Source organism: Aristolochia californica, unplaced genomic scaffold (genome assembly GCF_029961685.1).
Source record: "Aristolochia californica isolate CCGP_79_NKW_82.1479 unplaced genomic scaffold, dmAriCali1.0.hap1 SCAF_10, whole genome shotgun sequence".
Taxonomy (NCBI): Eukaryota; Viridiplantae; Streptophyta; class Magnoliopsida; order Piperales; family Aristolochiaceae; genus Aristolochia; species Aristolochia californica.
The window spans coordinates 24763135-24835223 of NW_027181771.1; the positions used below are offsets into that span (position 1 = coordinate 24763135).

General features: G+C 36.5%; 1 protein-coding gene and 5 pseudogenes across 1 annotated transcript; 3 read left to right on the top strand and 3 right to left on the bottom strand.

Moving 5' to 3' along the window:
* The first annotated feature begins 10467 nt into the window (after positions 1–10467).
* Positions 10468–10586, top strand: LOC137943343 (5S ribosomal RNA; annotated as a pseudogene).
* Positions 10587–10976: 390 nt separating this feature from the next.
* Positions 10977–11095, top strand: LOC137943267 (5S ribosomal RNA; annotated as a pseudogene).
* Positions 11096–12644: 1549 nt separating this feature from the next.
* On the bottom strand, positions 12645–13866 carry LOC137942982 (uncharacterized; annotated as a pseudogene).
* A 7199-nt stretch (positions 13867–21065) lies between these two features.
* On the top strand, positions 21066–21184 carry LOC137943327 (5S ribosomal RNA; annotated as a pseudogene).
* A 16396-nt stretch (positions 21185–37580) lies between these two features.
* On the bottom strand, positions 37581–38478 carry LOC137943249 (uncharacterized; annotated as a pseudogene).
* A 25437-nt stretch (positions 38479–63915) lies between these two features.
* LOC137942983 (uncharacterized) lies at positions 63916–64416 on the bottom strand. The gene is made up of 2 exons (XM_068788696.1): positions 64327–64416; positions 63916–64281 (listed from the first exon to the last, which is right to left on the bottom strand). Exons 1-2 carry the CDS (start codon positions 64414–64416, stop codon positions 63916–63918), a joined length of 456 nt encoding a protein of 151 aa, XP_068644797.1.
* Positions 64417–72089: the final 7673 nt, after the last annotated feature.

Here is a 72089-nt window from a genome sequence, read left to right on the forward strand (position 1 = left end):
GTTTAGATTATCTAAACTTTGTTTAAGTTCTGTTAACTCTTTGAAGAAAACAGGACTATTTCCATGGTCAATCTTTTCTAGAATATTTTCTAGGGTGTTTTGACACTTTATTATTTCTCTATGTTTATGTTCATCATAGAGGAAATCTATTTTCTGTTGGAGGTTGTCAACAGTTTGTTCTAACCTATTAAGGGTCTTACTAAAAGACTCTAAGGTTTGATTCGAATTGGTGACGATGTCACTCTTTCCTATAGGTGGACCTAAGGCTTTGTATGGATTATGTGCCATCATCTATGTGAAGAGGAACAAAAGCATTGGGCCTTGGAATTCCTATTCCTTCGAAATGGGAACTGTTTGAGGTTCTACTTTTGAGGTAGAGGGTCTGTCCTGTTCGATGGAAAAGCAGGATCTAGTGTTTGTGATCACTAGTTTTCCTTCTATCTCCTTTATGGTTTTTCGAGAGAGGGGAAGGTGTCTGGGTGCCAAAGGTTGGACTACCCATTCTGTTGGCCATGTTAACTCTCTAGGGTCGAGTTCTTCTATGGTAACTGTAGGAATAGTATTGTGTGAATCATTGTTTTCCTTCGAGTAGGGCTTTTTCAAAATTATTCTTCACAGAGTTATCTACTATAGCTGCTATGAAGGGTAAATTCTGATTGATTCGTATTAAGGGGTCTAATCCTATACGAACTAGTCCATAATGGACATATTTGAATCTTTTTAGCTTAGCTAAGTCAGATTCACTTAATAATCTGTAGCGGTATCCTGTATTTCTACAGATAGTTCCTTCTGGAAGACGAATGATTTCTTTTGGAATTCAATCCAATCTTTGTTGTAGACATCAGTTATCCTAGGGATACTTATTGTCCACTTTTGTCCATCCTGCATTAGATTAGGATGTTCATCGTATTCTCCCCGTGTTTCATTATGTATATGAACACTGTTTTGGAGAGAAGTACATTCTATTCCTATTTGTTCAGACATTTAGGAATGTTAGATGAGATGAGGTCTCTTCTAATTTTTGGAACAGGAGTTCAATCAATCGTTCCAATTGATACAAAGTGATGAAAGGAGAGATGTGTTGTATAACTAGTTCTCTCAATTCCTCATTTTGAGTTAAGGCGCAGATGTCTCGTATAAGACGATCTCTATCTGTTCCGTGATGAGTTTTTACAGAAGATATTTTGCAAATTACTATTAGGGAACCTGAAGCGGCTTGGGTACAACGGTCAACTTTGTGATAAACCCATTTTCAGTGACATCCCCTCCCTGGATGAAGCTATTGAGATGCACACCCTTGACCTCGACTTCTACTTCGAACTATTCAGGGATGTAGTCCACTTGAACTCAAGTTTTTGCCCAAAAAATAGATTAACTAACATAATACTTTTTTAGTTATTTCATATAAAAAATAGCAGTGAGTAACAAACAAAAAGTTAGTCAATGGACTTTTAGCATAAGAGAAACTTCACTGAGAAGACTAACAGTATCACCAAGCTACCAGAAAATATTATTCACCACATACTCTCTTATCTTCCATTGAAGTGTGCAGTGATGACATCAATTCTGCCTAGACAATGGATATACATGTGGAAATCCCTATGAATTTACAACACTATTATAGACTTGACAAGGAGTTCACAACAAATTTAAAGAAGGCACATTATGTACAAGTTGCATACCAACTTCTACAGCTCCATACTCTTGACAAGATTAAGAAGTTTCGCCTGTTCTTTTGTCTCAATGACAGATACTCATCCGATCTCACAGAATGAATTGAATTTGTTAAAGAAGGAATTGGAGATTTTGTGCTTGATTTGAGTGGAAGAGTAAGGGACTTCGACTCGACAGATGATGATGATATCAGGTGGGGGATGAATAAATTCACTGAACTTAACCTGTTGCATGAAGGAGTGTCATTATGATTTAAAGGGACTCAAATCTCTAAAAAATGAAAGTAGTAAAGATTGATTATCTTCGCCTGAAGAGATGGAGATAAGTAAGCCGAACCTGAAGAGTCAAGAGTAGAAGGGTCGAGTGTCTGACATGCCAATTTTCAAAGACATCCCTCCCTGAATGAAGCTACCGAGATGCTCATTCGTGACCTCGACTTCTTCTTTGATCTATCTAGGGATGTAAACCACTTGAACTAAAGTTTTTCAAATTGAATGCTCAACCCAGTCAGTCGCTACCTTGAGCCATCACGTTTGTCAAATTGAATGCTCAACCCAACCAATTCAGCCTCTAGACTGGTTGGGTTGAGCATTTCAATTTGAAAAACTGGATAGTTCAACTTGTCAATATTTCAGGTAATAGCGGAGCCTCAGTAAAATTCTTTTCAGGACTCCTTAGAGTTTATCTGTGACAAGCAAGCAGACGAACTTAAATGGAGTTCAAATGATTTAAAAAAAATGCCATTAAAGAAAAAAAACAAAGAGGCTTCAAATATCGATGGAGAGAGCATCACAATTGCACATTTTAAACAGATGAATAAATGAGAAAAGGCTTACAAATGGATCGATTGCAGTACAGGAATCTAGTCTCTTAGCTAAAAAAAGGGATCACAACTTTGAACAGCTATGATGTTCCTCTTCTTTACTGCAATTCTCTACAAAAACGCAAAAGAAGAAGAAGAAGATGAAAATAAAGACAAAACACTCTTGATTCTTTTTCCCCAACTCTCATCGTTCTTAAGTCTCTCCTACTTTACATAACTCTTGTTTACACATTTATGACTATAACAAACAATGTATTCATTGAATGTGCTCCTAAAATTGGTTGTAACAAACCTGAAAATTAGTTGTAACTTGTAAGACATTAAGAAATTGGTTGTCACAAACCTGACGATGGGGCGTGACAAATGTTGTTGTGTCAGCAACCGTTTCTGGATGGAAGTAGAAAGTGCCATTAGGCAGACAGCCATGTGGATCAGTGGTGTCAGAATCGGACCTGACCCATCGGTCCTATCGTATTGGACCGGGTAAGATTAGGTCCGGTTCAATCCTTACAAATTGATGTGAAATCCCTAAAAAACCTCATCTTTCAAAGACGACCGGTCTAAAAACTCCGTTCTTGTGACAAGCTAATTCTCATAGGAACAAAGTATACGACATAGCGTTGAGGCTTCCAAAAAATCATCGACGTCAACAAAGGTCGAAACACACTTCGAATGTTAAAAGCTATGAGAGAAGCTTGTTGTTGCCGAATAAATTTCAAGGAGAAAAGTTAGAAGTCTGGGCCGAGCAAGTGTCTTGTTTGATTGGCCTTTAAGCAATACTTGAAATTTCCAGTCTATTATTCTGATCGTTGAGCAAAGCATAAAATTTGAAACCGTTATCTACTTCGGCCGTTCCAGGTTTGGTTTCTACGATTGCCAATGTTTGAATTTTCGCAAGATAGATTTCTTTTCACCTTGTTTGTACTGTTTCCGTCCTCTTTGGTTTTCACAAAACTCTTATCAAAATTTCTTTTTATAATTTCCTGGATTGTTTCAGCAGATCAGAGTTAAACGATGGACCAATCAATAGTGATTTATATAGTTGCGTAAGGGCACTGTATAATTAAGTTTCATAAGTGGCTATAAGTCGAGTGATGGGGTAAGTGAGGGACTTGCTGCCGGTGTAAACCCGGAGAAATGTTATCCCTCTAGGAAAATTTACTCCACCTGAGAGCTCATTTTTTCTCTGCTGAAGGTAGTGGAAAATGACGAGACCTTCAGGGCACTTGTTGTTCCCGGTCAACCCTGCTTGCATCGCTACCTCAAGATGTCCATGTTCACTCAAGCCTTTATGCTTTTCCACATTACAAAGCTCTAAGGATGCACTCCACAATGACGACATTTTGCAGAGAGAATCATCAGTCTCCTCCAACACAACAATTGGCAGCTTTTCATGACCTCCTCAGACATTCCAAGAAAGTTAAACCCGGAAATGACACAATGTGTCCTTCGCCAAAAACAGGTAAATGACCTGAAACTCCTCTTGAGTTTCTTCCACTGGTCCCAGTCTGAAATGGGTCTCCCACAAACATTAACTTCTTTTTTAACACTTGCTATAAATCTATGTAACGCCTGTTTGTTTGGTCCTGTAAATGATATCTTAGAGCAAATGATTGCCACCCACTTGGGCAATTCACATGTGGATGCTATTGCGAACTCAATCTTATATAGCTATAAAGACTGTAAAGAATCCAACCCTCTTGTGTTTTATATATTGATAGATACATACAAGAAAATTGGTATGCTGGAAGAAGCTGCAAACTCAATGCTAGTAATGGGAAATGAAGGACTCACACCAAGTATAAGGTGTTTAAACTCTCTTCGGGTGCACTGGACCCACTCTCCCCGTCACTAGCATCTCTCCACTACATTGTGGCCTCTGGTAGGTCATCCAATCTGACAAAGTCGGACTCCTGAGGAGCTGCTTCAGCAACTGTATTGGACTTGTCCTTGTATGCAATCTTCTCATTGAAGAACATATTCTTGTTTCTTATAATCTTTCGGCTCTTATACCAATTTTAAGGAAAAAATCGTCGATGACAACAAGACAAGTAACAAGTAATCATGCACGACACAATATTTTACGTGGTTCGTAAAATTGCCTACGTCCATTGGAGCTGTATAGGATTTTATAGATCAGTTGAAGAATCACAATATAGTATGTTTCTCACACCAGAAATACTACCCGAGAGAGTCTTCTCTCTATTTCATCTCAATGAGTTTCGGTGAGACCGAAACTTCTCCCCGATTCATCTTCCTGGTGCACACACAGGTACCGATACGAAATCCCGAGGGAGTTCTGTAAACCTCTCAGTTCCAGTAAGTCCTAGACTCTGTTCTTTCGACTATAGCGTCAAATAGCAGCACCGATAACGGCGACAACAACGGGGACGAACGGTAACTCCTGCAACGGTGAAGGAAACATCGTCGTTCTTCTCGAGTCTCTCTTTATGTCAAGAGACTCTGTTCCGTACTCTATTTCTATTTCGGAAACAAAGTTGAAGTCCCACCCTACAGCACCGGCAAGGGCGATGCCAACGGCATCACACAACAGCTCCGACATCGGCGTCCAACCAACAGAGTGCCTGTTAAATCTTGCCTTTTCTATACTTTTTTGTCACTTTCCAGTTTCCAGCCCAACTCACAAGTCGCCACGCAATTCACGAAAGAGCACACGCAGTTTGCCAACAATGAGGTGACTTGCCATTCCCAGTCAATCGCCCAAAGTGCGTAATAGACCTACCTTGTTCCCGCCAAAAATCTTTTCAAAATGTATTCTATGTGCCCTCACCCCCTCTTTGTCTAAGCAAACGAGAAATCACAAAAAATAAAACAAATTATGATTATTCTCAATAGTGAACAAACAATGAAATACGAGACTCTCTACGCGTAATGTCCTTGTTTTGGCAATAGAGACAAAGTCTTCCGGTTGAGGGACTCTGTTCGTACACCGTCTCTGTTTTGGCAATAGAGTCGTGTGCTGTGGACCAGACTCCATAGTCCTCAACAAAGACATCTCAATTGTGAAGCTATTTTAAAGAAATGACATAATATGATCAAGAAAGTAGGCTTCTTTCACTGCCAAATCAATTGACTTCGGTTTAGTCTATCTCAAATACTACGACTATAGCTTCATACGTGAATGTATGTTTTGTCGCTTGGACGACAAAGGAGCACTCACGCTCCAACACTCCCTCATCTTCCCTTCACATCAGAACATCAAGAATATGGGTTCATGCAATGGGGTCATCTTCTAGTGCAAGAAAATCCACACTAATCTCAAGCTCAGTTACTATCTGTACAATCCCATTACCAAGTATCTCATGACTCTTCCTCCACTCCCTCCTTTCAGAATGGCCCATGACCCCTTTGATAGTTGTTTCCCTTTTTTAGGTTTAACCCATTATTAGGTAGTTTCCCATAGATGTAAGGATAGTGAGCCTGAGTTTGGATTATATGTTAAATGGGATTTGGTCTAGAAATAAGCCTGAGTTTTCTCCATCAACAGGTTTCTCTGCAAATTCCTGGAATTTTATCTACCATGACTGAAGGTATGCATCTTGGGTTTCCGATTTTCTTTTTACGAATTTTATATTGCTTTCAAAATTCTGAATTTCATTTGGAATCTCTCATCTTGATTACAATTCCATTATTTATTTATTTTTTTAAAATGTTGTCTATGTTTTTATTCTGCTGTAAAAAAATAAAAATTTACTTGTCGTTTTAGAGTAGAGGAGGATGTAGCCTTACGATGAGGCCTTATGAGCCCCGCGCTTCTTCGATCACCAGTGGTGGCACGTTCGACTGTCAATACATTGTGTGCCTATTGGATCTCAATCACGTTGGCGCTCCCTGGCTAGACAGCGTCCAAGAGAGGTAATGATGTTTCCGAACAGCATTCTCGGCCAGATAGGATGACTGCACTGGTGCGTCAGAGTAGGTTGCACTTAGTGCGCTGGAGGTGCCGGCATATTAGTGGGAACAGAAAATGCCCACAGCCAGCCGTCAGCCGTTGTTCGGGTCTGCAGAGGGGATTGTCGACGAGGGGATTCGAACGACGGGGCTCATTGTGTGCGCTGGCGTCAAACCATCGACGTTTTTTGTGCATTTTCTTCCCAACTCCCGGTTGGTCCCGTTCCTCACTTCCAGTCGCCTGGAGACCGGCGTTGCACACAACTGATTCTCGATCGAGAAATGTTGCTTCGGTGGGTGGCAATGAACACCAGATTTTGCGTCGAAGCACAACAAAGAGGGGCAGTCACAAAGCACCAAGAGAGAGACGTTGTAATGGAAGCATGTGTACACCGACGTGTTGCACTCGTCGGACGCACACCGGCGACAATAGCATCAGAGGAAGGAGACGGCATCGTGGGGATGGTGAGTAGAGTCCCGAACAGATGAGACACCTGGCTATGAGCAGCCGAGAGCGGCATGAACGAACATAGTAGAGACCTGTGCTTTGTGCGCCGGTGTTCCGTGCTCTCATTGGAGCGCAGCCAAGGCCTGGTGCACGACATCGTGCTTGCCGGCTGTCCCGCACCACTATACACGCAAGAGCACCAAACGTGCTCTTGGCCCATCCAAGCCCAGTGTTATCATTGGATACATTTAATTCATATATAAATAACAGGAAAATAGAATATTTTATTTTTCATTCGTTTTCATTTTAGTTCATATGAATTAAATAATTGGAAATGCATATATGAATTTTTCATATGCATGTGTTAGTTAATTTTTATCTGTATAAAAATTTATTTTGTTTTATGCATACTTAATCTTCTATGCATATTATGATCGACCTAAATATAAGAAATTAATAATTGGCATAAATTTTAGTCAATTATTTTGATGTAATATTTTGGTTTACATTGAATAATTTAGTAATAACCACAACATTCTTAATTATGAAAAATGTTTAGTGACATTAAGTTTAGTCACATAAAGTTAATGACATACAAACTTGAGAATAACCATGGAAAGCTTATAATTTAACCTCATGTAGTAATTGTTATATTTAAGTGAGTAATTTGAATTGGAAAGAAACATTTAAAACAATTGGTTAGTCGCCCACAACAATAGAAAATTCCTTTAGAGATAAATTTATGATGCCATTATAAAGTGATATAAATTGTTTATGTGTCATAATCTAAGCCTAATCACATGTTGATTTATTTGTTTGAATTTATTTATGTGGGTAAATATTCAATTTACTGTTCCATTGCATGTTTTAGTAAGCATTGTTGTTTATCTTGTTATTCTTCAAACTTTATATGTTTCGAATTTTCATTCCTCCAATATTATTCCTCTGAATGGTAATAATTAAGCTCTTTGTTGGTCATTTCTTCTATTAAATAGCACTGACATATATGACTCTTTCATTAGCAAAGTCATCACATTTTCTCTTGGTTGGTCATATATGACTCTTTCATATCAGCTCTTTATCTCATGTTCTATTTCTTTTTTATAAGATTAACGTATTAGACTCTAGTTGATAAAGTACTGACACGTTTTTGGTTATTCAATTTGTTGTTCTTTATGAAATCCTCTGGTAATGTCATGAGTTAAATTAGCACAAATGAGGAGAACCATGCTTTTAGTTCTGAAGTTATAATTGGATTTCTTATTTTTATACTATGTTTTATTTGCTATTTGTTTTATTTGAGTCATTAAAAATATTAGGCATAGGAATTGATTCTTAAAATATTAAGAGAGAAAACAATTAATTGATTGCATAATGAGTACATTGTTTCTCTATTTATAATTAAACGTTCCCATGTTCCACTTACAACATGAATAAAACTCCAAATACGAAACAAAGTAAATCACTATTACAAAAAACTGATAGAATCAAAAGATTTCTTATGCAAGATTCTTTCCCATGAGACTCAAATAAGACTTTTTCATACTAATTCTTCCACCATGACACTTCTTTACCATGAAAATCATATTAGACTCTTCCATATTTGCTTCTTCAACACTCCTCTCAAATTGGAGTTCTTAACCTTTGCATGAAAAGAAATTTTCATCTCTATCCTCCTCCTTACTTAGATGTTCTTTACCACCACTACTTCTCAACACCTCTTCTTTTGAACTTCTCCTTCTACTTCTCTCCATTAAGTGACCCTTTCCTTTTAAAGAGGCCCAAGTTGTACATAGCAAATATGAGAGAAGAAAGCATCACTCTAGCCAAACAATAAAACTCCATATTCCTTTCAAAATGGTATATGTTTGAAAAAAGACTCCTTTCAATTTCAAAGGCAGACATGCCCAATTTTAGTGCATGAAAAAAGAAAGAGTATTCACAATTTTAATGGTAGCTCACAAAAATATACTACTTTGGTGAATAAAAAAACTTAACTCACTCTGACTGTTGGGTGCACTCTTGTTCTATGTAGGAAGTATAGCCAGTGCTCTGAAGTGATAAAAAAAATACAAGAAATTTCATTACCTATTTCAAAATTCTAGAATTTCTAGAGGACTAACAAAAGTGACCATTGTTTTATACCAAGAAGGTGACAAAAGAAGTAGAATGATAACAAAAAATTAACCAGAATAGTAACTAACCAAAGGACCAAAAATTGACTAAAAATGTTGACCACAAGAGTTTGACTAAACAATTGACTCAAAAAAATTACAAGAATTTTAATAATAAATTAAATACAATGGAGATATACCTTGGAGAAAGGGGGAATGCACCGTGGAGTTTAACTAGAAAATTAGTTGGAGTTAATTGCAGTATCATATTCATATGGCCTTCGAGCAAAACAATCTTTCCTCATGGACACTCTTAGAATCCCAACATATGGCCTAACTTACTATGATGAAAGAAGGCTAGTTTGCCTCCCAAATGAAGAAGAAAAAACTTTAAAGAACAAAAAAAAGAGCTTTGAAAATAAGGGAAACTTCTTTGCACAAAATGAAGCTGGTTTACACTAGTGGTTACAAAGCCTACTTATATGCAAACTAGGGATAAGAATCCTTATCCCTTCATCTTACATGGATCAGTATGATCTTCCCACCTAAGTACGAGGTTTACCCCTTTATTTAAATTCAAACTTGGCATTGTCACAAATGCCTAAATAAGCTCATAAAATATAATTCAAGAGCATTTGAATCGATCCGAGTTAAAATTTAAATTTTAAACGAGACAAAGAAATTGATAGCCAGCCTCTACAGTTTGAATGCATGTGTGCCACTCACCTACACACGTGCCTTGCCTATGTGGCTCACCCACGCACCTCACCTATATCCTCACCCACGCCTGGGTGGGGGGCAAGGGTTGGGTCGGGATTAACTAAATAACACATTTAATGTAATACATAACTATCTTGATCATAGCTAATACTAATTAATTAATGACATTATGTATTTACTAATCATATAATTACTGATTAAGTAAGAAATAATTAAATACCCGGTGATTTATGCTAATTAATCGGCCAAGTGACCTATTCAATGTAATAAATAATCAATTATTTAATAAAAAAAGTAGTAATAACTTACTTATCTAATTAATTAAACACATTCTAGTTATATAATTAGGATGGGTGACTTCTTGAGAAGTCTTCGTGTTGCACCCCTTTTTGCCTTATTTTCCACTGCCACCAGCTAATTTCTCCATCACATTGCTTCGTTTAGGGGGTGGCAAAACACATTTGTATATATAGTTTATTTTCTTTTTTAACAGTTTGAAACTTTTGGGTAGAAGAGAAGAAAAAAGAAAAAAAGTATGATTTTTTTTAGTTTTTCTTTATTAATGCAGTTCGCTACACTTTCGACACGGATGATCAATGTTTTATTCTTTAACCCAACAAAATGGCTCTCCTTTTTAATTTTTTATATCTCGATTTTTGCATAAGATTATAATTTTTATTTTATTTTATGTAGGGAATGTGGAAAAGACCGACATAACATGGGGGGTATAGTGAAGTCGGGGAAGGGATTGGTAGCATGGAGAGGGTAACACAAATGAGTGCGAACATACTAGCACCAATGCACTAGATCCCATCAGACCTCAGAAGTTAAGTGCGCTTGGATGAGACTAGTACTAGGATGGTTGACCTCCTAGGTAGTCCTCGTGTAGTACCCGTTTTTTCCCATTTTTCCTTTGCCACTAGCTAATTTCTCCCTCGTAATGCAACGGTTAGGGGCGGCAAAACATATTTGTATATATATTTTGTTTTCTTTTTTAACAATTCAAAACGTTTGGGTAGAAGAGAAGAGGGGGAGAAAAGAAAAAAAGTACTATTTTGTTTTGGTTTCCGTTATTAATGTAGTTTTGTTCAATTTCAACACAGACGATGAATGTTTTATTCTTTATGCCAATGACATAATGCTTTTAATTTTTTATGTCCTGATTTTGCTGAAGATTTTAATTTTTTATTATATTTTATGTAGGGAATGTGGAAAAGACCGAAAAAATACGGGGGCAGGGGGAAGCTGGGGAAGGGATTGGTAGGATGGAGAGGGAAACACAAACGGGTGCGATCATACCAACACTAATGCACTGAATCCCATCAAAAATCCGAAGTTAAACGTGTTTTGGCGACTGCAGTACTTGGATGGGTGACCTCCTAAGAAGTCGTCTTGTTGCACCCATTTTTACCCTTTTTTCCTTTGCCACCAGCTAATTTCTCCCTCGTAATGCTGTGGTTTGGGGCAACAAAACATATTTTTATATATAGTTTGTTTTCTTTTTTAACGATTCAAAATGTTCAGGTAGAAGAGATGAGGGAAAAAACTACGATTTTGTTTTGTTTTCCATTATTAATGTAGTTCGGTTAAGTTTTGACACGGCAGAAGAACGTTTTATTTCTTTAATCCAATCATAAAGCTCTCCTTTTTAATTTTTTATATCTCGATTTTTTCTAAAGATTTTATTTTTTTTTTATTTTATGGAAAGAATGTGGAAAAGACCGACAGGACACGGGGGAAGAGGGAAGCAAGGGAAGGGATTGGTAGGATGGAGAGGGTAACACAAACGGGTGCGATCAATAAAATTTGGCATTTTGATAAATGTGGTAGAAAGAAAACAATTTGAGTAAGATAAGCAAGCTAAAACATTTTTGCAATTTCAATTAATGTAATAAGAATCATTTTCTATTCTCTTTTTCCAATGAACTAACCCATCAACTCAGAAAATAGTTTTCTTACATGAAGAAGATTGAATTTTCAGCATATATGATGTTAATGCTGACAAATTTCAGATCAACTTTGTGCTCACTCTAGGAAAACAACACACAAAGTAATTGACTTCAGTTCTAATAGGAGAGGTTAGTCAACTCACGCAGGTGATGAACTTCGGCCGCATTACTCAGTTCATCACCTGACATCGTTAGTGGAGCACCAGCGCATGATTCTTGTTGATGAATCAAAAGAACCCAAAAATCATCTCTACAGTTTAATTTCGAGAATCCGGATTCCGCAGTTTATTGAGAATCATTTGGATGAAGCGGACAGGATGCCTCGAACCCTTGTCGAATTTTTTCTTTTCAATCTCTCTTCTGCACTCTTCCCTCTCTCGTCTAATTCTTCTCTCGTCTCTTCTTCCTCCAAAATTTTTTTCTTCCCTCTCGTCCTCCATCTCCCTTCTCCCTTCTCCCTCTCATTGTGAACGTCCTCTCGGCCTCCCACTCCCTTCTCCCTGTAGCTATTCTCTCTTCGCCCAAAATACCTCCAGATTTCGTTTGATTTCCCCCATTTCACTTTCGATTTTCTTTGATTTTTGACATTTCAGCATCAATTTCTTCAATTCTACTTCGATTCGGCTTCGATTTCACCCTTAGACTACGGTTTTCTCAAAATTTAAGAAGGTATGCTTATACCCTAACTTTGTTTATTATTTTAGTGTTGTATTTGATTTAATTTTAAATTTTGTGTGTAATGTGTATTAATTGTTGCTTAATTGTGGGATTTAGGGTTGGGGTTTATGGTTCAATTTTGTCTTCGTAGGGTTTAATTTCGGGATTAGGGTTAGGGTTTATTGTATTTTTAGGGTTTAGGTTTTTTCTAAATTTTTTTAGGGTTCTCAATTTTTGGTTTTTAGGGCTTTTAGGGTTTTTAAGGTTAGGTTTTAGGGTTTAGGTTCTGGTTCTAGAATTAGGGTTTAGGGTCAACAGGTTTTAGGGTTTGGGGTGTTGAGTCCAGTTCAAACAATGCTGAGTCGCCTACACAGGCTTCCATTAGCCAGCGAAACCCGACCCCCCATCACTGAGAGGTACAATTTGTAATGACTGCGAAATCATATGGGGCTCTACCAGGGATGTTTGGTGAATTTTGACTTGGTATGTGTGTTTTTGCACTGTTTAGTTTATCTACAATGGAAATAGTTTTGTTTGATGAGGACCATCTCGAATTTAGATGAGGACCATCTCGGATTTAGATTATAAATGGCTGTAAGAAGACCACAAATTGCTCGATATTCTAACATTTGGATCTTTGAAGAAGACAACAAAATGCTCGATCTCTTGGTCGAACATGTGAATATAGAGAATAGGTTGCCCAATAGGGTTTGGACACATGAGGTATATATGGACTGTCGCCCGAACGTCCCAACCACAATACCCCAGGACTTAGCTTTCCTTGCATTCAATATTTCTTTTTTCTGAGCTTCTTTCATCCCATTGAGATCATATTCTTCCAAGAAGAAAACTTTGAGATATGGATCATATCGAATGCCCTAATATGGGGGTTTGCTATCATAAATGCCTCTAGATGGAATCTACCATCTGCAACAAATACAACAACATCAACTGCAACACTATTAGGACATGTAGTAGATGCACTTCCGCTGAAGACAAAGGTTTAGACTGTGGAACAATGATATCAATACTAGAGTCAGCTAAAGCAGATTTAACGGCTCTCACAACTGCTAAGAATTGGATGGTTCATGCCACTGCAATCTTTTTGTTACAAAAAGACACTTTAATTTTATTAATGATATGGTCTACATCAATTTTTATTTCAACGAAAGCATATAAAGTAGGGATTTTGGTGTAATCTATTGGGACTAAACAGCTATGCCCGTAATGGATCAAAAGATCCAGAAAAATCATCCACACAGCAGCATACCCCATATGTGACATCAGCTAGAATAATGCACTCATCAACAGAAGCAAAGGTTTCAAAAATGTCGGAAAGAACAAGTGAGGAGACCATCGAGGAATTGAAGGGCGACCCTTTTGGTGTCGGAAGATACAATTCGCCATATTGATTTATGAATTTCAAAGTTATAATTTGAGGGGAGTAGGGTAACTGCAGTATCGAGGGAAGGATTGTTAAGAATCAAATCAGGGACTTGATTTTTGAAGAAACAAACGGTTAGGAGGGGGTCTCGGGTTTTCGGAGGAAAAAATAGTGTCGGGTTCCATCTGATTAGCAAGCTACGTGAAAGAAGATTTCCAAGAAAGTCACGACAGTTATCATTGGTAGACTCACCTTTTCCAGAGAAAACAATGAGAAGCGAATTGGAACAAACAAAATACTTGAAGAGTAAAAAATACAGCATGAACCAATATGCTTTACTTACAGAACTTAGAATTCTTCTATTAGACCTTTACTTCACAAAATTTCTATAAAATCTGTCCTATGTGTGCAAAATTTGGTTTTAATGGGGAAAGGAGGAATTTTGGGTTATAATGGGGAAAGGAAGAATTTTAGGTTTTAAAGGATGGGCTGGCATGGTGCTATATGGACAAGCTTTACTAATGTGGGAAGTTGACGGATCGCATGAGGATTCCAAAGGTTGAAATCAGATAATTTGGGAAATAATTTTAAAAAGTCATTATTCAAGTAAATAAAAATTTGAAATCCAATATTCGAGTATAATTCCTTGAAATATAATAAAAATAATAATAATTTTCCACAAAATCCTTCTTATTACATGAGTTGCTAATTGGGTGTAATTAGATTGGACAACAACAACCTTCATGTAGGGCATATTGAGTGAGAATTTCTTAAAACCACTAAAATTTCAAATTTGGTCAATTCAATTTCTATAATTTTTGTGAGAAAATTTTACTTTTGTGCAATGGTACCCCACCTATAAAGTAATATTTAATTAATCTATCTAATAATTACATAAAAAATTTTAAGCTACAACAATTCAAAGTAATATTTAATGAATTTCTTTTTTTGAATGTTGAAGATTAAAATATAATTTTAGTTATTGAGACTGATGTTTCAATTGCATAATTCTAAACTTTTTTCAATCGATCCTTTATCTTTTTTCCATAGCACAACAAGGTGCATCAATAGATGACACAAATTCAAAATACTGGCGCTAGTGCTACATCATGACTTAAAAACTATCAACTATGAAATCTCCAGTCAGCGAAATATCAAGGAAGGAAAGTAGAGCTCCATGTTTAGCAAGTACTACGTAAAAGGAAACTCTAGGGAAACAAGGATTCCAAATAAGACTAGAACAGGTAGCCTCTTTGGTTTATATATAACTGAGGTAGGACTTGCCCTCTTCTGCCTTGTAGAATTGCCGGATCATACCGTCCTCCTTTAGTCCACGTTTTCCATCTTTGTTGTCGGATCTTGCTCTATTCTTTCTTCTTGGGGATCGACCTACTACTCTTATATTGTTTTAATGGAGGTCAGCGCTCGAAAAATGGTAGGGAAAAATCATCGATGACAACAAGACAAGTAACAAGTAATCATGCACGACACAATATTTTACGTGGTTCTGCAAATTGCCTACGTCCATGGGAGATGTAGAAGATTTTATAGAGAAGTTGAAGAATCACAATACAGTCTGTTTCTCACACTAGAAATACAACCCAAGAGAGTCTTCTCTCTATTTCGTCTCAACGACTTTCGGCGAGACCAAAACTTCTCCCCGCTTCGTCTTCCTGGCACACACACAGGCACTGATACGAAATCCCAAAGGAGTTCTGTAAACCTCTTTGTTCTGGTAAGTCCCAGACTCTGTTCTTCTGACAGCAGTGTCGAATAGCAACAACGGTACCGGTGACGGCAACGGCAACGAACAATTACTCCGGCTGCGGTGACTACAACGTCGTCATTCTTCTCGAGTCTCTCTTTCTGCCGAGAGACTCTATTTTGTACTTTGTTTCTGTTTCATAAACAGAGTCGAAGTCCTGTCGTACAGCACCGGCAACGGCGACTGCAACGACGTCGTACTGCAGCTCCGACAATGGTGACGACAACGACGTCAAGCCTCTAACCACTCTTTCTCCTGACCAGGGCGTCACCTGAAGGTCTCCTCCTATCTGTTTTTCCGTGAGCTCCTCTATCGCTCTTGGTTTTTCGCCCTGACCCTGTTCAAAAACCCTGAGGGTTTTTATTTCCCAAATAGAGTCGCAGTTTCCTCCCGAGACTCTCTATGCGCAATGTCTCTGTTTCGGCAACATAGATGAGGTCTTCATGCCGAGGGACTCTATTCGCACACCGTCTCTGATTCGGCAACAGAGTCGTGTGCAGTGGACCAGGCTCCACAGTCCTCAACAATTCCCCCACTTGGAGACTGGTACACCAACTGGATCGCCCTCTTCCTCAAATATGATATCCTCCACCTCTGCAACTCATTGCCCCTGTCTTCATACTAGAAGACCAACTGTAGCTGCGCACAACTTCAATTTCTCAGGAGTAACACCCTTTGTCAACATATCAATAGAGTTCTTCCCTAGTGCAGGTTTTGTCAACTCCCATGTCTGATTCCCTAACAAAGAATCCATCTGATCCTTCATGGCCAGCTCCCACTTGCTAAAATATTCACCTTGCAAGGTTTCTTCGTAACATTGTGGTTCTCCACCATCTGTCAACAAAATATAATTCAAAGTAGGTGAGAAACGTTGTGGAGGATGATTAGTCCTTACTGATTTGCAAACTGCAGCTACAGGAGTGGACAACTCTGGATTTGACTGCAGAATATTAGGAGTGGGAGCACTGGACCCACTCTCCTCGTCACTCGCATCTCTGCACTACACTGTGGCCTTTGGTAGGCCATCAAGTCTGACAAAGTCAGACTCCTGAGGAGTTGCTTCAGCAACTGTACTGGACATTTCCTTGTACACAATCTTCTCATTGAAGATCACATTCTTACTTCTTATAATCTTCCGGCTCTGATACCAATTGTTAGGAAAAAATCATCGATGACAACAAGACAAGTAACAAGTAATCATGCACAACACAATATTTTACGTGGTTCAAAAAATTACCTACGTCCATGGGAGCTGTAGAGGATTTTACAGATCAGTTGAAGAATCACAATACAGTTTGTTTCTCACACCAGAAATACAACCCGAGAGAGTCTTCTCTCTTTGTTGTCTCAACAAATTTAGGCGAGACCGAAACCTCTCCCCACGTCGTCTTCCTAATGCACACATAGGTACCGATACAAAATCCCGAGGGAGTGCCATAAACCTCTTTGTTCCGATAAGTCCCAGACTTTGTTCTTTTGACAGCAACATCGAACAGTAACACCAGTAACAGCAACTGCAATGAACAGTAACTCCAGCAACGATGACGGCAACATCATCATTCTTCTTGAGTCTCTCTTCTGCCAAGAGATTCTTTTTCACACTCTATTTCTATTTTGGAAATAGAGTCAAAGTCCTACCCTACAACACCAGCAACGGTGACGGCAACAACGTCGTACAATAGCTCCGGCAGTGGCAACGACAACGGCGTCGAGCCAATAGAGTGCCAGTTAAATCTTGCCTTTTCTAGACTTTTTTGCAACTTTCTATTTTTCACCCCCACTCGCAAGTCTCCACGCAATTCACGAAAGAGCACACACGATTTACCAACAGTGAGAAGACCTGCCATTCCCAGTCGACCGCCCAAAGTGCGTAATAGACGTACCTTTTTCCCGCCAAAAATCTTTTCACAATGTATACTGTGTGCCCTCGCCCCCTCTTTGTCAAAGCAAACGAGAGATCACAAAAAATACGACAAATTATGATTATTTTCAATAGTGAACAAACAATGAAATGCAAGACTCTCTACACGCAATGTCCTTGTTTTGGCAATAGAGACGAAGTCTTCCTGCGAGGGACTCTATTCGCACATCGTCTCTGTTTCGATAACAGAGTCGTGTGCAATGGACTAGGCTCCACAGTCCTCAACAAAGACATCTCACTTGAAATTCTTTCACATCTGCCCAAGAAATGACAGCTCAAGTGTGAAGCTATTTTAAAGAAATGGCAGAATATGATCAAGAAAGTTAGCTTCTTTCACTGCCAAATCAATTGACATCGGTTTTGTCTATCGAAAATAATATGACTATGGCTTCATATGTGAATATATGTTTTGTCGCTTGGACGAAAAAGGAGCACTCACGCTCCAAGACTCCCTCGTCTTCCCTTCACATCACAACGTCATGAATATGGGTTCATGCAATGGGGTCATCTTCTAGTGCAAGAAAATCCACACTAATCTCAAGCTCAATTACTATCTCTGAAATCCCATTACCAAGCATCTCATGACTCCTCCTCCACTTCCTCCTTTTAGAATGGCCCATGACTCTGATAGTTGTTTCCCTTTTTTAGGTTTAACCCATTGTTAGGTAGTTTCCCATAGATAAAAGGATAGTGAGCCCGAGTTTTGATTGTACGTTAAATGGGATTTGGGCAAGAAATAAACCTGAGTTTTATCCATCAACGGGAGTTTGGATAAACAAGACGTTCCTCTACAAATTCCTAGAATTTTGTCTACCATGATTGAAGGTATGCATCTTGGGTTTCTGATTTTCTTTTTATGAATTTTATATTGTTTTAGAAATTATGATTTACATTTGGAATCTCTCGTCTTGATTAAAATTCCATTATTTTTTTTTGTTAAATGTTGTCTATGTTTTTATTCTGCCGTAAAAAAAATAAAAATTTACGTGTCATTTTCGAGTACAGGAGGATGTAGACTTAAGATGAGGCCTTATGAGCCCCGCGCTTCTTCAATTGCCAGTGGTGGCACGTCCGACTGACAATACGTTGTGTGCCTAGCGAATCTCAATCACGCTGGTGCTCCCCGATTAGACAGCATCCAGGAGAGGCAGTGATGTTTCTGAACAGCGTCCCTGGCCAGAGAAGATGAATGCACTGGTGCGCCAGAGTAGGTTTCACTTAGTGCGCTGGAGGTGCCAGCATGTTAGTAGGAACAGATGCTCCCGTGGGAAGAAAATGCCCATAGCCAGCCATCAACTGTCATTCGGGTCTGCAGAGGGGATCATCAACGTGGGGAGATGAACGACGGGGCTCGTTGTGTACGTTGGTGTCAAATCATCGACATTTTATGTGCATTTTCTTCTCGACTCCCGGTTGGTCCCGTTCCTCACTTCCAGTCGTCTGGAGACCGACATTGCACACAATTGATTCTCGGTCGAGAGACGTTGCTTTGGTGGGTGGCAATGAACACTAGACAATACGTCGAAGTGCAGCCGAGAGGAGCAGTCACAGAGCACCTAGAGAGAGACACTGTAAAGGAAGCCTGTGTACATCGACGTGTTGTGCTCGTTGGACGCACACCGGCGACAATGGCACCAGACGAAGGAGACGGTGGCGCAGGGATGGTGAGTAGAGTCCCAAACGGACGAGATGCCTGGCTGTGAGCAGCCGAGAGCGGCGCGAGCAAACAGAGTAGAGACCCGTGTTGTGTGCGTCGGTGTTCCGTGCTCTCATTGGAGTGCAGCCGAGGCCAGGAGCACGACATCGTGCTCTTCGGTTGTCCTGCACCACTGTACACGCAAGAGCACCAAACATGCTCACAGCCCATCCAAGCCCAATGTTAACGTTGGATACATTTAATTCATATATAAATAACAGGAAAAATAGAAAATTTTAGTTTAATGGATTAAAAAAAATTGGATTAAAAAATTGGATATGCATATATGAATGTTTAATATGCAAGTGTTAGTTAATTTTTATCTGTATAAAAATTTATTTTGGGTTTATGCATACTTAATCTTCTATGCATATTATGATTGACCTAAATATAAGAAATTAATAATTGGCATAAATTTTAGTCAATTATTTTCATGTCATATTTTGGTTTACATTTGAATAATTAAGTAATAACCACAACATTCTTAATTATGAAAAATGTCTAGTGACATTAAGATTAATCACATAAAGTTAATGACATACAAATTTGATAATATCCATGAAAATCTAATAATTTAACCTCACGTGGTAATTTTTATATTTAAGTGGTTAATTTGGATTGGATAGAAACATTTAAAAAAAAATTTTAGTCAACTACAACAATAGAAAATTCCTTTAGAGATAAATTTATGATGCCATTATAAAGTGATATAAATCATTTATGTGTTATAATCTAAGCCTACTCACATGTTGATTTATTTGTTTAAATTTATTTACGTGGGTAAATATTCAATTTTTGGTTCCATTGCATGTTTTAGTAAGCATTGTTGTTTATTTTGTAATTCTTCAAACTTTATCTGTTCTGAATTTTGATTCCTCCAATATTATTCCTCTTAATGGTAATAATTAAGCTCTTTGTTGGTCATTTCTTCTATTAAATAGCACTGACATATATGACTCTTTCATTAGGAAAGTCATCACATTTTCTCTTGGTTGATCATATATGACTCTTTCATATCAGCTTTTCATCTCATGTTCTATTTCTTTTTTATAAGATTAACTTATTAGACTCAAGTTGATAAAGTACCGACACATTTTAGGTTATTCAATTTGTTGTTCTTTATGAAATCCTCTGGTAATGTCATGAGTTACTTTAGCACAAATGAGGAGAACCATGCTTTTAGTTCATGTTATGAAGTTATAATTGGATATCTTATTTTTATGCTATGTTTTATTTTCTATTTGTTTTATTTGAGTAATTAAAAATATTAGGCATAGGAATTGATTCGTAAAATATTAAGAGAGAAAACAATTAATTGATTGTATAATGAGTACATTAAATAGAGAAAACTCACAAAATCAAAATAAAATTAAACCTACCCATGTTCCACTTACAACTTGAATAGAACTCCTAATATGAAACAAAGTAAATCAGTATTACAGAATACTGATAAAATCAATAGATTTCTTATGTAAGATTCTATCCCATGAGATTCAAATAAGACTTTGTCCTACTAATTCTTCCACCATGAGATTCCTTCACCATGAAAATCATATTAGACTCTTCCATTTTGCTTCTTCAACACTCCCCTCAAATTGGAGTTGCACCCCTTTTTCCCCATGTTTCCTTTGCCACCAACAAATTTCTCCCTCACAATGCTACTGTTAGGGGCGGCAAAACATATTTGTATATATAGTTTGTTTTCTTTTTTAACGATTTGAAACGTTTGGGTAGAAGAGAAGAGGGGAAAAAAGAAAAAAAAAGTACGATTTTGTTTTACTTTTCGTTATTAATGTAGTTTTGTTCAGTTTCAACACGGATGATGAAAGTTTTATTCTTTAAGCCAACGACAAAACACTTATAATTTTTTATATCCTGATTTTTGTTGAAGATTTTAATTTTTAATTTTATTTTATGGAGGGAATATGGAAAAGACCAACAAAATACGGGTGGAGAGGGAAGCTAGGGATGGGATTGGTAGGATGGAGAGGGAAACACAAACGGGTGCGATCATACCAACATTAATGCATTGAATCCCATCAAAACTCCGAAGTTAAACGTGTTTTGGCGATTGTTGTACTTGGATGGGTGACCTCCTAAGAAGTCCTCTTGTTGCACCCCTTTTTACCCTTTTTTCCTTTGCCACCAGTTAATTTCTCCCTCATAATGTTGAGGTTAGGGGCAACAAAACGTATTTGTATATATAGTTTGTTTTCTTTTTTTAATGGTTTGAAATGTTCTAGTAGAAGAGAAGAGGGAAAAAACTACGATTTTGTTTTGACATGGCCAGAGAACGTTTTATTTTTTTTAATCCAATGACATAGCGTTTTTTTAATTTTTAATATCTTGATTTTTCTTAAGATTTTAATTTTTTATTTTATTTTATGGAAAGAATGTGGAAAAGACCGACAGAACACGGGGGAAGAGGGAAGCCAAGGGATTGGTAGGATGGAGAGGGTAACACAAACGGGTGCGATCAATAAAATTTTGCATTTGATAAATGTGGTAGAAAGAAAAACTTCTGAGTAAGATATGCAAGCTAAAACATTTTTGTAATTTCAGTTAATGTAATAAAAATCAGTTTCTATTCTCTTTCTCCAATGAACTAACCCATCAGCTCAGAAAATAGTTTTTAGCCATGAAGAAGATTGAATTTTCAGCATAAATGATGCTAATGCTGACAGATTTCAGATCACCTTTGTGGTCACTCTAGGAAAACAACACACAAAGTTATTGACTTCAGTTCTAATAGGAGGTTAGTCAACTCACACAGGAGATGAACTTCAACCACATTACTCAGTTCATCTCCTGACATTGTTAGTGGAACACTAGCGCATGATCCATGTTGATGAATCAGAAGAACCCTTAAATCATCTCTATGGTTTAATTTTGGGAATTCGGATTCTGTAGAATATTGAGAATCATCCGGATGAAGCGGGTGGGATGCCTTGAACCCTCGTCGAAATTTTTCATTTCAGTCTCTCTTCTGCACTCTTCCCTCTCTCGATCTAATTCTTCTCTAGTCTCTTCTTCCTCCGAAATTTTTTTCCTTGCTCTCATCCTCCATCTCCCTTCTCCCTTCTCCCTTCTCCCTCTCGTTGCGAACGTCCTCTCGGCCTCCCACTCCCTTCTCCCTGTAGCTATTCTCTCTTCGCCCAAAATACCTCTTGATTTCGTTTGATTTCCCCCATTTCAATTTCGTTTTTCTTTGATTTTTTATATTTCGGCATTGATTTCTTCAATTCTACTTCGATTCGGCTTCGATTTCACCCTACGACTACGGTTATCCCCAAATTTAAGAAGGTATGCCTATACCCTAACTTTTTATTATTATTTTAGTGTTGTATTTGATTTTATTTTAATTTTTGTACGTAATGTGTATTAATTGTTGCTTAATTGTGGGATTTAGGGTTGGGGTTTATGGTTCAATTTTGTCTTCATAGGGTTTAATTTCGGGATTAGGGTTAGGGTTTAGTGTATTTAGGGTTTGGTGCTTGGTTAGGTTTTGGGTTTATTGTATTTTTAGAGTTTAGTCTTTTTTTTTTTAATTTTTTAGGGTTCTTAGTGTTTGGGTTTTAGTGCTTTTAGGGGTTTTAAGGTTAGGGTTTAGGGTTTAGGTTTTGGTTCTAGAATTAGGGTTTAGGGTGTTGAGTCCAGTTCAAACAATGTTGAGTCGCCTACAAAGGCGTCCATTAGCCAACGAAACCCGACCCCCTTCACTGACAAGGTACAGTTTGTAGTGACTGTGAAATCATATGGTGCTCTACCAGGGATGTTTGGTGGATTTGGACTTGATATGTGTGCTTTTGCAGTGTTTAGTGTATCTACAATGGAAATAGTTTGGTTAATTTTGAAATGTCATAGAATATTGTTGAAAATTATTGAAGTGCTATAGAATGATTTTACCATGTGGAGAGGAGATTCAGGTGTTATAAATATCCACCACTTGATATTTTAGTTTTTTTGGTTTGATGAGGACCATCTCGGATTTAGATTATAAATGGCTGTAAGAAGACCACAAATTGCTCGATATTATGACATTTGGATCTTCGAAGAAGACAACAAAATGTTCAATCTCTTGGTGGAACAGGTCAATATAGGGAACAAGTTGCCCAACAGGGTTTGGAAGCATGAGGTAGATATGGACCGTCGCCTGAATGTCCCAACTACAATACCCCAGAACTTAGCTTTCCTTGCAATCAATATTGCTTTTTTCTGAGCTTCTTTCATCCCATTGAGATCATATTCTTCCAAGAAGAAAACTTTGAGATATAGATCATAACGAAATGCCCTAATATGGTGATTTGCTATCATAAATACCTCTAGATGGAATCTACCATCTGCAACAAATACAACAACATCAACTGCAACACTATTAGGAATTGTAGGAGATGCACTTCCCTTGAAGACAAAGGTTTAGATTGTGGAACAATGATATCAATACCAGAGTCAGCTAAAGCAGATTTAACAGCTCTCACAACTGCTGAGAATTGGATGGTCCCTGCCACTGCAATCTTTTTGTCACAAAATATGCTTTAATTGTATTAATGATATGGTCTACACCAATTTTTATTTCAACGAAAACATATAAAGCAATGATTTTGGTGTAATCTATTGGGACTAAACAGCTATGCCCGTAATGGATCAAAAGATCCAGAAAAATCATCCACACAGCAGCATGCCCCATATGTGATGTCAACAAGAATAAAGCACTCATCAACAGAAGCAAAGGTTTCAAAAATGTCGGAAAGAACAAGTGAGTACATGAGGAGACCTTTGCGGAATTGAAGGGCGAACCTTTTGGGGTTTTATTTCTCACCCAAATGCCTAACCGACCTACTTTTTTTCACGCCAAAAATCTTTTAAAAATGGATTCTATATGCATGTATAATGTCCCTCGCCCCCTCGTTGTCAAAGAGATCACAAAAAAAGCAACAAATTATGATTTTTTTTGTAGTGACTACTTTGCTTCAAAGTGAGATAGTAGTATATTGCCTACATCTACAAAAATCGCCTAATCCCAATGTTTATTGATTTTCAACAAGCCTATTCAAAAACTACTTGGCAATCTCTCTTAGTTCTGCCCATTGTCACTATCCATATCAGCTCTTTGTTGGTCATCTTCTTCTATGACATAGCACTGACATATATGACTCTTTCATTAGCAAAGTCATAACATTTTTTCTTGGTTGGTCATATATGACTCTTTCATATCTGCTTTTCATCTCATGTTATATTTATTTTTTATAAGATTGACTTATTAGACTCAAGATGATAAAGTACTGACACGTTTCTGGTTATTCTATTTGTTGTTCTTCATGAAATCCTCTGGTAATGTCATGAGTTACATTAGCACAAATGAGGAGAACCAAGCTTTTAGTTCATGTTATGAAGTTATAATTGGATATCTTAGTTTTATACTATATTTTATTTGCTATTTGTTTTATTTGAGTCATTAAAAATATTAGGCATAGGAATTGATTCTTAAAATATTAAGAGAGAAAACAATTAATTGATTGTATAATGAGTACATTGTTTCTCTATTTATAATAGAGAAAACTCACAAAATCAAAATAAAATTAAACCTATCCACTTAAAACTTGAATAGAACTCCTAATACGAAACAAAGTAAATCACTATTACAGAAAAATGATAGAATCAAAATATTTCTTATGTAAGATTTCTTATTTAATGTAATAACTAATCAATTATTTAATCGAATAGGTAGTAATTACTTAATTATCTAATTTAGTGAACACATTCTTATTATAAAATTAACTAATTAATTTGTTTTGTAGGATTAATGGAGTCTGTAAGAACCACAATGACATACTATTTAATGATTGCTAATACTAGTTAATTAGAATAATATATTTACTAATTAAATAATTATTGATTAGGTAAGAAAATAATTAAAAACCCATGATTTATGGTAGTAAATTGGCCAATTGAGCTATTTAATGTAATAAATAATCAATTATTTAATTGAATAGGAAGTAATTACATTATTATTTAATTAATGGAACACATTCCAATGGAGTTGGTATGAAGAACTAGAATAATTTACTATTTGGCTGCAACTAATACTAGTTGATTAATTTATATTTAATACATTTACTGATTGAATAATTACTGATTTGGTAAGAAAATAATCAATTACATGATGATTTGTGGTAATTAACTAGCCAATTGATATAATTAATTATATCACTAATCAACTACTTAATCAAAGATGTAGGACTTACTTAATTAACTAATTAATATAACCTTTTCTATTTATATAATTAAATAATTATTTCATTATTAATTGATTCAAATAATTTTTTTAGTTTTATTAGTTATTTTTTATTTTAATGACTAATTATTTTCCTATCATTATTATTTTTTTCTATGTGCATTTTTTATTATTATTTCATTATTTACTTTTTTTATAATCCTTATTTTCCCTTTTGTATTTTAATTTTTTTTTTTCCTGTAATCTTTTCTTCTTTAGTTTTTTTATATTTGCCTATGTCAACAGAGCTTGTTCAAATGGCGCCACATCAGCATGTCCATTAAGGAAAGAGGAAAGAGCAAAGAGAATGGGGAAAGTAGGAATTTTAGGTTTTAAAGGATGGGCTGGCATGGTGCTATATGGACAAGCTTTACTACGTGGAAAGTTGACAGATCGTATGAGGATTCCAAAGGTTGAAATCAGATAATTTGGGAAAAAGTTTAAAAAGTCATTATTCAGGTAAATAAAAATTTTAAATCCAATATTCGAGTACAATTCCTTAAATATAATAAAAATAATAATAATTTTCGACAAAATCCTTCTTACTACATGAGTTGCTAATTGGGTGTAATTAGATTGGACAACAACAACCTTCATGTAGGGCATATTGAGTGAGAATTTCTTAAAACCACTAAAATTTCAAATTTTGATCAATTCATTTTCTATAATTTTTGTGAGAAAATTTTACTTTTGTGCAATGGTACCCACCTATAAAGTAATATTTAATTAATCTATCTAATAATTACATAAAAAATTTAAAGCTACAACAATTCAAACAAATATTTAATGAATTTCTTCTTTTGAATGTTGTAGATTAAAATATAATTTTAGTTATTGAGAATTATGGTTCAATTGCATAATTCTAAACTTTTTTCAATCGATCCTTTTACTTTTTCTACATAGCACAACAAGGTGCATCTATAGATGACAAAAATTCAAAATACTGGAGCTAGTCCTACATCATGACTTAAAAACTATCAACTGTGAAATCTCCAGTCAGTGAAATATCAAGGAAAGTAGATATCCATGTTTAGAAAGTATTACGTAAATGAAAACTCTAGGGAAACAAGGATTCCTAATCAGACTAGAAAAGGTAGCCTCTTCGATTTATATATAACTGAGATAGAACTTGCTCTCTTTTGCCTTGTAGCATTGCCGGATCATACCATCTTCCTTTAGTCCACGTTTTCCATCTTTGTTGTCAGATCTTGCTCTATTCTTGCATCTTGGGGATCGACCTACTATTATATTGTTTTAATGGAGGTCAGCTTGCCCGAAGACTGTTAGGAAAAAATCGTCGATGACAACAAGACAAGTAACAAGTAATCATGCACGACACAATATTTTATGTGGTTCTGCAAATTGCCTACAGCCATGGGAGATGTAGAAGATTTTATAGAAAAATTGAAGAATCACAATACAGTCTGTTTCTCACACAAGAAATACAACCCGCGAGAGTCTTCTCTCTATTTCGTCTCAACAACTTTCGGCGACACCAAAACTTCTCCCCGCTTCATCTTCCTAGTGCACACACAGGCACTGATATGAAATCCCGAGGGAGTTCTGTAAACCTCATTGTTTCAATAAGTCCTAGACTTTGTTATTCCGACAGTAGTGTCAAACAGCAGCACCAGTAATGGTGACGGCAACGGCAACGACAACGAACAGTAACTCCAACAACAGCGATGACAACATCGTCGTTCTTCTTGAGTATCTCTTTCAGCCGAGAGACTCTATTTCGTACTCTGTTTCTGTTTCAGAAATAGAGTCGAAGTTCCGCCGTACAGCACCGGCAACGGCTACGGCAGCGACGTCGTACTGTACCTTCGGCAACGGCGTCGAGCCTCTGAGCACTCTTTCTCCTAACCACGACATCGCCTGAAGGTCTCTCAAAAAATCCCTACTATTTTTTCGAGAGATCCTCTATCGCTATCTGTTTTTCACCCTGACCCTGTTCAGAAACCTAAGGGTTTTTATTTCACAAATAGAGTCACAGTTTCCTCCTGAGAGACTCTCTACGCGCAACGTCTCTGTTTCGGCAACATAGACGAAGTCTTCATGCCGAGGGACTTTGTTCGCACACCGTCTCTGTTTCGGCAACAGAATCGTGTGCAGTGGACCAAGCTCCACAGTCCTCAACAATTCTCCCACTTGGAGACTGGTACACCAATTGCATCGCCCTCTTCCTCAAACACTAGATCCTCCATCTCTGCAGCTCACTACCCTTGTCTTCATACTAGAAGACCAACTAAAGTTGCGCACAATTTCAGTTTCTCAAGAGTAACACCCTTTGTCAACATATTAATAGGGTTCTTCCCTTGTGGAAGTTTTATCAACTCCCATGTCTGATTCCCTAATAGGGTATCCATCTCATCCTTCATGGCTAGCTTCCACTTGCTAAAACAGTCATCTTGAGAGGTTTCTTCATAACTTTGTGGTTCTCTACCATCTGTCAACAAAATATAAATCAAAGTAGGTGAGAAACATTGTGGAGGATGAATAGTCCTTACTGACATGCGAACTGCAGTTGTAGAAGTGGACGTCTCTAGATCTGACTGCGGAATAATAGGAGGTGGTGCACTGGACCCACTCTCCCTGTCACTCGTATCTCTGCACTGCACTGTGGCCTCTGGTAGGTCATCCAGTCTAATAAAGTCGCACTCCATAGGAGCTGCTTCAGCAACTGTACTGGACTTGTCCTTGTACACAATCTTCTTATAATCTTTCGGCTTTGATACCAATTGTTAAGGAAAAATCGTCGATGACAACAAGACAAGCAACAAGTAATCATGCACGATACAATATTTTACGTGGTTCAAAAAATTGCCTACGTCCACTGGAGCTATAAAGAATTTTATTGATCAGTTGAAGAATCACAATACAGTCTGTTTCTCACACCAGAAATACAACCCAAGAGAGTCTTCTCTCTATTTCGTCTCAACGAGTTTCGATGAGATCGAAACTTCTCCATGCTTCATCTTGCTGGTGGACACACAGGTACCGATACGAGATCCTGAAGGAGTGCCGTAAACCTCTCTGTTCCGGTAAGTCCCAGAATTTGTTCTTCCCACAAAAGCGTCGAATAGTAGCATGTGTAACGACGACGACAATGGCAACGAACAGAAACTCTGGCAACAGCGAAGACAACGTCGTCGTTCTTCTCGAGTCTCTCTTTCTGCCGAGAGACTCTATTTTGCACTCTATTTCTGTTTCAGAAACAGAGTCGAAGTCCCACCCTACAGCATCGGCAACGGCGACGGTAGTGGCGTCGTACAACAGCACCGACTGCGATGATGGCAACGTTGTCGATCCAACAGAGTGTCGGTTAAATCTTGCCTTTTCTATACTTTTTTGCCATTTTTTGGCTTCCACCCCCACTCGTAAGTCGCCACGCAATTCAAGAAAGAGCACACATGGTTTGCCAACAGTGAGGTGACCTGCCATTCCCAGTCGACCGCCCAAAGTGCCTAACAAACCTACCTTTTGCCCGCCAAAAATCTTTTCAAAATGTATTCTATGTGCCCTCGCCCCCTCTTTGTCTAAGCAAACGAGAGATCACAAAAAAATGCAACAAATTATGATTATTCTAAATAGTGAACAAACAATAAAATGCAAGACTCTCTACACGCAACGTCCCTGTTTCGGCAATAGAGACAAAGTCTTCCTAACAAGGGACTCTATTCGCAAACCGTCTCTGTTTCAGCAACAGAGTCGTGTGCAGAGGACTAGGCTCCACAGTCCTCAACAAAGACACCTCACTTGAAATTCTTTCACATCTGCCCAAGAAATGAGAACTCAAGTGTGAGGCTATTTTAAAGAAACGACAAAATATGATCAAAAAAGTTAGTTTCTTTCACTGCCAAATCAATTGACTTCGATTTTGTCTATCTCAAATACAACGACTATGGCTTCATACGTGAATGTATGTTTTGTCGCTTTGACGACAAAGGGGCACTCACGCTCCATGAGTCCCTCGTCTTCCCTTCACATCACAACATCAAGAATATGGATTCATGCAATGGGGTCATCTTCTAGTGCAAGAAAATCCATACTAATCTCAAACTCAGTTACTATCTCTATAATCCCATTACCAAGCATCTCATGACTCTTCCACCACTCCCTCCTTTCAGAATGGCCCATGACCCCTTTGATAGTTTTTTCCCTTTTTTAGGTTTAACCTTATAAAATTTAGGATATCATGAACGGAACTTAAGATCAACAAGAAAGAAGAAGAAGAAGAAGAAGAAGAGAGAAGGAGAAGAGAAGAAGAAGAACGAGGAAAGAGAGAGTTTGGGTTAAGGGAGAAGAGGGTTGCGTCAAAAACAAAAATGAGGGCTGGACGAATTGTGGAAAGAGATGAGAGTGCTTCAATGCCCTACCTCTTAGCCAATGTTTTTATTTGTAGTTTTACAATGCCCTTAGGGCTACAACTTGATAAAACAAAAGACATAAAAGGAACACATATTTACACTTCTATGCCATCTTTATGGAAAGTACCATATTTTACACATATGCCACTCCTTTGACGTGTGGGCTTCTTGTCTTGAGCTCGTGGGCTTGAGCCCATCTTCCAACACTCTTCCTCAAGCTGAAGGAGAAAAGACATCATAAATACCCAGATTGCCACATATAAATGATAGGATTTTAGATGTAATGGGTTTAGTGAGAATATTAGCTACTTGCTCTTGAGATGACACATGTTTGAGAGAGATTATTCTTGCTTGAAACTTCTCCCGTATAAAATGACAATCCACCTTAATATGTTTAGTTATTTCATGAAAAACTGGATTTGAAGTGATATGAATGGCTGCTTGATTATCACAATGCAGATTCAAGGACCCTTTTTTATAAAAATCTAGCTCGGTAAGAAGAATCCTAACCCATAAAAGTTCACTAACAGTATGGGTCATAGCTTTGTATTCTACTTCGGCGCTAGATCTTGCAACCACATTTTGCTTCTTACTTTTTCATGTAACCAAGTTTCCCCCAACCAGAGTACAATATCCTAATGTTGATTTTCTATCATCAGGAGATCCAGCCCAATCTGCATCTGAGAAGCCTTCTATGTTGAAGTGCCCATGTTTTTTATACAACAATCCTCTTCCTGGTGCTCCTTTTAGATAACACAATATTCTCTCTAAAGCCTGCCAATGGGTAATTTGTGGTTTGTGCATGAATTGACTCACCACACTTACAACATATGATATGTCTAGCCTAGTTACCGTGAGATAAATCAGTTTTCCCTTGAGTCTTTGATATTTGCCAATATCAATATCTTCTTCATTTGTGGCACATAATTTTACATTTGTATCCATAGGTGTGTCAACTGGTCTACAACCCTTCATTCCTGTTTCTTCAAGGAGATCCAAGACATATTTCCTTTGAGACAATATTATCCCATGTTTGGATTGAAGAACTTCTATACCCAAAAAATATTTAAGCTTACCAAGTTCTTTAGTTTTGAATTCCTGACATATCATCTGCTTCAACTCTTGTATGCTCAAAGCATCGTCATCAGTTAAGATAATATCATCCATGTATACGGCCAATAATATTTTTCCTTTGACCGTATCTTTATAATATACAGAATGATCAACTGAGCACCGATGAAAACCAAACCGAAGGAGTGTTTGACTAAATTTATCAAACCAAGCCCGAGGGGACTGCTTAAGCCCATATAAAGACTTTTTTAATCGGCATACTGACTCCTCCTCAACCACATAACCAGGTGGTTGAACCATATAAATTTCCTCATTGATAGCACAATTTAAAAAAACATTTTAACATGCAACTGATAGACGGGCCATGAGGAGTTAGCAGCAATAGATAAGATGATGCGTACCGAATTCAATTTTGCAACAGGAGAGAAGGTCTCCTCATAATCTATCCCACAGTATTGTGTATAGCCCTTAGCAACCAGTTGAGCTTTAAGACAAGCAACCGATTCATCCGGATTATGTTTCACCAAAAAAACCCATCAACAACCAACCAGTCTTTTACCTTTTGGGAGTGATGTAAAGTACCAGGTTTGGTTTTCATATAAGGTGTGCATTTCTTCATCCATAGCTGCCTTCCATCCTAGATGTCCCAGGGCCTCCTGATACGATTGTGGAACGGAAATAGAAGAAAGGGACGCAAGAAACTGAAAACACTCGGAAGACAAGCGATGGTGAGACATAAAATTTGAGATAGGATGCGAAGTAGTACAGGAGCGATGTTCTTTTCTTAAAGAAATAGGCCGAGTATCGAATTCAGGCCCATACATAGGAGGAGAAGGACTTACCTCGGGTGGATCCGACAACTCCATAGGTGAAGGTACGGTAGGTGCATCAGGGGATGGATCCACTTCAAGATTGAACGGCATAAGCAGACAAAGAGTAGTAGAAGGACAAGTCCATCCTGGAGGAGCATCATGGGAGGAGTAGAAGGGGGTGTCCTCAAAGAAAGTCACATCCCTAGAGATAAACATCCTCCTAAGGGTAGGATTGTAACAAACATAACCTTTCTGGGTGCGAAAGTACCCCAAAAAAATGCACCTCATAGACCGAGGATCCAGTTTATTTTTATGTGGGGATGCAACATGAACAAAACACGTACATCCAAACACTTTCAAAGGAAGAGAAAAAGGATCTTCACTGTTAAATAACACAGAGTAAGAAGTTTTATGATGAAAGACTGATGAAGGTAACCTATTAATGAGAAAGCATATTGTAAGTATAGCATGAGGCCAATAGAAATAGGGTACCTTCATGGAGTAGAGGAGGCCCCTAGAAACTTCAAGAAGATAACGATTCTTCCTTTTAGCAACACCATTTTTTTGAGGAGTATAGGCACATGATGTTTGATGAATAAGCCCATTACTCTCACAAAATGATTTGAAGTCGTGAGACATGTATTCCTTAGCATTATCAGATCTAAGGCTTTGAAATTTCTTCCCAAATTGTGTTAAGACCATAGCATGAAAATTTTTAAACAAAGGAAGAATTTCGGAACACTCTTTAAATAGATATAACCAAGTCACTCGAGTAAAATCATCAACAAAAATGACAAAATATTTAACTTGGGTAATATTTGAGACACATAAAGGGCCCCATACATTAGAATGTATTAGCTCAAACGGAGCAGTACTTGTAGTTGTAAGACAAGGAGAATATATACTCCTGACATGTTTACTTAATTGACAAACCTCACAACTGAAATTAGAAAGTCCTTTTGAAGATGGAACCAAAGAACGAAGTGAAGGGGTAGATGGATGACCAAGTCGATTGTGCCAAAGTTGGGCCTCAGATGTAGTGGACGATAATGCAACTAATGGTGGAAGAGTGAAGTAGTACAACCCCCCCCCCCCCCCCCTTTCATGGCCGCCACCAGTCACCCGCTTCGTAGTCAGATCCTGAAAGACACAAGAAGATGGTGAGAAAAGGTGATAGAGCAATTTAATTGTTTGGTCAATTGACTAACCGGGAGAAAATTTAAAGGAAATTGAGGAAAAAACAAAAAATCTTGAAGGGGAATAGATGAAGTAAGAGAGGAGGAACCTTTGCCAAGGACCTTGGTTTGGGTACCATCAGCAATAGTAACGAATTTATGAGGATAACAAAGAGATAAGGACTGCAACAAGTGTTTGTTACCTAATAGATGTTCGGAGGCCCCGGAGTCGATGATCCAAGAGGAAGAGGAAGAAGAGGAAGAAAGCATACTTGAGGCAATAGTAGTGGCAGCAGTAGATGATTCCATGAAGGACTTCATTTTCTGAAATGTAGCATAGTCCTCAGCCATAAGAGTCACATTTTCGGATGATGATTCAGCCTTATCTTTATTTTTCTCAACGTTAACCGAGACTGGGTTAGTTGTGGCCCAATTTGGCTTGCCATGAAGTTTCCAGCATGAAGCCACTAGGTGGTTTTGACAGCCACAATAAGTGCAAAGTTGAGGCTCAGTACAGAAAGAATTCTGACCCGTTCTACCACCTCTATTTTCAGCCCCTCTCATAGTTCAACCCCCTCTCATATTTCTGCCCCGTCCTCGGGATGAGGAAGATGTTCCCCGATTGCCAGAGAGCATCGCCGATAGAGCATCAATAGGAGAAGGAGGGGATGGATCCGGTATCTGATGTAATGTAGCACTAATATTATCGAAGGATGGAAGAGCAGAAGAACTTAGAAGCTGAGTTTTGGCCAGCTCATGGGGGACTTCAACGTAAAAAAAAAATTCAATTGTTGAAGTTAAAAAAAAGGGAACTACAAAGGGTAAATGACGCTGGAATTTCATCAAACATATAATGGGCATCCAACAACATAACACAAACCCATTAGCAACCTTAAGTAGGAGAAGATACAACAATATGTGCTGGAATTCTACCTCAAATAATATGGATCCAAATTACATAAAGGTAATTGAATTTCACCTATCAATCTTAATAAGATGCAAACAGCAAATGATCTTGATCATTCTTGTAATTGATTTACAAGGACTCAAAATTATAACATCAATTTATTTATAGAAATAAATCTTTACAACATATAAAGATTTATCTTGACTTGATGTGACTCAAATTCAAGAAGTAAAGAAAAACAGTAAAAAGGAGTATGTAAATAAGAAAAGGAAACAAAAAAAAAACGTAAATAAGAAGAGCATGAACTTATCTCTTCATGACTGAACTCCTTTTACAACTTCTTGAACAAATTTCATAATAACTCCATGAAGAGAGATCCTAAACTCCTTGTTCTGATACCATGTAGAATTTAGGATCTCATGAAAGGAACTTTAGATCAACAAGAAAGAAGAAGAAGAAGAAGAGAGAAGGAGAAGAGAACAAGATTAATGACGAAGGAGAGAGTTCGGATTAAGGGAGAAGAGGGTTGCGTCAAAAACAAAAATGAGGGCTAGACAGATTTGTGGAAAGAGAAGAGAGTGCTTCAATGCTCTCCCTCTTAGCCAATGCCTTTATTTATAGTTTTACAATGCCCTTAGGGCTACAACTTGATAAAACAAAATACATAAAAGGAACACATATATACACTTCTATGCCATATTTATGGAAAGTACCATATTTTACATATATGCCACTCCTTTGACGTGTGGGCTTCTTGTCTTGAGCTCGTGGGCTTGAGCCCATCTTCCAACAAACCCATTACTAGGTAGTTTCCCATAGATGTAAGGATAGTGGGCCTGAGTTTGGATTATACGTTAAATGGGATTTGGTCTAGAAATAAGCCTGAGTTTTCTCCATCAACAGGTTACTCTCCAAAATTCCTGGAATTTTGTCCACCATGACTAAAGGTATGCATCTTGGGTTTCAAATTTCTTTTTATGAATATTATATTGCCTTAGAATTTCTGATTTACATTTGGAATCTCTCGTCTTGATTACAATTCCATTATTTTTTTTGTAAAATGTTGTCTATATTTTTATTATGCCGTAAATAAAAATAAAAATTATGTGTCATTTTTTAGTAGAGGAGGATGTTGACTTACGATGAGGCCTTATGAGCCCCGCGTTTCTTCGATTGCCAGTGGTGGCACGTGCGACTGTCAATACGTTGTGTGCCTAGAGGATCTCAATCACGCTGGTGCTCCCCAACAAGACAGCATCCAAGAGAGGTAGTGATGCTTCCGAATAGCGTCCCCGACTAGACAGGATGACTGCACTGGTGTGCCAGAGTAGGTTGCTAAGAGTACAGGAGGTGACATCATGTTAGTGGGAACAGATGCGCCCGTGGGAAGAAAAGGATTACAACCAGCCATCAGCCGTCGTTCGGGTCTGCAGAGGGGATCATCAACGATGGGAGTCGAACGAGGGGGCTCGTTGTGTGCTCTGGCTTCGAACCATCGATGTTTTGTGCGCATTTTCTTCCTGACTCCCGGTTGGTCTTGTTCCTCACTTCCAGTTACATGGAGACCATCGGTGCGCATAACTGATTCTTGTTCGAGAGACGTTGCTTCGGTGGGTGGCAATGAACACTAGACAATGCGTCAAAGTGCAGCCGAGAGGAGCAGTCACAGAGCACCGAGAGAGAGAGAGATGTTGTAATGGAAGCCTGTGTACACCGATGTGCTGCGCTCGTCGGACCCACACCGGCGACAATGGCACTTGAGGAAGGAGACGGCGTGCGGGGATGTGAGTAGAGTCCCAGACGGACGAGACGCCTGGTTGTTAGCAGCCGAGAGCGGCACGAGGGAACAGAGTAGAGACCGGTGTTGTGTGCACCGGTGTTCCGTGCTCTCATTGGTAGGGGCAGCAAAACGTATTTGTATATATAGTTTGTTTTCTTTTTTAACGGTTCGAAATGTTCGGGTAGAAGTGAAGAGGGAAAAAACTACGATTTTGTTTTTTTTTCCATTATTAATGTAGTGCGGTGAAGTTTTGACACGGTCGGAGAATGTTTTATTTCTTTAATCCAATGACATAGCGCTCCTTTTTAATTTTTTATATCTTGATTTTTTCTTAAGATTTGAATTTTTTATTTTATTTTATGGAAAGAATGTGGAAAAGACCGACAAAACACGAGGGAAGTAGGAAGCCAGGAAAGGGATTGGTAGGATGGAGAGGGTAACACAAACGACTGCGATCAATAAAATTTGGCGTTTAGATAAATGTGGTAGAAAGAAAAAATTTAGAGTAAGATAGGAAAGCTAAAACACTTTTGCAATTTCAGTTAATGTAATAAGAATCAGTTTCTATTCTCTTTCTCCAATGAACTAACCCATCAACTCAGTTTCAATTTTAGTTAATGATGCTAATGCTGACAGATTTCAGATCACCTTTGTGCTCACTCTAGGAAAACAATACACAAAGTAATTGACTTCAGTTCTAATAAGTGGGGTTAGTCAACTCACGCAGGAGATGAGCTTCAGCCGCATTACTTGGTTCATCTCCTGACATCGTTAGTGGAGCACCAGCGCATGATTCATGTTGATGAATTAGAAGAACCCAAAAATCATCTCTACTGTTTTATTTTAGGAATCCGAATTCTGTAGTATATTGAGAATCATCTAGATGAAGCGGGCGGATACCTCAAACCCTCGTCAAATTTTTTCTTTTCAATCTCTCTTCTACACTATTCCCTCTCTCGGTCTAATTCTTCTCTCGTCTCTTCTTCCTCCGAAATTTTTTTCCTCCTTTCGTTCTCTGTCACCCTCTCCCTTCTCCCTCTCGTTGTGAATGTCTTCTCGGCCTCCCACTCCCTTGTTCCTATAACTATTCTCTCTTCGCCCAAAATACCTCCTGATTTCGTTTGATTTCCCCCATTTCAATTTCGATTTTCTTTGATTTTTGACATTTTGGCGTCAATTTCTTTAATTCTACTTCGATTTGACTTCGATTTCACCCTTCGACTACGATTTTCCCCAAATTTAAGAAGGTATGCCTAAACCCTGACTTTTTTTATTATTTTAGTGTTATATTTGATTTAATTTTAATTTTTGTGCATAATGTGTATTAATTGTTTCTTAATTGTGGGATTTAGGGTTGGGGTTTATGATTCAATTTTGTCTTCATATGGTTTAATTTCGGGATTAGGGTTAGGGCTTAGTGTATTTAGGGTTTGGTGCTTGGTATTTTAGGGTTTAGGTTTAGGGTTTTTGTATTTTAGGGTTTAGATTTTATTTTTTATTTTTTTAGGGTTCTCAATTTTTCAGTTTTTCGGTTTTAGGGCTTTTAGGGGTTTTAAGGTTAGGGTTTAGGGTTTAGGTTCTGGTTCAAGAATTAGGGTTTAGGGTTAATAGGGTTTAGGGCTTGGGGTGTTGAGTCCAGTTTAAACAATGCTGAGTCACCTACACAGGCATCCATTCGCCGACGAAACCCGACTCCCATCACTAACGAAGTACAGTTTGTAGTGACTGCAAAATCATATGGGGCTCTACCGGGGATGTTCGGTGAATTTGGACTTGATATGTTTGTTTTTACTGTGTTTAGTGTATCTACAATGGAAATAGTTTGGTTAATTTTGAAATGTTTTAGAATATTGTTAAAATTTTTTGAAGTGCTATAGAATGACTTTACCATGTGGAGAGGCGATTCAGGTGTTATAAATATCCACCACATAGTATTTTATTTTTTGTGGTTTGATGAGGACCATCTCAGATTTAGATTATAAATGGTTGTAAGAAGACCACAAATTGCTAGATATTATGACATGTGGATCTTCAAAAAAGACAACAAAATGCTTGATCTCTTGGTTGAGCAGGTCAATATAGGGAACAAGTTGCCCAACAGGGTTTGGAAGCATGAGGTATATATGGACTATCGCCCGAGCGTCCCATGCACAATACCCCAGGAGTTAACTTTCCTTGCATTCAATATTTTTTTTTTCTGAGCTTGTTTCATCCCATTGAGATCATATTCCTCCAAGAAGAAAACTTTGAGATATGGATCATATCGAAATACCCTAATATAGGGGTTTGCTATCATAAATGCCTCTAGATGGAATCTACCATCTGCAACAAATACAACAACATCAACTACAACACTAATAAGAATTGTAGGAGATGTACTTCCCCTTAGCTTATTTCATCCCATTGAGATCATATTCTTCCAATAAGAAAACTTTGAGATATGGATCATATCGAAATGCCCTAATTGTAGGTTTAGACTGTGGAACAATGATATCAATACCAGAGTCAACGAAAGCAGATTTAACTGCTCTCACAACTGCTGAGAATTAGATGGTCCCTGCCACTGCAATCTTTTTGTCACAAAAAAACACTTTAATTGTGTTAATGATATGGTCTACATCTATTTTTATTTCACAGAAAACATATAAATCAGGGATTTTGGTGTAATCTATTGGGACTACACAGCTATGCCCGTAATGGATCAAAAGATCCAGAAAAATCATCCACACAGCAGCATGCCTCATATGTGACATCACCCAGAAGCAAAGGTTTCAAAAATGTCGGAAAGATCAAGTGAGTACATGAGGAGACCTTCGGGGAATCGAAGGGCGACACTTTTGGCGCCGGAAGATCCAATTCGCCATATTGATTTATGAATTTCGAAGTTATAATTTGAGGGGAGCAGGGAAACTACAATGTTGAGGGAAGGATTGTTAAGAATTGAATGAGGGACTTGATTTCTGAAGAAACAAACGCTTAGGAGGGGGTCTCGGGTTTTTGGAGGAAAGGGCAGTGTCGGGTTCCATCTGATTAGCAAGCTACGTGAAAGAAGATTTCCAAGAAAGTCACAACAGAAATCACCTTTTCTAGAGAAAACAATGAGAAGCAAATCGGAACAAACAAAATACTCGAAGAGTAAAAAATACATTATGAACCAATATGCTTTACTTACAGAACTTAGAATTCTTCTATAAAACCTTTACTTCACAAAATTTTTGTAAAACCTGTCCTATGTGTGCGAAATTTGGGGATAAACCCTGCTCTCCCATTGAACCCGAACCCATTCATGTTACTGTTCGATAAAATTTGAATCCAAGATCTGTGCTGGAGGAGCTCTGAGTCTTACCCCAAAACAATTGATCGGAAGGAAGACCAAGCCCCGTCTGAGACTGCTGAAACGGATTCATGTAAGAAATTGGAAGATATACGTTGTTGCTTCCCTGAGATTCCATCTCACAGACGAGCCACAGATTATGCGAGTGATCAACTGTGGTTTGCGTCTCAATTTTTCTGTCTAATGCTCCTTCGCACACCAGTCCCATTCCCTTGGGAAATTCCAATCTCTGTTTCGCTTCTTCCCATTTGCCAGAAATTTTGTAAGACAAATTCCGCAGAGATTCTTTCGACGAGTTGGCGCTTAAAGTGGTTGGATGCTTACGTATTTCTTCATTGCTTCGATTACTGTACTTTGTGAGGATACGAAGAACTTCAGGCTTATTTGGAGGCCAGGAATGAGGAGAGAATTTTTTCTTGCTTTCGGGAGGAGAACACAAGAAGAAGACGTCAATGCCGCAGAGCAGAGACAATCGATGGCGCTTCTTCTTCAAACTCGGTTCTTGAAAACCTTGCAGCGAGCCCTTTCGTCGCCAATGAACTTCATCTCGAGTTTAGATATCACCGTGGCAACTATGCGAAATCGAGAAGAAATTTTGGGAAACTGTGATAGGAGCGTTGAAGTAGGAGAGTGAGTGCCAGTTGTTTTCCAGTTTCCGGATTCCACTCCCACTCACAAGTCGCCACGGAAGTCGCCACGGAAGAGTACACGCCGTATTCCTGGTCGACCACCCAAATGCCTAACCGACCAACCTTTTTCACCCCAAAAATATGGATTCTCTATGCACGTATAATGTCCCTTACCCCCTCGTTGTCAAATCAAACCAGAGATCACAAAAAGTACAACAAATTATGATTTTTTTTTGTAGTGACTACTTTGCTTCAAAGTGAGATAGTAGTATATTGCCTACATCTTCAAGAATCGCCTAATCCCCATGTTTATTGATTTTCAACAATCCTATTCATAAACTACTTGGCAATCTCTCTTGGTTATACCCATTGTCACTCTCCATCTATTTGATGATCAACTTCTTCTATGACAAAGCACTGACATATATGACTTTTTCATTAGCAAAGTTATAACATTTTCTCTTGGTTGGTCATACATGACTCTTTCATATCTGCTCATCATCTCATGTTTTTTTTCTTTTTTATAAGATTAACTTATTAGACTCAAGTTTATAAAGTACTGACACATTTTTTGTTATTCAATTTGTTGTTCTTTAAGAAATCCTCTGGTAATGTCATGAGTTACATTAGCACAAATGAGGAGAACCATGCTTTTAGTTCATGTTATGAAGTTATAATTGGATATCTTATTTTTCTACTATGTTTTATTTTCTATTTGTTTTATTTGAGTCATTAAAAATATTAGGCATAGGAATTGATTCTTAAAATATTAAGAGAGAAAACAATTAATTGATTGTATAATGAGTACATTGTTTCTCTATTTATAATAGAGAAAACTCACAAAATCAAAATAAAACTAAAATGGGGAAAGGAGGAAATTTAGGTTTTATAGGATGGGCTGGCATGGTGCTATATGGACAAGCTTTACTAACGTGGGAAGTTGACGGATTGTATGAGGATTTCAAAGGTTGAAATCAAATGATTTGGGAAATAAGTTTAAAAAGTCATTATTTAGGTAAATTAAAATTTTAAATCCAATATTCGGGTATAATTCCTTGAAATATAATAATAATTTTCGCTAAAATACTTCTTATTACATGAGTTGGTAATTGGGTGTAATTAGATTGGACAACAACAACCTCCATGTAGGGCATATTGAGTGAGAAATTCTTAAAACCACTAAAAATTCAAATTTTGATTAATTCAGTTTCTATAATTTTTGTGAGAAAATTTTACTTTTGTGCAATGGTACCCCACCTATAAAGTAATATTTAATTAATCTATCTAATAATTACATAAAAAATTTAAAGCTACAACAATTCAAAGTATTATTTAATGAACTTCTTCTTTTAACTGTTGAAGATTAAAATATAATTTTAGTTATTGAGATTTATGTTTCAATTGCATAATTCTAAACTCTTTTCAATCGATCCTTTTACTTTTTCTCTATAGCACAACAAGGTGCATCTATAGATGACAAAATTCAATATACAGGTGCTAGTACTACATCATGACTTAAAAACTATCAACTGTGAAATCGCCAGTCAGCGAAATATCAAGGAAGGAAAGTAGAGCTCCATGTTTAGCAAGTATTACGTAAAAGGAAACTCTAGGGAAACAAGGATTCCAAATCAGACTAGAATATGTGGCCTCTTCGATTTATATATAACTGAGTTAGGAATTGCTCTCTTCTGCCTTGTAGCATTGCCGGATCATACCATCTTCCTTTTGTCCACGTTTTCCATCTTTGTTGTCGGATCTTGCTCTATTCTTGCATCTTGGGGATCGACCTACTATTCTAATATTGTTTTAATGGACGTTAGCGAGCCCGAAGACTGTTAGGGAAAAATCATCGATGACAACAAGACAAGTAACAAGTAATCATGCACGACACAATATTTTACATGATTCTGTAAATTGCCTACGTCCACAGGAGATGTAGAAGATTTTATAGATAAATTAAAGAATCACAATACAGTATGTTTCTCACACTAGAAATACAACCCAAGAGAGTCTTCTCTCTATTTCGTCTCAACGGGTTTCAGCGAGATCGAAACTTCTCCCTGCTTCGTCTTCCTGGTGTACACACAAGCACCGATACGAAATCCCAAGGGAGTTCCGTAAACCTCTTTGTTCCGATAAGTCCAAGACTCTGTTCTTTCGACAGCAGTGTCGAATAGTAGCACCGGTAACAGTGACGACAATAGCAACTAACAGTCATTCCGACAATGGCGACGACAATGTCATCGTTCTTCTTGAGTCTCTCTTTATGTCGAGAGACTCTGTTTATGTTTTAGAAATAGAGTCGAAGTCCCGCCCGTACAACGCCGGAAATTGCGATGGCAGCAGCGTCGTACTGCCGCTCCGGCAGTGGTGATGGAAGTGGCATTGAGCCTCTGAGCACTCTTTCTCCTGACCATGGCGTTGCCTGAAGGTCTCTCAAAAAACCCCTCTCTATTTTTTCGAGAGCTCCTCTATCGCTCTCTGTTTTTCGCCCTGACCCTGTTTGGAAACCCTGAGGGTTTTTATTTCGCCAACAGAGTCGCAGTTTTCTCTCGAGAGACTCTCAATGCGCAACGTCTCTGTTTTGGCAACATAGACAAAGTCTTCTTGTTGAGGGACTCTGTTCGCACAACATCTCTGTTTCGGCAACAAAGTCATGTGCAGTGGACTAGGCTCCACAGTCCTCAACAATTCTCCCACTTGGAGACTGGTATACCAACTGCATCGCCCTCTTCCTCAAACATGATATCCTCCACCTCTGTAACTCACTGCCCTTCTCATCATACTAGAAGGCCAACTGAAGTGGTGCACAACTTCAGTTTCTCCAGAGTAACACCCTTTGTCAACATATCAATACGGTTCTTCCCTTATGGAAGTTTTGTCAACTCCCATGTCTGATCCCCTAACAGGGAATCCATCTCATCCTTCATGCCCAGCTCCCACTTGCTAGAATATTCATCTTTCAAGATTTCTTTGTAACTCTGTAGTTCTCCACCATATGTCAACAAAATATAATTGAAAGTAGGTGAGAAATGCTATGGAGGACGAATTGTCCTTACTTATCTATGAACTGCAGCTGCAGGAATGGAAGGCTCTGGATCTGACTATGGAATAATAGGAGTTAATAATTTGGTTTGGATGCTTGTTATAAGCTATATATGCATGGAAACAATAATAGTATGCTCAATTTGTTTACCATGGAATTCTTTCCACTTGCATAAAATTAATATAAATGTAGAACCCTTTATAATCTAATGTTTAGTACTAGATTTGCACATACCAATCATAACTTGGTAGAAGATTGTAAGTTGATAAAACCAAAAAAGTCTAAGATGAGTTAGAAAGCATAACTTTTGGCATAGATTGTCGTCACTCCATTGTAGAGTATAAATGGTGGTTGAAGATTACAAGGTATGTTAATATGGTTTTATTTCAACAATATTTAGGGTTGAGAATAGTAATGGGGTAACTTCACTAGTTTTCTAGGCCTCATGTAGGGGTGGGCACGGGTTGAGTCAAGGTCTAGTTTTTCTAAACCCAAACCATGAACCCAAAACATGACCCAAAAAAAAAACTTGAAAAAATCCCATCCCCGAAACCTCGACTCCTAACCAAACCCCGTCTCGAAACCCCATTTCTCGCCTTGTTCCGCTCCATCACCATATCTCCAGCCCATCCCCATCTCGTCTCTACCTAGTTTTCTAATCCTTCCCCCATCCTCAACCTGAAACCCAACGATTTATTTCCTCTACCCATGCTCATCCCTTGTCTCACGCTAATGTAAAAATATAAATTAATTATTATCGATTGATGATATATATGGATACTTTACCTCTAATAAGTAAATTTATGATTTAATGAAATGTAGAGAGCCTAGAAAATAATTTTGATATTATATAGTACAAATACAATTAAAAAGTTGAAATACAACAATAACTCCTTTGTCCCTATTCCTGTTCATTTGAAATTGTGGGGCTCTTCATCTGGCATCTATTGACAAAATTGATACACATATAGATAAAGTATTGTTCGACTTCCATATCACACCAATAGATTAATATTAGTAGCCCTTTAAGTGTCATCTCTCTTGATTTTTAACTTTATTTATATTCTATAGACTATATTGAATCTCATTCTAGGATACAACCACAAAGATAGCAAAGACCACCATTTAGTGCCTATATGTGGCTTGAGGAGTCAAGGCCACAAGCTTGCCAACTCCCTTAATGGTGAAAAGCGACTCAACATGACACATACATGACTAGTCCACAAAGGAGATTTATGAGAACATGTACTTGAGGCAACACAAATTCTATAGTAGGCCTATGAATACACCACCTAAAGGAGGTAAAATTGTCCAAGGTTGGGGAGAGAAAACAAGGGTGTAACATTCTCTTCTACCCAATCCCTGAACATCACAACCTATGTTAAATTAAGTTGCTAGAGACTCCTTTGCCTTGAGGAGCCTAGGCCATTAGCCAACCCACTCCCTTGATATTATGAAAATTATACTTAAGATAATACAAATTCATTAGTACACTTATTATTAACATGCTACATTAGATAAGACCTCACCTGCCAAGACATGGGAGAAAACAAAGGCTTAACAATTAGACTCTTTTTCAAAATCAACCACCAACAAATGTGTGAGCAATATTGAGATTCTTTTTAGGTGTATGATATAGAGAGTACTTATGATTTGTTGGATTTCCATAATGAAGAAATAGAGGTTAATTTAATACTTCATATTTTTTAAGTAAAAGTATTAGGTAGTATGGTGAATTCTTTATAAAAATTGCATATGTAGACCATAAAAATCATAAGAAATTATTTTTACATACATTTTATCCTTTCCTAAGAGTTTTTCTTTTATTTCGTAGAAATTTCATGGTTAAACGGACTCAAAATGAGAAAAAAACTCTTTAAATAATAAACCATCCGCTTATGCTAAATTCTTGAAACTCTATTTAGATTGTTAAATGATCTTAACAACAATCTTATTAACATAACATGACCCTAGGGTAGGTACTTTCTTATAACCTTGTCAAAAGTTGAAAGCATGAGTCAAATTTTAGAACTACTAGAAGGTGCAAGCACTTCATGACAACCATAGCAAAAGTTGCAAGTTGCATGACTCACCTTTAAGAACTACTAGAAGGTGCAACTGATTAAAGAACATTTCGCTTGAACTTGGCCATGAGTTCATTTAGATGTTCATTATGTTGAATCTCGGATTCCAATTCTTGTTCATATTGCTTCCTTTTCAGTTCCTTCATTCTTTGAAAGTGTTTTTCTATAAGTTTTATCTTTTCTCGTTGAAATGTTGCAGCTTTGGTAAGTTGGCTCATAAGGTCTTCTTCATTTGGATGTTCTTGCCTGCAAGATAGAGTAACAAACTTAGGTAACTCATTCACATAAAAAAATGGCTCAGTATATTACGAAATGATGTTTATTGTTTTTAGTCTGTTATTTGTACCTGGAACCATCATCTTGCTAGCCCATTGGTGTTGTTGATTTGAGGGAATCATGATCACGATTACATTTTCTGAAAATTATAAAAGTGGTAGGGAAGAGGTATCACAAAATTTAGCTAAAAGATATTCAAGGAGAACTTTGGCTGAAAATTTGTGTCTTATAAATAGCATAATCATCATGATGAATTACTATTTATTTGTGGAACCATGGTAATACATAAGCCACAAATAACTTTGTAACTTCTCTTACAATGTGAGAAGGTCTAAAGTTATCTTTGTCACATGCCTAAAAGCATAGAAACCAAAGCATTTTTTCGAATGCTTAAGAGATGATGTTCTTAACTATCTATGGTGTTTATGACAATACTTGGATTTCAACTTGATAAAAGGGAGGTTATAACTATCAATATAGTTGAATTGTTCGTTAAACTTATGTCTAGTTAATAGATATGAACTAAGATAAATCCATGTGGCCTAGAAGAGTGACATATGCGATACCTTTATATTTGGTTTGCATGAATTCCTCATATTTATAAAGAGAGAAGGAAACATGTTCTTAAAATCTTAGATTGGCATTAAAATTAAAAATTTAGATTTTAGTAGTATTTTTATTTTATTTTTAAAAGGTAAGATAAACATATTTATGCAATAATGACACTTTAATGAAACTTTAAGGCCCTTTAAGAATAAATAAATGGTATTAAATGATCCTTTCCTTGTAACATATAATATATAAGAATTAGAAATAATTTGAAAAATTTCATATAAAATTTCTTCATTCTGATTGTTAATAAAAGTATTTTGGCATTTTAGTTCATTAAAATAAATAAGAAGCTTACAACTTACTATTCTATTATGTGAAAGAGGTCAATATCAAATAAGGATTCTTGTAAAATGAAATCTATTATGACATATTTCCAAAGCTAGTAAATGGTCTACAAGAAAAGCTCCTCATGCCAAGGATAAGGGAAAGTTTTGTAAAACATATATTTTAGTGAAACCATCTCTTAGTGAGAAAAAGAAAAGGATAAGTTTAAAAATCATTAGTCAGACAAATCAATGCAAAATAATGCAAGCTAATGCATAAGTTTGAAAAGATGAGGAAAATTGTAACTTCTGTGTGTTAATGTAATAATAGATTTTGAAAAATCTTCATATTGAAACAAGGTACAAAGACTTATAACTCAAAATTGGCCATAGAACATTCACAAAAAAATTCACTTGAAAATAAAATTCTTATTGGCACAACTATTGAGAGTGATTGTTTACTTCCTATTAGTACCATCATACTTATGCAAAATACTAGGATTGATTCCACAACATTTTGCAGACAATAGGAGATATGGGGAACATGAAACTATATATTGTTTAGTTCTCAACATGGAGCTATATTGTCTCCTTTCTCGAGAACATAGAGCTATAATGAAGCTGGTGTACAACTTACACACATTCGTTGTTCTCAATAGAGCTATAACAAAGTTGGTGTACAACTTGCACACATTTGTTGTTCTTAATCCAATAGTAAACCGATCTTCAAAGTCCACATTGGTGTCATAAATCTATGAGGTTTTACACTTGTTTATCCATTTATTGACAAAAAATGATGTCCACATTGAAAATATCAATGGAATAATAGAGAAACATGATGAATAAGATTTTCATTTGTTGAAACTGCATTGAGTGACATTTGATAGTATTTTTATTCCTAACCTTTTTATGTTTTTGCTACACACTACTATTTTTTATTTGGTCTTAACATTATGCTAGTCATAATCATTTTCCTTAGAGAAGAATTTTAAAAACACGTTCATTTTCTATATACATCAATAGAATCATATTCAGGCTAGAGGTTCTAAAATAAAAAATGTAGATTGGTATTTTTTCACTTCTTTGCTTAGTTTTCATTTATATCCCCTTTGTAAATTTAAAATTTTGTATATAATCTAAAGTAGCTTGCCATTTCTAATTTATGAGTAAAACTTTCGTAAGAGTAATACCATATATGAACATCATCATTATGCAAAAAGTGCCCTTTTAGCACAGTTTTGATGCTAAAAGTAGAAATAAAATAAAAAGTTGACTTAGTTTGTAAGATCACTGTGACATGTACAATCTCCAAGTATCATATACGATAATATCCAATGTCATTACATTTGATGACGAATTGTATTCAACATATATCATTTCTCAAGGTTGGAGCAACACCCTTGAAACCAGACATGTATGACATGATACATGTGTCTCTCTTAATAGGTACCACCTCTAGGCAAAGGGACCAAATCAATCCCATAAACATGCCTCAAATTTTTTACGAGAGAGAAGATAAAGTTGTCATAAAATAAAATTTTAAAAGATAAAAAAGGCCACCATAGTCTATTGGCAAGAGGAAGTAAACCAATTTGTGGTAGATAAGATCTAGTATAGGATCTAACAGGCTCCTGCAATTGTAAATTTTATTATGCAAAAATCTATACTAACAAGCTCCTGCAATTGTAAATTTTATTATGCAAAAATAAAAAAGAAAAATGCTAAATTGGGATAAAATTATAAGCATTATACCTCCTTACTTGGGGCAAGATGGGTGGAACATGATTGATATCATAATTTGACGATAAAATTTGGAATAAATCTTGTCATTGAGACAAGAAAGAAACTTTAAGTTCATAGCCAATTATAAGCTAAGAAGAGGTTTAGCTTGAATTTGGCCTACATGATCATGACAAACTTTAATTTTAAGTGAATTATTGTTTTGATAATCACGTTATGATCTATTTTTTGTTTCCTTTTAATGATAACATGAAACTTAAGCCATTAAATCCTCTTCTTAGTTGTTCTTAAGATATGAATGTGTTCACAACTAGCTTTAGCATATACCAAGTTTATTAGATCTAAATGAGAATATTTTAGGTAGCTTAGTATGTTTTTATTTTCCATTAAAATAGGTTATGAATAGGATGAAGGGTTTGTCACAATAGATTTTTGGTAAAAGGATCAGTTAGGCATTCATTTAGATCATTTGGGAAAATGTGTGGAGGTGGCACAATTTTTTTGATTTCAAATGTGAATAGAGAGTACATACTAACTCAGCCGGAAGAGCTCTTGCCAGTTGTTATGAGAAACATATATGCCTCTAGGTATGAACTTTGCATGTTTGCTCCACTAAAGCTTTCAACATCATCTATAGAAAAGTAACCAATATTGTTATTTACTTGCTTTTAGGACTCTTTCATAAGATTGAAAATGGAAGTAGTATTGTTATTTGCTATCACCTACCAAATGAGTCTCAACCACCATATACTTAATACATTAATTTTCTTCTTGATCTGTCTACACAGTTTATAAAATTCGCATTCGGCTGTCATGTATTGTTGAAATAATTTAGAATGTGGAGATGACTAAATATCCCTACCCTGATAGATGAATTTGTAGATTTGAATTGATAGGCCATTTTTTGTTAATTTGTAAAAAAAAATATGATTTACTCATGCACAGAGTTGTAAGGCACCTTGGACTATTTGTGAGTGACTTAAAAAATAAATGTTACTCTGGGATTTAGTAGCTTTTATGGGTAACTTTGAAAGATAAATTGCCTCTTGTACCATATCACAAATGGATGTAGCTTAAAGCTATCAGAAGCTTGTGTGTGGTGACATTAAGCTATAGAGTCCACAAAGCATATTTGAGCTCTCTTGAATTGCTTGGATTTTTCTTTGTTAGCATGCGACAAGATTTTTGAATGCCAAGGATAGTAGGTTTGTATTATGTTTTTATGAAAACGAGCTTTTGAATGCTTTGTCAATCCTTTTCTAATAATGGAATGTGGCATCTTTGATATGCCCTTTTTTTTGGCGAAGTATGATTTTTTTTTCAAAATGAAAACACCTTCTCAAATTAAAAATGTAATTATCAAGCTTGACTGATTGAGATAAACATACAAGATATATACAACTCTCTTTCCAATGTTCTATAGTGAAATAAGGAAGCTTTTAAAAAGTTTTTTATAAGGTTTAGATGTCTTTCCTGTTGAGTCTAGGCAAGATAGGTAAGACATTGAATTTGAATTATTCTTGACACTTGCTTATAGAATCTAAATCGTGTGATCTCGAGTGAGAGTTTTTAGGTAAGTGTCTGGTTGTGACCATAAGACTTGAATCCATTGACTTCTCACCAATAATAATTTTTGAAAGATAGTTTAACAAAAATGAGTGTTGTAAAGGATTTACAGAAATGGGAGGTCCAGATGAATTAGAAGAAAAGATGGAGTTGTTTATGGTGTTCGAGACGAGAAAATAGTGAACAAAGAGAATGATGATGAATGAGTGGAAGAAGGAGAGGACGTATGTATGCAAGATGGATGTGAGGTTTCCTTCTTTTTCAAAATTGAATGACTTTTCCTTGGATCAGATTGTCGACTTTGATACCATGTGAAAACCTTTCAAATTTAAAACACCTCAAATTAAACTTGTAACTATCAAACATGATTTATTAATGAGAGAAACATACAAGATACACACAAATTTCTTTCCTATGTTCTACAATGAAATAAGGAAGCATTTTAAAATCTTTGGATAAGGTCTAGGTTTCTTTCCATCAAAGTCTAGAGAATTTATGTAAGAATTTAAATTTTAATTATTGTTGACCCTTTTTTATGTGATCTAGATTGTGTGATCTTGATTGAGTATTTTTAGGTAAGTGCCTAGTTGGTGAATATCTCTTCTTCTTGATACGAGGAACGTGCATGAAAGAATTTTTCTGAACCACATGTATTTTTGATGCAGCTGGACATGGGTCTGTTGAGTGAGATCTTGTAGCTGGCATGTTTTCTAATTTTTCTTGCATGGAAGAGAGAGAACATGGGTCCCTTGAGTGAGATCTTGTAGGTGGCATGTCTTGTACTTTATCCTTCATGGGAGATAGAGGAGGTTGATTATTATTTTGAATAAATTCAGGCGTTCTTCTTTGCATGGAGAAAGATGTTTGAGTAACTTTTGTGATCTTGTGTCTTCACACAAAGATGTGATCCATATGGAAATAGAGGAATGACAAAGATTTAAAACAACACATATCACCTTATTTCCTTGTTTCTCGAGATGTTGACTTATTGAAATTTCATCCTTCCATTGTCAGTTCAACTACTATTCTTTACATGAGATCTAACTTTTTAGAATTGAGGCTTGTGGCGATGAATCTGCCTTTGAATCAACTTCGTGTTGCCAAATGGAGCAAAAATTTTATTGGGCATTTAAACTAAAATTTCTATAGATTGATTCTAGGTCACCTCCACGGAGTCTTTGGTGGGAGTGGTATTAGAGATAGTGAAGGTAATGCTATAGTCTAAGTGGCCCTGCCATTTAGAGTGACAATGAACAATTGATCACTTTATTCAAAATTTTGTTTAAATACCTTACTAGTTTGACAAACACAATACTGCATTATTGAGGGTGATGCACCAAAGACTATTAATACCAAGCAAGATCACTCCTCACTAGCATGTGGACCTCAATTGAGAGTGAGTCTTTCCATGTAGAGCCTCTCTAGTTTGGAATCTATTTTGTTTTAGAGTGTCTCTCCTTGTGCTTGACTCTTTTCTGTCTTTTCCTTCATTTTTCTTCTATAGGGGTCAACTCCTATGCTAAAGGGCTGACTTTGGATAATGAAGGTCAAATCTTTTTTCTTTCAAAACATTCTATTTTTCATAATTGAATCCTTTTCCTCCTCCCTCTTGATGGAGTGAACTCCTTTACCGAGGGGTTGATTCCTTTGATGGGGTCCACTCTGTTTCACCTTCAAAATTCTCTATTTCTTTGCACTCGACTCTCTTTATAGGTTTGCCATGATATGGGGGCGGCTCCTTCCACAAGGGTAAACTCTTTTTGCTCATTTTAACCAAATGCTTAATTCATGTTTTTTCTCTTTCAGTTGAGGGCTTCATATTTCTTACTAATGTGGTTGACTTCTATGCATGAGCTTGACTCTTTCAACTCTTGGCACTTCAATTTCTTCAATTTTCTAGCAGAAGTAGCTGATGTCTTGCTATATGATCGACTCTTCTTGCCTATTTTACTCTTCTTGTCTCTTTTGGGTTCACTGTTTGTGCAAAATAAATCTCCATTTTTCTTGCTTGGTTAGACATTGTTGCTGAGTTGTCTAGATGATGTACTCTCTAGAACGAGCTACTTACTTTTCTTTTTGTAAGGACCATTGGGTGGACCCTGGCCAGTCGAATGGATATATTGCCAGAAATTTCTTTTCAATGTTTTTTTAACTACACAAGATACTTAATGCATATCATTAGTAATGTTGGTGTACATTGATCATCAAAATGATCTCAAAGGTTATGTTAGGCCGACATCGAGACCCTTGAAAATTGAAGGAAACTCCATTTTTCAACAAGTCAAGTTCAAAGAAGATATCAATGACAAGAAAACAAACAATTTGACATTCAAAAATTTTCCATCCAACGAATATCATAACCGATCAATTTGGAGTGCCTTATGCTTCCATTCAGATTAAGATCAACGTCCTTGATCTCTTTTATCGTGGCATACAAACTCCGTCCACTCTAAAAGATCGAATGAAAAAAGGCTAGAAATAACCAAGAAAATATAAAAAAGGTATATCTTATTCAATTATGCCTAATTTTTTATAGAGGCATGTTCAATTTCTGTTTTCTAAATGAAATATAATGGGATTGAGGAGATTAAATCGGAGGCTGTCTTTTGTCCCTTAAATGAGTTTCATTGAAGAGATAAAATCACTATTTGGTGACACTTATGGCAGGAGAAGCAAGGGCAGGAGAAGCAAGGGCTGGCATTTCTAATATCACCTTTGTAATTTAAAGGAGATTATTTTCAAGATGAAAACATCTCTATGTGACTTTCTTACGATCACAAACTTACCCCAGTTTGAAACCAAAAGAAATGTAAAGGAATATAAAGAATTTCTACATTGGGAACTCTTATGATTTAGAATATCCAAAAATATTCTAGATATAAAAAATATTAAAAATTGAAAGAAATAACGTAGAAACATTGTATAAGATACTTGTACAGCTTTATGAATCATTTTCACTTCTATTGCCTTTAGACTAAATTTTTTACCTAAGGTGTAATTTTGATAAAATTGGAAAAACACCTACAAGATAATAATTGTCACTTCTAATTAATGTTAAAGGATAGCTTTATTATGGAAAGGTGATTTTTTAGTTTAATTTTCTACAATTAGGAACCACTTAAAAGTTGACAAGGCGAGTTAGAGTAATGTGGCAGGTATCAACCTCAAGAATCACCAGAACAGGTAATGCCCGTATGGTTACTTCTAATATGCACCATGTGTTGGATTCGATTGGGTATATTTCATCTCTCAAAGCTAATATCAACACCCCTAAAGTCCAACACATATTACTCACACGATATAAGTGACAATGGTATCCCTTGGTAAGAGAACTAAAGGAATGAAATTCCAAATGATGTTATAAGTATTTGAGGGGAGCGATTACAAAGACAACCCATTAAATTTCGCATATAGGATAAATAATGAAGGTGATTGTGAAGTGTCCAAATGATGCTGGCATGTGTAAGACTCTTGTGAAGGGATCTAGGTTGATGACTGGTTCAATCTCAAATTACAACCTTATTAGGGAGCTTTGACTTTATCCATGACAACTAAAATCTCTCTTACAAGTGTATTAGAACCTTCACATATATGCATGGTCACATACATGCATGGTGGGGGGGGGGGGGGGGGGGGGGGGTGTGATTATGTATTTTATAATGCCAATTGCATAGTTTACATTCATGCACAGTAATGAAGGTAAACATGGAAGCAATTATATAAAAAGTACACAATGGATTTTTAGAGGCTTCACAATCCTTATGTGGATTGCTTGTCCACCCCATAAATGTTTTTACACCTTGAAGCTATTCTTGTTAGGAAGTAGACACCATAATTCCAAACCAATGATGGCAATAATAATAAATATAGAACAAAGGAAAAGAAAACAAGAAAAATAACAAGATTTATACAGGTTCGCTTCAAGGTGAGACTACGTCCTGCCTTCCACTGCTGTAGTAATCCACTAGCAAGATGAAGTAGTTTACAAGAGAAATTACACACACTTACAAGTGTTCTCTCTAACCTCTCTCAGGATACAACTCCAGCTCATTCTTGGTGATGATAAAACCCTAACAACAATGTCTCTCAATTATAAAGAGAAAATTAGGCAACCACGATACAAGAGTAAAATTCCCAAGCTGCCCTTAATGAAACAACAATTAATATATCATGGATCTGTATACCGACTCAACGTAAGGAACTGATTAGGCTCCATAACTTAACACTTCTAAGCTTGGGTAGTCCTACAACATCTACAACAAATAATCTCTAAGAACAATTATAATGTTATCCACAGTGACTCGCCAACCAACTCGCATACCACACTCTCACTAAGATTTACTATAGTTAATTAAGCACACTAGCCTAGACCCACAAAAGGATCTTCCAGCAACTAAATAGGCTATACAAGAATAGACAAAGGGATTGTCAATACCACTTGCTTATGTCTGACACTCACGCATAGAAATTACAATTCCACCTATCAGAAAGTACAATTGGGAAAGAAGACTAAAGAAAAAAGCGAGAAATTCCCCTTATTTTCCTTTTCATTTTTTTCTTCTTCCTCCTCCCTTTCCTCTCCATCTTCTTCTCCTTTTCTATCTCAGATCGTTGTCCGTTATGATACCATGTTGATTTCTAGTGCTAATACATTAACTCGAGAGATTTCAAGGAGAGGAGAGAAGAGACTCTAGCTCAAGGAAGAGAGAAGAGAAGAAACTAAGGGAGACAAAAGAAAAAAAGAGAGAGAGGTATGGCGAATTTGAGCAAAGAGGAAGTGACTTGAATGCTCTACCCCATACCTTGAGGCTATATTTATAGTTGTGATTTTACAATGACTATAATCCCCTTAGGGCTACATGTTTAAAAAGGAAAGAAACATAAGAGGTCATACACCAGCTTGTATATTTACAATTCTCTCTCATCTCTATGGAAGTTCTCCTTATTTACTAGTCATGCCACCCCTACACATGTGGCTGTCATTTTACATAATTTTCTCTTTCCTACCCCATAGGACCATCTCCCTCACCGGTGTTGATATAATTGAACTACTTGGATTGGAGAAAGGAGGAGAATTCCTCCACCCAAACTATTTTAAAAATAATGTCGTTGGGATGCCATGGCAAGATCAATGAAAACTTGGTCTCAACACTATTTCGGTTTTAAATATAATTCTCAACATAAATTTTCAGTCATGTTGGTATAAATTGTTCAGAAAGTTGAGGCTTTTTGTTGCTACTTGACCATTTCTACTTCAAATGTCAATTTCTCTTTCTATAAAAATCTAATTGCAATAATTCTTTTTGAATTGGAATTTAGACTCAAAGATATTTCCAAAAGTATATAATTTTCTATATGAAAATCATCGTAAGAAGTGAGAAATCCAATGAAAAAAAATTGGGAAAGAAGACTAAAGGTAAAAATAAGAAACTACTCTTTTTTTCCTTTCCTTTTTATTTTTCTTCTTCTTCCTCCTTTTATTGTCCATCTTCTTCTCCTTTTCCATGTCAAATCTTTTCCCACTTTAATACCATGTTGATTTCAAAGGACAACACACTAACACAAGAGATCTCAAAGGAAGGAGAGAAGAGAGGAGAGAAGAAACCAAGGAAGAGAGGAGAGAAGAAACCAAGGAAGAGAAGAGAGAAGAAAGGAGAGGAGAGAAGAAACCAAGGAAGAGAGGAGAGAAGAAAGGAGAGGAGAGAAGAAACCAAGGAACAAAGGAGAGAAGAAACCAAGGAAGAGAAAAAAGAGGAAAAAAGATAGATGTGTATGAATGAATTTGTGCCAATAGGAAGATGCTTGAATGCTCTACTCCGTACCTTGATGTTATATTTATAATTGTGGGGGTGTTTATAATAACTAAAATGCCCTTAGGGCTACATTCTTCAAAAGGAAAAGGACATAAGAGGACATACACCAACTTGCATAATTATTTACTAGCCATGCCACCCCTACACACATGGGTGTCTTTTAACATTTTATAAAGTTTTTCATTTAAAGCTAAATATTTTAGTTCTTGGATTTTAAAATATGATTCAAATACTTCATTACTTGATTTATGGGAGTTTTTCATTTGATTTTCATATCATAGAAGGCTCAACATCTTTGTATTGAGTGATTGATTAGTAGACTTCCTAGCATTACCTGCTTTGCAGCTGTATTTTTAATGTCTTTTAGTTTAATAGTTATTCATTAGAGCTCCTAAATTTTTGGTAGATTCACCTTATGATTGAGTGTAATCTTGTTTTGAGTTTCATTATAATATTTGTTTATCAAGAGGCTCAATTGTGCTTTAACTTAGACAAACAACCCTTGCATTTGTAAATCATTAATCAAGACTTGAATAAACTAATCGGTAACTACTGAAAATCCCATAATTAGATATAAGTACTAAGACCTAATAGCTGTTGAAGGTCTCATCATGAGGGCACGAAGTAGCTTTGTGTCCATGACCATTAGCATGATAAGAATAGGTTTAATCCGACAATAGGATGATAAATAACCAAAGGAAGGAGAAGACTATTGAACATGAACAATGTACAACATGGTTGAGAATAAGACTAACCTGGAAAACCTGGTGAAGAGAGACTAACCTGGACTGGAGCCGAAAGCCATGCAGAAATGGAGAGGAAAGTGGGGCGACTGCTTCTATGATTATACAGGTTGTAGCGTCTCAGCGGAAGAACCTGTGACCTAGAAAAAGTAAAAGGGGTTCACAACTGTTAAGCTCGTCAAAGCTTTCAAAAATGTAACTCCGCCAGCCAATCTTAACCTGCTCTAGTTGATGCTTTACCATCTCTGCTTGTCTCTACAACTTGTTGAGATCCTCTAACATTTTGATAAATGCAGGACAAACCAAGGTAACTCGTTGTTCATTTTGAAAGCCAATCCCAAATTTCTATTGAACTTATATTTTTAAATCATCATTATTAAGTATATTGTCAAATCAAGTCAAATACTATTTTGAATTGTTGATTACATTGACTAGGTATATAGGATTAGAGTACCTGTTTGTTTGTGTTTTGATTATTAAAATCTACTTATTGAGAGCTAATTCACAATGAACTATATTATAATCAATCATAGCAATTTGGGTCAAGCCTTATGTAGCAAGACCTTGTTCACCCCAAAGTGTTTTGGAGAACCTATTGTGGTTGAGTAGAAGGTAAGAAGTTGTATTTTCTGTTGTGTGAGAATAAGACCTTGTGTAAGTAGGTGGTCCTGAAAATCCCTTAAATCTAGGCTTGTGTAGCCTAAATTAGCTACTGAAAAATCCTTTTGTGGGTCTAGGCCAGTGTACCTAATTAATTGTTGCAAATCTAAGTGAGAGAGTGGTATGTAAGTTAGTTGTTGAGGTCAATAAGTTGCGTTCCTATGTGGGAAATATTTCAATTAGCCTTAGAGGTGATTTGCTATAGATGTCATAGGACAACCCAAGGTTAGCAGAGCCTTAAGGTGGAAATCATTTTGGATTGTGGACTAGCATTCTACAAAGGACTATGAACCCTCTAAAAGTCATGTGTACTTTGTTTGTATTGCTTCCACATGTACCTGATTACTTTGCTTGAATATTGGTGTTGTACTTTAAATTGAACCAACCCTCCAACCCACCCACTTTAGATTTGTTCTTCATCATACCTATTTGAGTTCTAATACACTTGATAAGAGATTTTGATTGTCTTAGATGAAAAAAAAGGTTCCTAATAAGGTTGTAATTTGATATTGAACCAATTATCAACTTAGAAGTTTGAGGAAGAGTAAGCTCAAAGTCTTCTCCATAAATCCATGTTTTGATGATAAAAAATATAGGCTATTGATTTTTTTATTTTGAGTGTGAACAAAGTATGAATTTCTCAAAAAGAGTCAACTCCACAAGAAAGGAGTCAAGAACATGAATGAGTAGAATGTTATAATATTCAAAGTTGCATTGCCTAAGTCAATTGTAAGATGATGAAGTCGAGCACATATCCATGGAGTTGACTACTGTCAACAAATAAGTTTAAACATTCGTTACAAGCAATGATTTAAAAGTTGATGGATTTGAGCACATGATAGATGGAGTTGAGCACATGTCTCTGGAGCTGAATATAATCATCAATTGTTAAGAAAGGAGTTCAAAAGTCGTTATAAACAATGGTTGAAAAGAAGAGTCGAGCACATGCACAAACAGCCAAACACAGACTCAAAAAATTCAAAATCCAAAAAATATCAATTTAGAAATATGAAGTTGACTGCATATTAGGGAGTCAAACCCATGCACTCAACAATAAGCTAAAATCAGTCAAATCTAACTTACAAAAGGTTTTGATTTAATTAAGGAGTTGACCGCTATAGGAGGAACAAAGGAATAGGATTTTATCTCCACTCCAAGGAGTCAACCTCCTATAGGAAAACATAAGATGACTAAACCTGAAAAGGGTCATTGGATCAAACGGGTTCGATCCCAAAGCAAAGGACTCGACCCCATGTTCCAGAAATGGAATTTCAAGCATATCAACATGCAATATCTTTGGTTGTAGACCTCAAAAATTTGTAAATGTTATACCAAAATGACATTTAGCACAAATATTTTATTTTAATTATTTTTTCATATTTTTAAAATTTTATTTACTAAGTTTTTGGCAAGATCTAGAAACAGCCAGTAAACAAGTAACAACTACTTTTTTTTTAATAGAATTTCAATTCTATAAATGCGCAAGCCTTCTCTAGCTTTAAAAATCATCTTAGTGTTGGCCCAAGTGGCTTCTCAAGAGGGGATGAATTGAGAATATAAAATTAAAATTAAGTTGTGCGTGTAATAAAAAATCATGCATAAAAGCAATTCAATGTAAATCAAACATGCACACACCATAGGAGCTAAAAGAATTTTTGTGATCGATGTTCCCCTATTAGTATTCACCGCCCAAGAACCCTTGCTTGGGATATTCCATTATTTAAAATCTCTAATAGCCAGAATAATGTAAAGAGATTTTTGTCTCTCATTAAGCCATGTGAAGCTCAATACACGCTTTTAAAACACCGATCTTCTCAAGAGATTGTTGTTAGATTCTAGCTCTAACTAGCCTTTTCTATCTAGATTCTATAGGTTCTAGATGAACATTTCAAAAATTTAAGAAAAAATAAAAAGAAAAATGTACAGCCTTAGTAGGTGAGATCCTTCTCCTTGAGAGATCCAAACTTCCTCTTCCTTGGCAATACTATGTTAAGTGATTGAAGGAGCTTGACTATATATGAATGCGAAGATGGGATGGAAAGAGATGTGAAATTTCAAAAAATATGGATCACTCTTTCACTCTAAAACACTTTTTAGAGATTTTACAAGATTGAGAGTAAAGGCTTAATATATTTGCCACTAAATGTTCATTAACTTCTCAATACATGGTTTGGTGGGGTATTTATAACTTCTACAACTCAAACTAGTTATTTTTTGCCTATATGCAAAAATTGATATTTTGATTGATCGATCAATCGATCATAACAACTGTTTTTCTTTTAGACAGTGACTTATTGATTGATGGACTGATTGATGAATATGTTATCGTTGGTGTAAAAAATTTAAGTTTACCGATCATTGACTAGGAGATGATCGATCAATTAGAATTCCCTCGGGCTGTGCAAAACAAGTACAATCAATCAATGCATTTCTCATGATCGATCATGCTTTATGTCCCTGACTGGCAAGATTCCGTTTGATAGATCAATTAGGTAGGATGCTCGATTATTCCATGTAAAATTTGCTTGCCAAGGCAGAATTGATTGATCAATCCAAATGGGATGATCGATCATGCTTTATAGCACGGAATGGCCATGTACTGGATGATGGATCAATCTACTATGGTTGATTAATCATGCTTTATATTTCTAGCCTGCATACTTCTAGATGATCGATCATTGGTAGAGGTTGTTCGATCATTCCAGTGCCAGTTCAACTATGTTGACTTTTTAAGCATCAAAATATTTTTCTCTAAGTGCTCTGTGATGTTTATGATGTTCCTAAACATGTCTATATGCAATTGATGACCTAAAGCTCAAATTTCACAATTGTACTTAAAGAAGGGAGATTAGGAATACTCTCTTACATTGTGACTAAGTTTGGACATTTGACTTTTATATTTGAACTCTAGACTTCTCGTTGTCTTCTTCCTTGAGAGTGATTCTTCAAGAGATGTCTTTCATTGATGTTTGAGGTTGTTGGAAGATATGATGTAATTAGAGTGTCATTGATGTAATATATGTTTTTGTCTCTTCATGACTTTTACTAGGATAATTGTAATATTGTTACTCCATAACCCTATTCTTCCTCCTTTTTCTCCTCAACGTGTGTTCTCTTCTTTACCCAAGATGCTATCAGAGCAGTGATTGGTTTTTAGGACTCATTGCTATGGACTTCTTTGTTGCTCGGATTATGAGGTATTAAGGCGTTGTTCGGTGTTGAAGATTTCATTGGCGTTTTGTTTGAAGAAGACTGCCCATGCTGATCTGAAGAAGATATGCTCCCTCTATTGACTTCTCTATGAAACAATAGATATATCATGCTGGTCCTTGGCACCTATTTCATGCAAGAGTATTTGTTTCTTGGTATTTGCTTCAGTAAGATTGGTGTTTCTTATTTTTGGAAAACAAGACCGAAGCAGGAAGACAAATGTGTGATCTTCAGTTGATTATCCGCTACTGGTTGAACGCTAATTTACTCTACTGGTAAAATTTTTTTTTATTCCAAAACTTTTGTTGTTTCATCCACTCTGAAATTCAGAATGATTAGTTTGCTACTGCTGTAAGAGAAGCAGTATGAGATCCTGGAAAGCTAGTGTGTTTGTTGTTGTAAGATGTTGGATTATTTTGTTGAAAACTACTAATGATCATTATCTGAATTCTTATGAGGCTTGACAAATTCTGGAAATCTGCTCGAATTGAAGATTCAATTGCAAAGTTGGAGCATCCATCTGCTGATCTTGGTTCCACGTATGCTAATAATCGATTGTTTGCTGAATAATCTCTCTGGTTGTTGTTGATTATTTTGCTAATAATCCAAGAAAAAAAAGATTACTCTTTCAGTAACTTGCTCTATTTTGTTCATCAAAAGTCATTACTTACTATGTTTGGTCATCAATGATTCTGTTGTTGGCAGATTTTAGTATCACGTAGCATGCTAATCATCCTGTTGGCTAGTATTCTACTAAACCTCACTGATTGATCTCTGGATGAGCTAGCATTCCTGTTGGACTTCGCTGATTGTTCTCTGGACAATCTAGCATTCTGTTGGCATCGTAATTATTGAAAAGTTTGTGATTTATCTGAATTAAGGATTGAACAACATTGTTCCTTATCTTGGAAAGCTCTACTTTAAGCTATCTTGGCAAATTGCTGGATTGACGGCATTACGTCACGGTGTTGCTTGGCTTGGATATTTTAAACTAGAAAGTTGTTGTTTTCATATCTTTCTTTGTTTTGCATTGCTATTTTCGGTTGGAACCTTCATTGTTTCTGGCTTGTCTCCTTCGCTGGCCTTTCCATTATCTCCCGAGCCACCTTGGAGATTTAATCATTGTTTAGAAAGTTGTTTTTTTACCAGAAGGCCCACTTAATCTTTTGATCTTCTGCCAGTTTTTTATCTGGTCCAACATTGGCAGATGGAACCATTCCTTCAGATAAAAAAATCCTGGTCTGTGTTTCTTCATTTAGAAAAGTGTTGAGCTTATGAAGGAAGTCATAGCTGGTTTGGCAACAGAGTGTTTTTTCTCCGATTGATAATTTAATGTCCGAAGTATCTTTATTCTATATCTTTGCTTACTTTAATCCCAGTTGGAACTGAAGATCTCTATTGCAGTTTTGGACGTCTCTGTAATTGGATTAATCCTTATTATTCAGGCTTCATCAAGTTGGCTATGTATCTTGCTGGTTGGTATCTTCATTCAAAAACTTTCTTGATCAGCAGCTTCATTGGCTGGTATATTCATTCAAAAGTGATTTCAATATGAGTTGGAAGTTTATTCCAAGCCATGAATCCCAGCCGGTAGTTTTATTCTGAGCCATGAATCTCAATTGGTTTATTTGGCTTCCATCTAACTTCTGAAACCAAGGTTGGGGCACGCCAGGATTGTGCAGTTCAAGGCACGAGTGACACTTCAGAGCCCCTAACATTTGCTTGATAATACCGAATCAAGTTCCAAGCTTGGGTCTCTTGACTCAGCCTGACTCGGACCAGGTTAACTCAGATTCATGAACCCATTATTCGGACTTTGAGCCCATATTTCTGAATTTTAGCCCATTATTTTGAGTCTTAATTTTTGGTAGAGCCAGATTGGTCTCTTGACTCAGCTTCACCCAGTATCTTGACTTGGGCCCTTGACTCGGCGTGACTCATTTTATTTTTACTTGGATTATTACCTTGGATTATCATCAACTTATTACTTGGTGTACAACTTCCTTATTCAAGGATGGACTCATTGTAGTTTATTTCATGTGTCGTTATTAAGAAATTTCATTATTCACCAGTTATCCGTTACTATATAACTGCATATTTGGTACGTGTTATTTGGGCATTGGCTCATTACCGCAACTGCTATTGTGTCTTTTTTATTGGGACATTATTATTGAAGAAGAAATCCTTAGTTGCTTGCCTTATAATCATTATTTGCTAACTATTGTTGGCATTGGTTCGTATGATGATGAATTTGAATTACTTGAAAAAATAAAGCACATGATGACCCCGACTTCTTCATCTTATCTTCCTCATTACCCATATTATCCTTTTATTATTTGGCAGTCTTTCTCCTACCATCCTTTATTTGACTCTCACTTATCCCCTTAGCACTAAGGTGAAACGGTTCCCATTTAGGCTTATTGTTCAAGTAGGTCCAATTAAGTCCATGTGGATTATTTGAAGTGGACAACAAGTTGAAACTATATTCTTGGCATTGAAATAAATTTTATGTTGCTTTCCTAATTGGCAAGTATCACAAGGACTCTGTCTTACAAATTTTTGATCTAGTAGTCCTCTCACTAGATTCTTTTTCACTAGTTTGTTCAAGAAATTTATTCCTATATGTCCTAGTCACTTATGCCATAACCAAGATTTATCCATTTTTGCACCCAAACAGATGGCACTAGTTGAGGGTAAATTGACTATGTTCACTACATAGAGATTTCTATTTTTATGTCTCTCTAGAACTAGTTCATTATTTTCTTTCTTTACTAAGCATTTGTCCTTTTCAAATGAAACTTTGTTTCCTTTATAAAAAAATTAACTAATGTTAAGAAAGTCATGCATCAACCCTTCTACATAATACACATCAGATATGAAAGAGGTTGAGGTACTTATTTTACGAATTCCTTTTATGGTACATTTGTTTATTGTCTCTGAAACTTACATGACCCCCATCTTTGGGATTGAGTTCAATGAACTTCTTCTTATCACTGGTCATGTGGCTCGAGCAACCTCTATCAAAAATCCAAAATTTTTTTGGTGCCTTGGCTTGGAGACATACCTACATCACTGTTGAATTTATGGGAAAGATAAAATTTTATTGACTTGTTGTAATCAGTGTACATGAACCTCTATTTATAATAGAGGAAGGTAGTAGAGTCCAATTACAATAAAACTACATTTGTCCCAATTACACCCAAACTCTAACACTGAAAGATAAGTCCTAGCATAATTAAATAACTCAATATAGATAAAAGACAAACCTAACTCAAACTAAAACTCTTCTAGGAAGTGACCATTAGATAAAGATACTTTCTTGAGTCCTTCTTGATCTTCCAACTGATGTGATAAGGATGCCAACTCATGGTAATCGTTGTGCGCCCTACTTATTATGGCCTTGGGCCCATCTTGTGACCTTCTTTGGTTATTTGGCCCATCTTATTATACTCTTAGATATGTGGGCCTTCCTTGGTCGTGTGGGCTTGAGCCTTTTCTTCCATCAATCATGAAAAGTTTAACCCTTAGAGATCCATTTTAGGTTGGGTCTCTTTAGGATAACATTTGAGGTTCTAGCTTATTTGGGCTTCCTAACTTGTTTGCCCAACTTCATTTGGGTTACTACAACCTTTTTGGTTGATTTGGGTTTGATGCCTTTTTAATTCTTAACTTCACAAATGTGATCATAGTGACTCATCTCATTGCAATAGTGGCATCTAATGTGAGGAATGGGAGAAAAATTATTGTTTTTCTTTGTACTATTCTTTCCAACTTTCTTCTTAGGTGTGGATTTGAGGGAGAAGTTTGACTTGATGTTCTAAGTCTAAACTCTTCTTTTCAAATGCAAGTCAATCACATGGTAACTTGTCTATCAATCCATTTAGTCTTGAGGCATTTTCTATATATATTTCATTAGCTTCCTTCATGAAAACAAGCTCTTCTTTGAGACTTGCAATCTCATGTAATTGAGCATTGAATTTTTCTTTATATTTGTTTAGACTATGAATACACTTTTTTCTTCAATTGCATCCCAAACTGAGATCAAGACTTTCTTCTTTTTGTTCTTGGGATTTTTTCTTGTAGATGGGGTTCTTTCTTCAAGCTTTGGATTTTTGTTCCTTCTATGTCCTAGTTTCCCACACTCAAAACAAACATTAGTTTCCTTTTAGAATTTGTCATTTTGAGTTCTATATTGGCCTTTTTATGAAATTCTTCTTTTTCCTCTAGATTCTTTGAAGATGTCTAGTGATGAAACTTACGTCATCAGAGCTTTCTTCACTAGAGTTACTTTGAACACTCGTCTTGGCCATAAGAGCAATTTTCTTAGCTTGCTCTTCCTCAACATCTTGAGGTTCCATCTCATAAGTGAGAAGGATTCACAGTAGCTCTTCTGAGCTTATAGTTCTAAAGTTATCATTCTCATGCAAGGTTATCTTCCTCGTCTCTCCTGACTTTTGAAGTGCCTTGAGTAGCTTGTTATTTTGTCAATAGAAGGAAGTCTCTTCTCCTAGATTGTTCAACTCATTAATTATATGAGTGAACCTAGAGTTCATCTCAGATATTGAGTCACCTAGTTTCATTTTGAATTCATCGTCTTGGGCTAGCAATAAGCTAATTCTAGAGTCTTTTACTCTAGTGATTCCTTCATGTGTGACTTCTAGTTTATCCAAAATTTTCTTGACAATTTTACATGTGGAGACCCTATTGAACTCATTTGGTTCTAGGTTTAAGGCCTTAGAGATTTTCTTGAGCTGCTCTTTGTCTTTCCTAGTTAGCTCATTGAATTCATTTTCAATTGGAATGCCATATTCAAGTTTTTGAGGCTCAAAAGGACCATTCTTGGTTACATGCTATATTTCCAAATTCATAGATTGAAGAAAGAACTTCATTCTTACCATCGAATATCCATTGTTTGTTCCATTGAACAAAGCTGGATAGTTGGCATATTGTTCTTTGGGAAGGAACAATTTGTCTTGAGATGCCATTTATTTTTTTTTCAAAATCAAGAGGATTTTGATTTCAATTTAGTGTTTGGCCCACTCTGATACCAATTGTTGGATTAATGGCTTCTCATGGGGAGGATGAATTGAGAATATCGAATAAAAATTAAGTTGCACGTGTAATAAAAAATCATGCATAAAAGTAAATCAAACCATACATACACCATAGGAGACAATTTTTTTTTTTTTTTGTTGATATTGATGTTCTCCTATTGGTATTTACTACCCAAGAACCATTGCTTGGGAAATTTCACTATTAAAAACCTCTAATAGCCGAAATTATATAAAGAGATTTTGGCTCTCTTTAAGCCACTTGTAGCTCAATATATTTATTTTACAACACCAATCTTCCCAAGAGATTACTACTAAATTCTAGCTCTAGGAGGCCCTTTGTATCTAGATTCTAGAGGTTCTAGATGAACCTTTCACAAATTTAAGTAAAAATAAAGGAAAAATGTACACCCTTACTTGGAGAGATCATTCTCCTTGAGAGATCCAAGCTTCCTCTTCCTTGACAACACAATGTGAAGTGATTGAAGGAGTTTGACTATATGAAAGCAAGGATGGGATGGAAAGAGACGTGGGATTTGAAAGAATATGACTCACTCTTTCACTCTAAAGCACTTTTAAGAGATTTACAAGATTGAGAGTAAAAGCTTAGGATATTTTCCAATAAATGCTCATTAAATTTTCAATACAATGTTTGGTGGGGTATTAAAAACTTTCCCAACTCGAACTCGACATTTTTTGCCCATTTGAAAAAATTAGTACTTTGATTGATTGATCAATTGATCATAACAACCACTTTTCTATTAGACAGTGACATATTGATCGATGGACTGATTGATCAATATATTACCGTTTTTCCAAAAAAATTAAGTTGCTCAATCATTGACTAGGGGATGATCAATCAATCAGAATTTCCTCTGGCTATGCAATACAAGTATGATCGATTAGTGCATTTCCTATGATCTGTCATGCTTTATGTCCCTGACTGGCAAGATTCTGTCTGATCGATCAATCAGGTGGGGTGATCAATCATTCCATGTAAAATTTGTTTGCCTGGGTAGAATTGATCAATCAACCAAATGGGATGGTTGATCATGCTTTATAGCATGAAATGGCCATGTTCTGGATGGTGGATCAATCAACTATGGTTTATCAATCATGCTTTATATTTCCTGCCCTACACTTCTAGATGATCAATCTTTCCAGTGTCAGTTCAACTATGTTGACATTTAAAACATGAGAATGTTTTTCTCTAAGTTCTCTCACAAGTTCTAAGTGATGTTCATGATGTTCTTAAATATATCTATATGCATTTTATGACTTAAAGCTTCAATTTCTCAATTGCACTTAATCAAGGGAGTTTAAGAATACTCTCTTACATTGTGACTGAGTATGGACATTTAACTCTTACATTTGAACTCTTGTCTTCTCATTGTCTTCTTCCTCGTGGGTGCTTCTACTACTGATGTCCTTTAATTATGCTCGAGATCTTGTGTAGGCTTGATCTTTTTGAAGTTTTAAACCTTGAGATGCATTGACTCTTGATGGTGAAATAGATGAATACTTAGTTTTTCAAATTTTTGGGTTAATTAGGTTTTGTTATCATAAAAAATAACATAGGAGTCAACCTATGCGCAACACTTAGCCATGATTGAAAATCAAGAGACCTTTGCTACGTAGTCATTTGTTAACTTGCTAAGCATCTATACTTAGTGTTGTCATAAGTCCCTATGTGGACAAGTGTTGTTCTTGCCATAAAACTCAATGAGGGCAAGTATTTGCTATTGCCATAAGACCTTGTCTAGGTAGGTGTTTTTGTTTCCGTAAGTCTTTATGTGGGCAAGTGTTGTTGTTGTTGCTGTTATTTTAGTAAGTCCTTGTGTGTAAAAAAGTGTTGTTATAGGTTATGTATTTAGAGTTTGCTAACTATAAGCCCCTAACTGTTTGGGGAAGGTGTTGTAATTGAACCTGTGTGGGTCTACTTTGTAGATGTCGTTTGGCTTTACAGAGTAGATCCTTTAACTCCAAGGTAAGAGATCCCTGGGAGTAGACCCACAATCTAAAATAGTGATTGTGAACCACTATAAAAGTTGTTGTGAATGTGATTATGATTGAATATTTTAAAGTTCTTAATTTTTTAGTAAACCTATTCACCCCCTATAGGTTTACTTTGAACGAATCCTTTCCAAACTCTGTCTTAAGTCACATGCCAAGTGTTGCTACTCTAACGCTTTTAGCTTTGTGATGAAAAATCCATAGGAATTAGTTATTTGTTGTATTTTTTTCTTGTGAGTGTGGCACACACATGCATGGAAATCCTTTAGTTGTAGAATATAACAACGAAGGAAGAAGGATAATCCGAGATGGACGATTCTTAGGACTCGGTCCAGTAGGATTAAAACAAGTTATCAAAGACCTGAAACACCAAATCAGGATTGAACAACTTGAACTTCAAGAATATACTATCTAAGCAATTCTTAGAAGATTTGGTAATCATTCTGCAAAGAGAAATTTACAGAATGACCCAAGAAGAAACCGTATCTCAACCTGTAGAAACCGCTTCAACAGAAGAAGCCTCTACAAGTACATACAGAAAACCAAAAAAAAACAAAATACTGGTATGTTGTCTTCATAGGAAGAGAAACAGGAATATATGACAGCTGGGAGGAAGCCCAAGCTCAAGTCATTTGATTTCTCGGAAATTCTCATAGAAAATTCCGGACAAAGGATGATGCTGAACAAGCCTGGACAGCATTCCGAAGTAGATGATCTATAGACAAAAACTTTTAGATCGTTTACAAAGAAAGAGAGATGGCCTTACCTTCACTCTCTTACTAAGAAACATGGTTCAACCAGAAGATGATACTATCTACGCCATGGAAATGTACTATTTCCATTGGGAAAGATACACGAATTGCATTCATAGACTTCGATGCAAGATAAAAAAAATTAAACAAAAGCTAAACCTCTTAGCTTTGTAAAAATGAATGAGTTTTTCTATTTAATGGATATGGAAACTCCATTACCATTAGGCCTTCCTGACATCACCGGATGGCTTAAAAACCTAGTGTACCTTGCAACACCTTGCATAGCACCTAGAAGAAAAAAGGATCCAGCACCACCTGCTTTTAGGATCGCTTCAAAAGCATCATCCTCCACCGATGATGAAGTTTACACAGAATATAATACCTTTGGTCGCCAACCGATTTATTATGTTCAAAAGGAGAAACCTTCCTCTAGTAAACAACAAGAAGAGCAACACAAAAGTGAACCAGAAGCCTGAGAATCTGATGAAGTTGCAGAAGAAAATACCAAGAAAGCAGACTACTCTGCTAAAGACAAAAAGGCAGATGATCTCGGTAAAAGATTTCGAATGCTTCGTGGTAGCAACCATTTTGAAGCAGAAACTTCAAGGGTACGAGACACCCACATGGAAGATAGATTTAAAGATAACTTTCGAAACCGTACTGCGGTTCACCCGCAAGAACGAGAAAGTTTCTCCCACTCAAAAATATCCCTGGGAGGACAAAGGTATTCGACAAAATACACAAATGTCGATCCCTCAAATGCTACTAAGGGACACCAAACCATAGACAACATAAACCCTTTTGGATTTTATCTCAACTTGGATTGCCCCAAGGATGGAGAAAAGATCCTTAAAGATTGGGAAAGAAGCATGAGCAATGCTGCAAATATGCATGAATCTTGGAACCAAGAATCAACATTTAATTTCTTTACCCATGCTTTACAGGGTAATGTAGCTCATTGGTGGCACAACCTTCCCGAAGACCAAATATGAGCTAATACATCAATATCGATAGCCAATATCTTGAAAGCATTAGTGGCTAAGATATCAAAGGAATTTCTAGGAATACATCCAACCCTAGAAGCCTACAATGAAAGTACTAAACAAAGAAAACGTTTAGAAACTCTTCAGAAATTAAACAAGTTACAAATCTGTAACATTTGTTTTTATGAGAAGTATTACTACGAGTTTGCAAGTTACTTCTGTAAACTGCAAAAAGAAGACCAGAAACCTTATCTGTCTATCTTTTATGCAAAATTTCCAGAACCTTTTGCACATGTAGCTGAAAAAGACTACATTACAAAATATTGGCAAAACAATCCAGAACATGGTACTTTAACCATGGATAATATCCTAAACATTGATACTTTAGGAAGAAGACATCGATTTATACAATACATGTTGGCAAATCTTTGTGAAGCCCAAAAACTACAAAAGAAAAGTAGTAAGGAAAATAAACAAACATTATGTTGTTCAAACCAGAACAAAAATGTAGGAGCTTATGGTTGTAAAACCACCTCCCATAAGCAACGAAAATATCCTAAGAAATTTCAACAGAAAAAATTTAGGATACAAAAAATTTCTACAACAAGGTATACTCCTAAAAAGAGATACTTTAAGAAAAGAACAAATTCTGGCCCTACCACATCCAGTAAAGGGTCAAATGCATACTGCCCAATAGGAAAACCCTCAAGAAAATGCAAATGCTGGATATGCCAGAAAGAAGGACATTTTGAAAAAAATTGTCCAAATGATAAACAACAATGGCGGTACAGTACTTACATGTTACTAGCCGAAGAAAATGGATTGGAAATCATTCATTACAATGACATCTAGTTAGAAGATGAAGTATATGAACTTCATCTCGAAACTGAGTCCTCCTCTTTGGAAAACTCAGAGAACATGTTGGACTCTTCAGGCACCTTCTCTGAATGAGTATCCGCATAAACACAGAGCATGTCGCATCTGGAAATTCTTATATCACGGTCATGCTTAAACTACCCGGATATATCAAATTCCATATACACGCTCTCATAGATACAGGAAGTTCATATTGCCTAGCCAGACAAAATCTACTTCCCACAGATCTATGGAAAACACTTGAAGTACCCCTTCAAGTAACCGTTGGCTCTAGAGAAAATATCTCTCTTCCTGCTGAAGCCTGAAACGTTCATCTCGACATTGGCGGTGAAAAGTTTATGATTCCAAAACTCATTAGTTTAGGATCAAACATAAACTCAGGACCATATTTAGTCCTAGGTAATGAATGGCTCATGTTTCATGCCCCTGTAGAGCAAACACCAGACTACTATAAACTTCGATGTCGCACTCGACTTGAAATCGATAATACTGTTGTATTTGTCTATGCAGTAAAACCCACTGAAGCCTATGCCATTTCTGGCAATGGAGATGTCCTCCATCAGGTCTTCAAAAAATGCAGCAAACGTGGTGATGAGATTCCTCCCTTAGAAACTCTGCTCCTCGCTGAGTCCTGTGAATCTGAAGTTCAGCAACTTCTAGAATCCACTTGTTCTGAGAAACCCTTAGAATGGTGGCATAAAAAAAAACCATATGCCGACCTCGAACTTCTTGATTCTGAAAAATAAATCCGAGAAAAACCTATGGTTTACACTCCTTCTGATGTTGAAGAATTCTCAACACAGATAAATGACTTGCTAGCTCAAGGTTTAATCCATGCAAGTTATTCTCCACATACATCTCCTGCTTTCCTAGTACGGAATCATGCAGAGATAAAATGGGGAAAAGCTAGAATTGTCATTAACTATAAAAAGGTTAATGAAGCCAAAAAAATGGATGGCTACTATCTTCCTAACAAAGAAAGATTAATAGCTGCCATAAGAGGAAAACAATGGTTTTCTAAATTTGATTGCAAATCCAGGTTTTGGCAAATTCATCTAACCAAAAGAGCTATTCCCCTTACTGCATTCAGTTGTCCTTCAGGACATTATGAGTGGCTTGTAATGGCCCTTTGGGTTAAAACAAGCACCCAACATATTTCAAAGAAGAATGGATGATATTCTCAAACCATTCTTTAAATTTTGCTTAGTTTATGCTGATGACATCCTAGTCTTTTGTGAAACCAAGGATCAACATAAAGAGCAAATACTTAAGGTCTTAAATGCCTTAAAAATGCTGGGATAGCACTCAACAAAAAGAAATCAGAGTTGTTTAAAACCAAGATAGATTTCTTAGGTCTAAACATCTCAAAAGGAGAAATCATTCTTCAAAATTATATTCTGGAAAAACTAGCTACTTTTCCGAATGAAATTGAAGATATAAAACAACCTTAACATTTCTTAGGATGCCTAACATATGTTGAACAATTCATAAAGAATTTAGCAGAAATTCGGAAACCCTTTCAAAAGAAACTAAAGAAAGACATCAAATGGGAATGGACACCCACTGATAGTCTCGAAGTAATCCGGATCAAACAAATGATGAAACACCTCCTGGTGTTAACTCTACCCGATCCAGATGCAAAACTGATTTTAGAAACTGACGCCTCTTATGACACTTGGGCAGCAGTCCTAAAATGAAAAATCAATGATTCTGAAAGAATATGCAAATATACATCAGGAACATTTTCATCTGCTGAAACAAACTATCATTCTTATGAAAAAGAAATTTTAGCAGTAAAGAATGGGATAAAAAAGTTTTATATTTATCTCACTCCCAAAGAATTTCTGGTAAGAACTGACTGTAAAAATTTTGTTGGTTTTATGACAAGAAATGTAGAAGATTCACTTTGTCGCGGTAGATTACTTCGTTGGCAGCAATGGTTCTTTCAATTCTCTTTTACTGTTGAACACATTAAAGGAGATAAAAACTATTTACCTGATACTCTTACTCGAGAATTTTCTTGTGTTACAGACAGGTAAAATGGATCCCCTCAGCAGCACCCTGACGAACCTAGCAGCAGCAATTGCCACACTCACGGTATTGCTCTCAACCCTACAGTCACTATTTGATAGTCTTTTAGTTCTCTCAGAACGAGGAGACATACATGAGAATTGTGCCCGTTACGGTTAAGTGGAGAAGTCTTACAACTCAAGGTTAAAGAATTAATCGAAGAGTTAAAAGAACTCACTCAACGGCATGAAATGCCAAGCTCCTCCGGGACTTCTACCGGATCTCCATCACGAGAAAAGGAAGCCACAACGTCAGCTAATCAGCACACGGATGACTTTAGTGTTTTAATCAACACAGGTTGACCCGGGATTTCTACAGGTTATGCCAGGCATGAGAAGGAAATCACAACCCAATCTTCTCTGAAGATAGGGGAATCAGGGATTTCTACCTGCCAATCTAGAGCTGGAAAGGAAACCTTAATGATTTCTTTGAAATCAGAATCAGGGACTTCTACCTGTCAGTCTCGAGCTGAAAAGGAAGTCTTAACGGATCCATCCCTGATGGAAACAGATTTGTCTAGTAATGAGAAATCATTCAAGACAAAATTGGTTACCCCGTCTGAGTTTACAAGGTTGAAAAGCCTAAATAAACCAGATAAAACTAGTTTTAATGAGTTTGAGCTTTTAAAGAAATTTAAACGTTTAAAACTTTCGGACATTATGTCTGAGGAACCCTCGCTACACCCTCAAAAGGTGGACAACGTTCGTTCAAAGATTGAATCCGATCATACTGTCCAATTCTAGAGATGGAATGAACAAATTGGACAAGGGATGAACACTCCCTTCTTCACCACTGAGCCCAGCAACAGTTGGAATCAAGTGAAGCTGAGTCATGAAATAGACTCAAAATATGCATCCATGCTTTATGCATATGGATTCATAAAATAGATGGTACTTCACTCCACCGACTTATC

Coding starts and splice junctions, on each gene's coding strand:
- LOC137942983 (XM_068788696.1), bottom strand. CDS start 64,416: ATGGCATCTCAAGACAAATTGTTCCTTCCCAAAGAACAATATGCCAAC. Junction 64,282..64,326: donor CAAACAATGGATATTCGATG/GTAAGAATGAAG, acceptor TTGGAAATATAG/CATGTAACCAAGAATGGTCC.